Here is a 72089-nt window from a genome sequence, read left to right as displayed (position 1 = left end):
AGGCTAAGACTTTTGGAGGATGGCCTGGTGTCAAGAAGGGCAGCAAAGAAGCCACTTCTCTCCAGGAAAAACATCAGGGAGAGACTGATATTCTGCAATAGGTACAGGGAATGGACTGCTGAGGACTGGGGTAAAGTCATTTTCTCTGATGAATCGCCTTTCCGATTGTTTGGGGCATCCAGAAAAAAAGCTTGTCCGGAGAAGACAAGGTGAGCGCTACCATCAGTCCTTTGTCATGCCAACAGTAAAGCATCCTAAGACCATTCATGTGTGGGGTTGCTTCTCAGCCAAGGGAGTGGGCTCACTCACATTTTTGCCTAAGAACACAGCCATGAATAAAGAATGGTACCAACACATCCTCCGAGAGCAACTTCTCCGAACCATCCAGGAACAGTTTGGTGACGAACAATGCCTTTTCCAGCATGATGGAGCACCTTGCCATAAGGCAAAAGTGATAACTAAGTGGCTCGGGGAACAAAACATCGATATTTTGGGTCCATGGCAAGGAAACTCCCCAGACCTTAATCCCATTGAGAACTTGTGGTCAAACCTCAAGAGGCGGGTGGACAAACAAAAACCCACAAATTCTGACAAACTCCAAGTATTGATTATGCAAGAATGGGCTGCCATCAGTTAGGATGTGGCCAGGAAGTTAATTGACAGCATGCCAGGGCGGATTGCAGAGGTCTTGAAAAAGAAGGGTCAACACTGCAAATACTGACTCTTTGCATCAACTTCATGTAATTGTCAATAAAAGCCTTTGACTCTTATGAAATGCTTGTAGTTATACTTCAGTATTCCATAGTAACATCTGACAAAAAATATCTAAAGACACTGAAGCAGCAAACTTTGTGGAAATTAATATTTGTGTCGTTCTCAAAACATTTGGCTTCGACTGTACATACTGACCCCACAATACACCACGCCACGGTGTTATCCTAACCGTCTTGCCTTGAAACATTTCAACCGCCTGATTCAAGACACCTATCAGAACCTGGAATCTCCTCCCCGGAAGAAACTATTGGTCAATAACATTCCCCAAGGACCAACCTATCAGCTCTCTACAACCTCTAGTAGGTCAGTTTGCTTACTGAGTCATCAAATGAGAGTGAAATTCATTAATTCATTGGCAGACACATTAAAAATGATCTTTGTTCAAGTGGATAATGTTGTTGGCTTTTTCTGTTGCTCCTCGAGGTACAGGATGTGAATATGAATAGGATTACACCATCATTAATGTAGAGGGAAGGAATATCAGGTGGAATTACAGAGAAGACTTAGATTTGCCTTCTCCCCAGAAAATCTATAGAATCTATAATTGAAAAGTGAATCGGACATGGTATCATGAGCATCGCAATGGACCCACAGTTGTTGATTAATGTTTGCTTATTAGCAATGATTAACAACAGTTTAGCTAATTATCTAAACAGTTTAATAGAAAAACTATTATATTTTCCACCGGTTTAAGCCAGAATCCTAATTTAAAATCCATGTGTAATGTTTGTCGTGTGAAATTTAGGCTTTTTGGAATTCAGGTCAAGATTACAGAAAATGTAATCAAGTACAAAATGTATATATAGGCCTGTAGGCCTAATGACATGAATGTATGATTTAATGAGACCACCCATATGTAAAATGTATCTATGTATTACTGTAAGTGGCTTTTGATAAAATGTTATTATGTTATGTGTTTTCCTCCTACCAGTTAAATAAAAGTCCCTTTTTCAGGACCTTGTCTTTCAAAGATAATTCATAAAAATCCAAATAACTTCACAGATCTTCATTGTAAAGGGTTTGAACACTGTTTACCATGCTTGTTCAATGAACCATAAACCGGTCATTAAGACACTAACAGCTTACAGACGGTAGGCAATTAAGGTCACAGTTATGAAAACTTAGGACACTAAAGTGGCCTTTCTACTGACTCTGAAAAACACCAAAAGAAAGATCCCCAGGGTCCCTGCTCATCTGCGTTAATGTGCTTTAGGCATGGTGCAAGGAGGCATGAGGACTGTAGATGTGGCTAGGGCAATAAATTGCAATGTCCATAATGTGAGAAGCCTAAGACAGCACTACAGGGAGGCAGGACGGACAACTGATCGTCTTCGCAGTGGCAGACCACGTGTAACAACACCTGCACAGGATTGGTACATCCGAACATCACACCTGCGGTACAGGTACAGGATGGCAACAACAACTGCCCAAGTTACACCAGGAATGCACAATCAGTGCTCAGACTGTCCGCAATAGGCTGAGAGAGGCTGGACTGAGGGCTTGTAGGCCTGTTGTAAGGCAGGTCCTCACCAGACATCACCGGCAACAACGTCACCTATGGGCACAAACCCACCGTCGCTGGACCAGACAGGACTGGCAAAAAGTTATCTTCGCTGACGAGTCGTCGTTTTGTCTCACCAGGGTGATGGTCGGATTCACGTCAAAGAAATGAGCGTTACACCGAGGCCTGTACTCTGGAGCGGGATCGATTTGGAGGTGGAGGGTCCATCATGGTCTGAGGCGGTGTGTCACCGCATCATCAGACTGAGCTTGTTGTCATTGCAGGCAATCTCAACACTGTGCGTTACAGGGAAGACATCCTCCTCCCTCATGTGGTTGCCTTCCTGCAGGCTCATCTTGACATGACCCTCCAGCATGACAATGCCACCAGCCATACTGCTCGTTCTGTGCGTAATTTCCTGCAAAACAGGAATGGCAGAGTTCTGCCATGGCCAGCGAAGAGCCCGGATCTCAATCCCATTGAGCACGTCTGGGACCTGTTGGATCGGAGGGTGAGGGCTAGGGCCATTCCCCCAGAAATGTTTGGGAACTTGCAGGTGTCTTGGTGGAAGAGTGGGGTAACATCTCACAGCAAGAACTGGCATATCAGGTGCAGTACATGAGGAGGAGATTTACTGCAGTACTTAATGCAGCTGGTGGCCACACCAGATACTGACTGTTACTTTTGATTTTGGCCCCTCCTTTCTTCAGCGACACATTATTCCATTTCTGTTAGTCACATGTTTGTGGAACTTGTTCAGTTTATGTCTCAGTTGTTGAATCTTGTTATGTTCATACAAATATTTACACATGTTAAGTTAGCTGAAAATTAACACAGTTGACAGTGAAAGGACGTTTCTTTTTTTGATGGGGTTTACTTTATTGAGGGAAAATGGACTTGCTAACATTGTGATGCGTTGTTGTCTCACCTAACTATCTTAAGATGAATGCACTAATTGTAAGTCGCTCTGGGTATATTATATATATATATATTTTTTAATATTATTATATTATTATTATTATCATTCATATATATTATGATTAGTATCAGGTCTCTGTCTGACAGTGTAACATGAATTCTGTTTATCCCATCTTTGTAAGACCTCCTCTTCCTTGGCAAGATAGCACAGATTCATGTTTACAGCTGTTTGAACGGTAGCCTCTCACAGGACCGTTTGGTATGGTCTTCATTTTTATTTATATTCAGCCAGGCAGGTTTGGAAGTTTCGCAGTCAGAGCTGCATCGCTTCCGCTTGAATTATTAATTAAATACATAAAATATATACATTAGGATTCCATTCAATCTTGACTTGACTTGAAGCCCAAATTCCAACGTGATTCCAAGGGAACTGCCAGAGATATGAAAACAGCATGGCATAGAGCTCCATGTGAAATGATGCTACCAATGCATCATAAATACACAGAGACATACAGATAACTGATAAATCAAGGAAACACCAACATAAAGTGTCTTAAAAGGGCATTGTGCCACCAAGAGCCAAAACATCTTCAATGCCCACTGGCGTAGATTCTACAAGTGTCTGGAACTCTATTGGAGGAATGCGACACCATTCTTCCATGAGAAATTCCATCATTTGGTGTTTTGTTGATGATGGTGAAAATTGCTGTCTCAGGCGCCGCTCCAGAATCTCCCATAAGTGTTCAATAAGGTTGAGATCTGGTGACTGAGATGGCCATGGCATATCTTTTACATGCTTATCAAACTATTCAGTGACCACTCATGCCCCGTGGATGGGGGCATTGTCATCCTATGGGGCCATCGCCATGGTAGACAAACTAATGGTCAAAACAATGAATGGCCTGACCAGTATTTTATACATGACCCTAAGCATGATGGGATGTTAATTGCTTAAATAACTCAGGAAACACACCAGTGTGGAAGCACCAGCGTTACATATATTCTTTGTATCCCTCGTTTATTAAATTATTTCCATTAGTTTGTCAGCTACCTGTTTGTTCCCTCAACATCTGAAAAAGTAATGACACAGCCTTCTCTGGATCAGCCTGAGGATACATTTCAATTATAGTCGTGAATAGTGTACACATTTTATACAATTCATTATCATTAAGTCTAATAGACTTTAGCCTTGAGCATGTAAATACACATTTGGACCAATGGTGAAAACACAACCATTACTACGGAATATCTGGTCCACAGCGCCCTCTTGTATCCTATGTGTGAACTGCATGTATGGGCAAAGAGGCTCCCCAGAGCTGGGTCAGGACATATGTTTAACTTGGCAGTACTGTTGGGTGGAGCAGGAGAGTGCCAAAGACTGACTAACACATCCTCTGTCACGCTGTCTGTCTGTCTGTCTGTCACGCTGCCTGTCTGTCTGTCTGTCTGTCATGCTGTCTGTCTGTCTGTCTGTCTGTCTGTCTGTCTGTCTGTCTGTCTGTCTGTCTGTCTGTCTGTCTGTCTGTCTGTCTGTCTGTCTGTCTGTCTGTCACACATTTAATAGGTTAATCATACTGTAACTCTCCATAATCCGTACTGTAAAAACAGGCCCCGGTGCATTCCCGTCTCCTTTGTTGGCACACACACAAACGCACTGCATGAATGAGGGTGGGTGTTTATGCAAGTCACTGCAAAACTTTTTAACAAAGCCCCACTCTCCATTCAGACTTGTAGAAACAGGAATTCCATCTGCCTTACTGTACACCCCAACAACAATGTTTTTTCATATAAGACATTCCATTTTTTTTTTTCACATTTATTTAACCAGGTCGGCCAGTTGAGAAGAAGTTCTCATCTACAACTGCGACCTGGCCAAGATAAAGCAAAGCAGTGCGACAAAAACAACAACACAGAAAAATCTATGTACAGTGTGTGAAAATGTAGTAAGATTAGGGAGGTAAGGCAATAAATAGGCCATAGAGGAGAACTAATTGTGCAGATGATGATGTGCAAGTAGAGATACTAGGGTGCAAAATAGATTTTTTTTTTTAAATAACAATGTGGGGATGAGGTAGTTGGGGATGCTATTTCCAGATGGGCTGTGTACAGGTACAGTGATCGGTAAGGTGCTCTGATAGCTGATGCTTAAAGTTAGAGAGGCAGAAATAAGTCTCCATGTAACGGCTTTCATATTCTTCCTCCTCCTCGGACGAGGAGAGGCGAGACGGATCGGACCAATACGCAGAGTGGTTAGTGTTCATGATGATTTATTATAACGAAACTTGAACACTGAATTACAAAAACAAATAAACGAAGTGCAGAAACCTATACAGTACCGTGTGGTGAAAACACAAACACGGAAACAAACACCCACAAAACACACGTGAAACCCAGGCTGCCTAAGTATGATTCTCAATCAGGGACAACGATTGACAGCTGCCTCTGATTGAGAATCATACCAGGCCGAACACAAAAATCCCAACATAGAAAATCACACATAGACAAACCCACCCAACTCACGCCCTGACCAACTAAATAAACCTCCAGGCTGTGTAAGGGCTATTTGACTAATTTGGGATTAGTTGGACCCCAGAGTGAAGGAAAAGCAGCCAACAAGTGCTCAGCATATGTGGGAACTCCTTCAAGACTGTTGGAAAAGCATTCCAGGTGAAGTTGGTTGAGAGAATGCCAAAAGTGTGCAAAGCTGTCATCAAGGCAAAGGGTGGCTACTTTGAAGAAATATAAAATATATTTTGATTTATTTAACACTTTTTAGTTACTACATGATTCCATATGTGTTATTTCATAGTTTTGATGTCTTCATTATTTTTCTTTAATGTAGAAAATAGTAAAAATAAATAAAAACCTTTGAATGAGGTGTGTCTAAAACATTTGACTGGTACTGTATATGTTGTCCTAAGAGTTGTGCACAGTTGGTTGAATTGTATTAAACATGATTTACAGCTGTAATTGCTGTCAAGAAGTGCTTCCACCAAGTATTACCTCTGGAGTGTGAAGACACACAAAATCAAGACATCTTCATTTGTTTTTAATTCATTTAGAAAATATTCTATCATTTGTATTTTACAGTAGGTCCCTCAGGTCCTCTGGCACTGGCCTTTTAACTATCCCAAAGCCTAGTACCAAGAGGCATGGAGAGGCAGCCTTTAGTAATTATGCCCCCAGCCTCTGGAATAGCCTACCACAGAACCTGAGGGGGGCCGAAACTGTGGACATATTTAAAAGAGATCTTAAAACACAAATGTTTTGCTTTTCTTTTCCTTAGTCATTCAGTTGGGTTCATTCTTTTGATTTTATCTTATGTTTGTTATGTAAATATTTCAGCTTTTATTTTGGCTTTTTATTCGTTTTTTGTTTCCCTGTAAAAGCACCGTGTGTTGCATTCCATGTCTGAAATGTGCTGGATAAATAACGATTTTTTAACTAGGCATCTTTATTTGATTTGATTTGAAAATGTGGAGAAGGTCCCTTTTTAGATTTCATTTTACGGCAGCCAAAGGTGAAGATTGTGCAAGGGTGTGTAGACTTTCACCAGTGACTGTAGATCAACACACTTTTAATATAATCCAGAATGTCATTATGAATACGAATTTGTTCTTAACTGGCTTGCCTGGTTAAATAGAGGTTAAATCAAAACTTGCCTGGTTAAATAGAGGTTAAATCAAGACTTGCCTTGTTAAATAGAGGTTAAATCAAGACTTGCCTGGTTAAATAGAGGTTAAATCAAGACTTGCCTGGTTAAATAGAGGTTAAATCAAGACTTGCCTGGTTAAATAGAGGTTAAATTAAGACTTGCCTGGTTAAATAGAGGTTAAATCAAGACTTGCCTGGTTAAATAGAGGTTAAATCAAGACTTGCCTGGTTAAATAGAGGTTAAATCAAGACTTGCCTGGTTAAATAGAGGTTAAATTAAGACTTGCCTGGTTAAATAGAGGTTAAACCAAGACTTGCCTGGTTAAATAGAGGTTAAATCAAGACTTGCCTGGTTAAATAGAGGTTAAATCAAATCACTCCATACAGGGAGAGGAGCAACATAATATGTGGTTATTTACCCAGCAGGCCCTGTCAGTGACATCACATTCCAGACTGACTTAAATAACTCATCATTCTTTAACTTTTCTATTCTCAAACAGTGTCGTATTATTTTATATTGTGGCATCAATCATTGTGAGAGTTGTAGGTCATGGTGTTACGCAATCTTAGAAATAGGAGTAGAAGCAGGTGGGAGATACAGATTGAGGGAAAGTTGTACAACTCAATGCATTCAACTGAAATGTGTCTTCCGCATTGAATCAGAGAGTTGCGGGGGGCTGCCTTAATCGACATCCACGTCTTCGGCGCCCAGGGAACAGTGGGTTGCTCAGAGGCAGAACGACAGATTTTTACCTTGTCAGCTCGGTTATTTGATCCAGCAACCTTTCAGTTACTGGCACAACGCTCTAACCACTAGGCTCTACCCACTAGGCTCTACCCACTAGGCTCTAACCACTAGGCTCTACCCACTAGGCTCTACCCACTAGGCTCTAACCACTAGGCTCTAACCACTAGGCTCTAACCACTAGGCTCTACCCACTAGGCTCTAACCACTAGGCTCTACCCACTAGGCTCTACCCACTAGGCTCTAACCACTAGGCTCTACCCACTAGGCTCTACCCACTAGGCTCTAACCACTAGGCTCTACCCACTAGGCTCTAACCACTAGGCTCTACCCACTAGGCTCTACCCACTAGGCTCTAACCACTAGGCTCTACCCACTAGGCTCTACCCACTAGGCTCTAACCACTAGGCTCTACCCAATAGGCTACCTGCCGCCCCAATAACTCCTTTAAGGGTTGGATAAAGTGTCTGCTAAAATGCATATATTATTATATATAATATTATATACATTTGGATTCTATCCAATCGTATGTACTCTTCTTGACCTGATATCCAGAACAAACGTGTGACCAAAATGTTATTTTGGGATACAGTATGAAGACCATGTGATCAGTGTAACCAGCCTGTCACTAGATCAAATCATATGTACACAATAGGATACAGTTGAAGTCTGAAGTTTACATACACTTAGGTTGGAGTCATGAAAACCCGTTTTTCAACCACTCCACAAATTTCTTGTTAACAAACTATAGTTTTGGCAAGTCGGTTAGGGCATCTACTTTGTGCATGACACAAGTAATTTTTACAACAATTGTTTACAGACAGATTATTTCACTTATAATTCACTGTATCACAATTCCAGTGGGTCAGAAGTTTACATACAGTAAGTTGACTGTGCCTTTAAACAGCTTGGAAAATTCCAGAAAATTATGTCATGGCTTTAAAAGCTTCTGATAGGCAAAAAAATTGTAGACCTCCACAAGTCTGGTTCATCCTTGGGAGCAATTTCAAACACCTGAAGTTACCACTCATCTGTACAAACAATAGTACGCAAGTATAAACACCATGAGACCACGCAGATGTCATACCGCTCAGGAAGGAGACGTGTTCTGTCTCCTGGAGATGAACGTACTTTGGTGCGAAAAGTGCAAATCAATCCCAGAACAACAGCAAAGGACGTTGTTAAGATGCTGGAGGAAACAGGTACAAAGTATCTGTATCCACAGTAAAACAAGTCCTATATCGACATAACCTGAAAGGCCGCTCAGCATTCAAGAAGCCACTGCTCCAAAACCGCCATAAAAAAAGCCAGACTACAGATTGCAACTGCACATGGGGACAAAGATTGTACTTTTTGGAGAAATTTCCTCTGGTCTGATGAAACAAAAATATAACTATTTGGCCGTAATGACCATCATTATGTTTGGAGGAAAAAGGGGACGCTTGCAAGCCGAAGAACACCATCCCAACCGTAAAGCACGTGGGTGGCAGCATCATGTCCCGGGGGTGCTTTGCTGCAGGAGGGACTGGTGCACTTCACAAAATAGATGGTGTCATGAGGCAGGAAAATTATGTGGATATGTTGAAGCAACATCTCAAGACATGAGTCAGGAAGTTGAAGCTTGGTTGCAAATTCATAAACCCTTCATAAACACTACATAAATGTGTTAAAAATCATATTTAACTGTGTCATTCTTTATAAAGGGTTCAGAAATGTGAAATAACTCAATGAAATGTCTTTATCAAGCCCTTTTTACATCAGCCGATGTCACAAAGTTCTATACAGAAACCCAGCCTAAAACCCCAAACAGCAAGCAATGCAGATGTAGAAGCACGTGACATAACACTCAATGTCAAATGTGACATAACCCATCATGTCAAATTTGACATAAACCTTTGCTTTATAAATGGTGGCACTGCTAATTTAATTAAAGGCCTTATAGATCTTATTAGATTGAGGCTTCACAAAGCATTTATTACCTTGTCATGCATCTCGGTAGAGCATTGCAACCACAGGATATTGGGTTTGATTCCCGGCACCACCCATATGTAAAAATGTATTCACGCTAACTTTAAGTCACTTTGGATAAAAGCATCTGCAAAATTATATATATTATGTATCTCTAAAACATTTTTAGGAAAGGCCAACCTCGGTCCCTCTTGGGTTCAGAGTCTATATTAGACCCCATTGTTTTTCCAGGATTCAGATTTAAGAAATGTTTTCTGGTTTAGCCCATTTTTTCCCATGCTTTTTTAATAGAAAAACAACAAAATTGGATTTTCCGTGTTCACAACAATGCTTATTGCCAAAAAATATGGGGTAAAATACATGTCAAAAATCTAACAAATGTTACCTGATCTTTCTTATATCTATCAGATATAGGAAGACACTTCAGAATTAACTTCCGTATGATATTTTTGGGGGACTATCTGTTGTGCCATGTAGTGAATCTGTTATTCAATGCGTTTGTATGGCCTAATAGCAGATAGACCCCACCACCCCAACCTACCCCAAATCAGGGGATGACTTTTGAGGTCTGAGAAAAATCTAATAATCTTAGATTTTTGAGTGTATTTGCCCTTGAGTGAGCACTGTTGTTTGGTTACCAGGTTTTCTGTAGTGCAGTAAGCGCACGTGATGTGATTTGGCCGCTAATGGAAAGGGTGGAGTTAAAGGCCAGCAACACTCCGTATTATTCCGAGCCCCTTGAAGTGACACCACATATGCAGTGCATTCAGAAACTATTCAGAATTGTTTTTTTCCCCCTCATCAATTTTCACACAATACTCCATAATGACAAAGATTTTTTTTTAATTTGTGCAAATTTATACAAAATAAAAAAACTGAAATAACACATTTCCATAACAATTCAGACCCTTTACTCAGTACTTTGTTGAAGCAGCTTTGGCAGCGATTAGAGCCTCAAGTCTCTGTTGTATGATGCTACACGCTTGGCACACCTCTATTTGGGGAGTTTCTCCCATTCTACTCTGCAGATCATCTCAAGCTCTGTCAGGTTGGATGGGAAGTGTCGCTGCTCAGCTATTTTCAGGTCTCTCCAGAGATTTGAGATCGGGTCCAAGTCTGGGCTCTGGCTGGGCCACTCAAGAACATTCAGAGACTTGTTCCGAAGCCACTCCTGCGTTGTCTTGGCTGTGTGCTTAGGGTCGTTGTCCTGTTGGAAGGTTAACCTTCACCCTAGTCTGAGGTCCTGAGCGCTCTGGAACAGGTTTTCATCAAGGATCTCTCTGTACTTTGATCCGTTCATCTTTCCCTCGATCCAGACTAGTCTTCCAGTCCCTGCTGCTGAAACACATCCCCACAGCAAAAGATGCTGCCACCACCATGCTTCGCCATAGGGATGGTGCCAGGTTTCCTCCAGACGTGACGCTTGGCATTCAGGCCAAAGAGTTCAATATTGGATTCATAAGACCAGAGAATCCTGTTTCTCATGGTCTGAGTCCTTTTGGTGCCTTTTGGCAAACTCCAAGTGGACTGTCATGTGCCTTTTACTGAGGACTGGCGTCCGTCTGGCTACTCTACCATAAAGGCCTAATTGGCCTAATGTTCTCCCATCTCCACAGAGGAACTCTGGAGCTCTGTCAGAGTCATCATCGGGTTCCTGGTCACCTCCCTGACCAAGGCCCTTCTCCCCCGATTGCTCAGTTTGGCTGGGCGGCCACCTTTAGGAAGAGTATTGGTGGTTCAATGAGGCCACTGTGTTCTTGGGGACCTTCAATGCTGCAAACATTTTTTGGTACCCTTCCGCAGATCTGTGCCTTGACACAATCCTGTCTTGGAGCTCTATGGACAATTCCTTCGACCTCATGGCTTAGTTTTTGCTCTGACATGCATTGTCAACTGTGAGACCATATGTAGGCAGGTGTGTGCTTTTCCAAATCATGTTCAATCAATTGAATTTACAGGTGGACATTTCAACATTTCAAGGATGGTCAATGGAAACATGATGCACCTGAGTTCAATTTCGAGTCTCGTAGCAAAGGGTCTGAATCATTGTGTAAATAAGGAATTTAAATAATACATTTGCAAACATTTTTAAAAACCTGTTTTTGTGTGTAGCCAGATGAGGAAAAAAAGTATTTAATTAATTTTAGAATAAGCTGTAATGTAACAAAATGGGGGAAAAGTCAAGGGGTCTGAATACATTAAGAATGCATTGTACATTCTACAGACCCAACTGAGTACTTATTTCAATACCCAGAATAGTTCTTGCTCTTAGCCAATATATATTCCATATACAGTGATTCACATTGGGGGATTTTATTTGACCTTGGAATATGTTTTAAAACCCAAATAAATGTAATGCAGATGTCACTTAAATATGAACAATAAAGAATCATTGTTAATGTTTATGATGAAATGTTTACCTTGAAATGCTTCTACAACTGTTGTCACTTTTCTACTATTACTTGAGCTAATTTATTTAAAACATATCTGAAATTCCATGATCTGGAAGTACTTTTAGTGTTGACGAGACGATGATCATGTGATGAGTTCGCAACTCAAATGCCCACATGTGGTGCCACTGGACAGCGAAAAACATGTAAGTTAACCATTCTGTTTTGCAATTGAAATTTGTTTGTTGTAGTTAAGGGTTAAGTTCCACTACCATTCAACAGTTTGGGGCCACTTAGAAATGTCCTTGTTTTTGAAAGAAAATAAATGTTTTGGTCCATTAAAATAACATTAAATTGATCAGAAATACAATGTAGACATTGTTAATGTTGTAAATGACTATTGTAGCTGGAAACGGCAGATTTTTTATGGAATATCTACATAGGCCCAATATCAGCAACCATCACTCCTGTGTTCCAATGGCACGTTGTGTTAGCTAATTCAAGTTTATAATATTAAAAGGCTAATTTATCATTAGAAAACCCTTTTGCAATTATGTTAGCACAGCTGAAAACTGTTGTCCCGATTAAAGAAGCTGTAACGGCAGATTTCCTCCTCTTCGTCTGAAGAGGAGGTGTAGCAGGGATCGGACCAAAGCGCAGCGTGGTTAGTGTTCATCATGTCCTATCTGGTGCATAGACACAAAGACAGAAGACAACCACCCACAAACCCCAACACAAAACAGGCTACCTAAATATGGTTCCCAATCAGAGACAATGACAAACACCTGCCTCTGATTGAGAACCATATCAGGCCAAACAACAAACCCAACATAGAAACACAAAACATAGAATGCCCACTCAGCTCATGTCCTGACCTACACTAAAACAAAGAAAACACAAAAGAACTATGGTCAGAACGTGACAGAAGCAATAAAACTGGCCTTCTTTAGACTAGTTGAGTATCTGGAGCATCAGCATTTGTAAGAACCGATGCTGGAGTAGAGAAGCAGGTAAGGGGAGTCAACATAAAAGCTAGAATATGCATATTATTAGTATATTTGGATGGAAAACATTCTGAAGTTTCTAAAACTGTTTGAATGATGTCTGTGAGTATAACAGAACTCATAGGGCAGGCAAAACCCTGAGAAAAAATCCAACCAGGAAGTGGGAAATCTGAGGTTGGTCGATTTTCAACTCAGCTCCTATTGAAGATACAGTGGGATATTGGTAATGTTGCACTTCCTAATGCTTCCACTAGATGTCAACAGTCTTTAGAACCTTGTCTGATGCTTCTACTGTGAAGTGGGGCCGGAGGAGAGGGGAATAAGTAAGATCTATCAGGACCTGAACATGCGCTGACCATGCGCGTTCACGTGAGAGTGAGCTCTGTTCCATCGCACTTCTGAAGACAAAGGAATACTCCGGTTGGAACATTATTGAAGAATTATGTTAAAAACATCCTAAAGATTGATTCAATACTTAGTTTGTCATGTTTTTACGGACTGTAATATAACTTTTTTAAATTTTCGTCCGTATTTTCCTCTGGACTTGCCCGTGCGTCGTGAGTTTGGAAAGTATACTGAACGCTAGAACAACAAGGAGGAATTTGTACATAAATGATGGACATTATCGAACAAAACAAACATTTATTGTGGAACTGGGATTCCTGGGAGTGCATTCTGATGAAGATCATCAAAGGTAAGTGAATGTTTATAACGTTATTTCTGACTTCTGTTGACTGCATAATATGGCGGATATATTTGTGTCTTGATTGGGCTCTGAGCGCCGACTCAGATTATTGCTGTAATGCCCGGGGTGTAGTGGAGGAAGGAGTCAGACACAGGAGACAGAGAGTTCAGAGTAGCGTAACTTTTAATCACACAGAGGTGAACATGACGCCACTCCAAGTGAATGCCCCATCACACTAAGGGAACAAAATAATCCGAAAAGACAACGTACACGAACCGTGACACACAAGCATGTACAACCTGTACACAAAACAATCCCGCACACCCAGCAGGCAGGGCTGCTGGGTAATAAAGCCCCACTAATCACCTTAACCACAAACAGGTGTAACCAATAAACAAATTAGGAGGGGGAGGAAAAAGTCAGTGGCAGCTTGTAGGCCGGTGACGACGACCGCCGAGCGCCACCCAAACAGGAAGGGGTTTGCTTTTGGTTTGCTGGTTTGCTTTTTCCGTAAAGCTTTTTTGAAATCTGACACAGCGATTGCATTAAGGAGAAGTGCATCGAACCGGGTTGGGTCTGTGAGAGCCGGAATTCTTACTGGTTGGTAGGTGATCAAATACTTATGTCATGCAATAAATGCAAATTAATTACTTAAAAATCATACAATGGGATTTTCTGGATTTTTGTTTTAGATTCAGTCTCTCACAGTTGAAGTGTACCTATGATTAAAATGACAGACCTCTACATGCTTTGTAAGTAGGAAATTCTGCAAAATCGGCAGTGTGTCAAATACTTGTTCTCCCTACTGTATGTTTGAGGAATTTTAATTATGGGATTTATGTGGTTTTGAATTTGGCGCCCTGCAGATTCACTGGCTGTTGAAGAGGTGGGACGCTACCGTCTCACGTACCCTAGAGAGGTTAACTTCTTGTCAATATGGGGGCGCTGTTTTCACTTTGTAAAAATTCGTTCCCAAATTAAACTGCCTCGTACTCAATTCTTGCTCGTACAATATGCATATTATTATTACTATTGGATAGAAAACACTCTCTAGTTTCTAAAACCGTTTGAATTATATCTGTGAGTAAAACAGAACTCAAGTTGCAGCTAACTTCCTGTCAGGAAGTGAGAAATCTGAAATCGGGCACTCTGTTCCAGGGTCAGTTTATTAATTTGCATGTAATCTATGAGTCGACATGCACTGCATACGATTTCCCCTAGATGTCAGTAAGCAGTGAGAATTGGAATGGTGTTGCTAGGCAGATCTGAGGCCATATAAAGGGTCTTGGAACGTGGGGTGCACTCTTTTCAACGTTCGTCATGGCGCAAGACAGACCTCAGGATGGCATTCTGAAAAGCTCTCGTTATAGGCCTTAGATATATCCGGCTCTGATTTTATTCGATATAGGTGTTAACCTCTAATTCCTCCCAAACCCGGATCCGGGAGCACCCCCATCAGTAAAAAAGCTGACTAGCATAGCCTAGCATAGCGTCACAAGTAAATACTAGCATCTAAATATCATTAAATCACAAGTCCAAGACACCAGATGAAAGATACACATCTTGTGAATCCAGCCATCATTTCTGATTTTTAAAATGTTTTACAGGGAAGACACAATGTAAATCTATTAGCTAACCACGTTAGCAAAAGACACCACTTTTTTTACTCCACCAGTTTTTTACTCCATCAGTAGCTATCACAAATTCGACCAAATAAAGATATAAATAGCCACTAACCAAGAAACAACTTCATCAGATGACAGTCTGATAACATATTTATTGTATAGCATATGTTTTGTTAGAAAAATGTGCATATTTCAGGTATAAATCATAGTTTACCATTGCATCCACCATCACAACTCTCACCAAAGCGACTAGAATAACTACAGAGAGCAACGTGTATTACCTAATTACTCATCATAAAACATTTCTTAAAAATACACAGCGTACAGCAAATGAAAGACACAGATCTTGTGAATCCAGACAATATTTCAGATTTTCTAAGTGTTTTACAGCGAAAACACAATATAGCGTTATATTAGCTTACCACAATAGCAAACATCACAACAGCATTGATTCAAGCCAAAAATAGCGATAATGTATAAACCACCAAAATATATTAATTTTTTCACTAACCTTCTCAGAATTCTTCAGATGACAGTCCTATAACATCATATTACACAATGCATATAGAGTTTGTTCGAAAATGTGCATATTTAGCGGCACAAATCGTGGTTATACAATGTGATTAGTGGCCAAAACTTCAAGCAATCTGTCCGGCGCCATCTTGGAGAGGCACCTATTCTAATCGAAAACTATTCATAAACTTGACTAAAAAATACAAGTTGGACAGCAAATGAAAGACAAATTAGTTCTTAATGCAATCGCTGTGTTAGATTTTTAAAATTAACGTTACTGCGCAATACAGCGTGCGCTAAAGCGAGACCGCACCATAATTCATGGCGGAATTATTATTTGACATTTTTTATTTATATATATTTATTTATATTATTTGACACATTCCACTGAAAAGGCAGAGCGCGAAATTCAAAATATATTTTTTAGAAATATTTAACTTTCACACATTAACAAGTCCAATACAGCAAATGAAAGGTACACATCTTGTGAATCCAGCCAACATGTCCGATTTTTAAAATGTTTTACAGCGAAAACAGCACGTATATTTATGTTAGCTCACCACCAAATACAAAAAAGGACAGACATTTTTCACAGCACAGGTAGCATGCACAAAGCCAACCTAACTAACCAAGAACCAACCAAACTAACCAAGAAACAACTTCATCAGATGACAGTCTTATAACATGTTATACAATAAATCTATGTTTTGTTCGAAAAATGTGCATATTTGAGGTATAAATCAGTTTTACATTGCAGCTACCATCACAGCTACCGTCAAAAATAGCACCGAAGCAGCCAGAGTAATTATAGAGACCAACGTGGAATACCTAAATACTCATCATAAAACATTTCTGAAAAATGCATCGTGTACAGCAAATGAAAGACAAGCATCTTGTGAATCCAGCCAATATTTCAGATTTTTTAAGTGTTTTACAGCGAAAACACAATATAGCATTATATTAGCTTACTACAATAGACTACCACACTACCGCATTCATTCATCAAGGCACGTTAGCGATAGCAATAGGCACGTTAGCGTTAGCGAATAAACCAGCAAAAGATATTAATTTTCACTAACCTTCATAAACCTTCCTCAGATGACAGTCCTATAACATCAGGTTATACATACACTTATGTTTTGTTCGAAAATGTGCATATTTAGAGCTGAAATCAGTGGTTATCCATTATGCTAACGTAGCTTATTTTTCCCAGAATGTGCGGATATTTCTATTAGACTCTCACCTATTCTGACCAAATAGCTATTCATAAACATTACAAAAAAATACATGTTGTATAGGAAATGATAGATCCACTAGTTCTTAATGCAATCGCAGTGTTAGAATTCTAAAAATATCTTCATTACGACATAAGGCTTATGTTATAGCGAGAGAGTGGCCAAAACCTGGGCGCAAAACTACTAGTACACAGTTCGACAGATATATGAAATAGCATCATAAAATGTTTCTTACTTTTGGTGATCTTCCATCAGAATGTTGGACAAGGGGTCCTTTGTCCAGAACAGTCGTTGTTTGGATTTAGAACATCGTTTTTCCCTCTTGAATTAGCAAGCACACTGGCCAAGTGGCGCGAAGCTCTCCATTCTGAACAAAGGGCACACAACGCAACACGCCTAACGTCCCGAATAAATTTCAAAAATCTAATAAAACTATATTGAAAAAACATACTTTACGATGATATTGTCACATGTATCAAATAAAATCAAAGCCGGAGATAGTAGTCGCCTATAACGACAGCTTTTCAAAAGGCAATCCCACTGTCCTCCTCGCGCCTTCCTGAAAACATGAAATCGGTGACACGTCATTCCAAGAGGACGTATTCCATCTCAGACCAAGATAATCACCTCATTTCTTCTCTCACTGCATCTTGATATCCAGGGGAAGGTGTATGACGTGCATGTATACTAATAGGTATCATGCCCATTTATAGGCAGGACTTAGAAGAGAGCCTCGATTTCAGACTTTCCACTTCCTGGTCAGGAAGTTTGTGCCAAATGAGTTCTGTTTCACTCACAGATATAATTCAAACGGTTTTAGAACTAGAGAGTGTTTTCTATCCAATAGTAATAATAATATGCATATTGTACGAGCAAGAATTGAGTACGAGGCCGTTTGAATTGGGCACGTTTTTCCCCCAAAGTGACAACAGCGCCCTCTGTCCTCATCAGGTTAAGAACTAATGTATCTTTCATTTGCTGTCCAACCTGTATTTTTTAGGCAAGTTTATGATTAGTTATTGATTAGATTAGGTGCCTCTCCCAAGATTTCTCCCGACATTTTGTTGGCAGCTTGGCTACTATTCTCATTGTATAACCACGATTTGTGCCGCTAAATATGCACATTTTCGAACAAACAATATATGTATTGTGTAATATGATGTTATAGGACTGTCATCTGATGAAGTTTTGAGAAGGTTAGTGAAAAATTTAATATCTTTTGCTGGTTTATTCGCTATCGCTAACGTGCATGAATCAATGCTGCTGTGTGGTTGGCTATTGTAGTAAGCTAATATAATGCTAAATTGTGTTTTCGCTGTAAAACACTTAAAGAATCTGAAATATTGGCTGGATTCACAAGATCTTTGTCTTTCATTTGCTGTACGCTGTGTATTTTTCATAAATGTTTTATGATGAGTATTTAGGTAATTCACGTTGCTCTCTGTAGTTATTCTAATTGCTTTGGTGAGAGTTGTGATGGTGGCTGCAATGTAAAACTATGATTTATACCTGAAATATGCACATTTTTCGAACAAAACATATGCTATACAATAAATATGTTATCAGACTGTCATCTGATGAAGTTGTTGCTTGGTTAGTGACTATTTATATCTTTATTTGGTCGAATTTGTGATAGCTACCTATGCAGGAAAAAAAATTGTGGGAAAAAAAAGTTGTGTCTTTTGCTATGGTGGTTAGCTAATAGAAATACATATTGTGTCTTCCCTGTAAAACATTTTAAAAATCAGAAATGATGGCTGGATTCACAAGATGTGTATCTTTCATTTGGTGTCTTGGACTTGTGATTTCATGAACATTTTATTATATGATATCCCTGTGGCTTTAGGCTAGGCTATGCTAGTCAGCTTTTTTGATGGGGGGATCCCGGATCCGGGTTTGTGACTCGTTAGAGGTTATTAAGGAACAGACATGGAAGAAACAAGCAACAGCTTCAGCACCGGGTAACATGACAAACAATGCAGCAGCGGGGAACAGAGCTGGTGAACCGACAAATATAGGAGAGGTAATGACAGAGGTGATTGACTCCAGGTGAGTCCAATAATTGCGGGGGAACGGGGGAAGGCAGGTGTGCGTAATGATGGTGGCAGGAATGCATAATGCTGGGGAGCCTGGCGCCTTTGAATACCAGGGAGGGGGAGTGGGAGCAGGCATGACAGTACCTCCCCCTGTAGGGGCGCCACCCGGCGTCCCACCTGGTTGAGCCTGACGGGCTGTCAGAGGCCTGGGCGCTTGACCAGCCGGTTGGGGGGGTAAAAGCCAGATGAAACGGCAGAGGAGTGGGAGCCTGGCGAACCGGCTGAGGTGTGGGAGCCTGACAACCCGGTTGAGGCGTGACATCCTGGAGGAACAAGGGAGCCTGATGAGCCGGCTGAAGAGCAGATGCCTAAGACGTAAAACCCTGGCGATCCGGCTGAGGCCTGACGTGGGATGGGCGCCTGCCGAGCCAACCCGGACTATAAAACCTCTCGAGTCAGCTAGGGCCAGCTAAGACAGGATTCCTATTTGACTCAGCCATGCCTCCTTGCCTGTCCAACATTTCCTCATCTCCCACTCCTTCTAAAACAACTATCCCCGATGCTTATCCCTCTTTTTCCCCTGACCCGCTACAAAGTTTCTCCCTGCAGGCAGTCACTGTCCGAGGTGCTAAAGGAGCTCCTTAACCTTGTTCTGAACACCTCCAAAACAAAGGTCATGTGGTTTACCAGATGCCCCTAAGAATGCCCCACTTCCCGCAGGTGTTATTACTACCTCTGAGGGTTTAGAGTGTGAGGTAGTCACCTCATACAAGTACTTGGGAGTATGGCTAGATGGTGCACTGTCGTTCTCTCAGGAAATATGAAAGCTGCAGGCTAAAGTTAAATCTAAAATAGGTTTCCTCTATCGTAATCGCTCCTCTTTCACCCCAGCTGCCAAACTAACCCTGATTCAGATGACCATCCTACCCATGCTAGATTACGGATACATAATTTATAGATTGGCAGGTAAGGGTCCTCTCGAGTGGCTAGATGTCCTTTACCATTCGGCCATCAGATTTGCCACCAATGCTGCTTATAGGACACATCACTGCACTCTATACTCCTCTGTAAACTGGTCATCTCTGTATATCCGCCGTAAGACCCACTGGTTGATGCTTATTTATAAAAACCTCTTAGGCCTCACTCCCCCCTTTTTTTTAAAAATGAAGAAGTAGTTGTATGTTTGCTAGGGATGGGGCAAAAGTGTGACACCAATTCAGGCCCCCGAGGACAGGAGTTGCCCAGCCTGCCCTAAAAATTGTCATAGACTCCAGCCACCCTCCAAAAAGCTTCTCAATAGCTTATACACCCAAGCCATAAGACTCCTGAACAGCTAATCAAATGGCTACCCAAACTATTTACATTGCCCCCCCCCTTTTTTTACGCTGCTGCTATTCTCTGTTTACTATCTATGCATAGTCACTTTAACTGCCCGATTTGCCAAGGCAGGATACTCTGAGTGCAGCCCAATCCAGAAATCTGGCAGTGGCTTCTGATTAAATCAAATTTTCACAGAACTGTTTGTTGCAATTTCGATGAGGCTCTCTTGTTCAGATATTGGTAAGTGGACTTGAGGCAGGGTGTTATTATTATCCTTTTAAAGGAAAGTACCTGCATAATTGCACATCCAACTCACTCAGGTGCTTCGCTATATCACATTTGACATTGTCCATAAGCTTGAGTTCATTTCCACACAAAAAATCATACAATGATGAAAAGACCTGTGTTGCAGACAGAGAAGAGCTCCAACTTCTTAATCAATCATAGCCTCAATCTTTTTTACTGTAGTGTCCAAAACTTATTTCAAGCTGTCAGGCATTCCCTTGGCAGCAAGAGCCTCTCAGTGGATGCTGCAGTGTACCGAAGTGGTGTCGGGAGCAACTCTTTGCACGATCGTTACCACTCCACTATGTCTCCCTGTCATGGCTTTTGCGGCATCAGTCAAGATACCAACAGGAGCAGCAGCTACATTTGGCTACATATGGACCGTTAGCGGAATTCCTGCTTGAGAGTAACGGTTAATGTGATTGGATGTTAATTATTGAATAGGCTACCTGTATTTGACATTGTGTTGTTAAATTTGCTGAACACAAGATGGTTTAATTTTATTTTTGGCAGTGAAACGAGGCTACTTAGGCTAGAAGAAAAATCTTACCCAAACATATAGCCCCGTTCGAAAATATAAATGGACTGTTTGAAAATGTAAAGAAAAAAAAAAAAAAAAATTATGTGAATCACGTTTTTAATTGGCCTACCCCTGACGGCATTATACATACCCCAGTTTGGCAATACCTGATCTATATCAATGAAAATCTATGAAAATCAATGAAAATCAATGAAAATTTATTAAAATCAATGCATACTATTAGAGAGGGTAAGATGGTGGGGGCACGGGTGAGAAATTGGACCGTGTTAATGACCGCGTTAACAACCGAGTTAATAACACCCACAGCGAGGAGATGTCGCCAGGGAAATATCAGGGCGGGCGGTTGAAAGAAAAGCTTTGATAAAGACAGCAGAGTAAAGAGTGAAAGATAATGAGCTGGCAGTCGCTCAGATCAGAACTAAACTGTACAATATAATGATGAAGTACTACACTGTACAGTATAATAATGATGAATACTACACGGTACAGTATAATGATTAATACTACAATGTACAGTATAATGGTTAATACTACACTGTACAGTATAATGATTAATACTACACTGTACAGTATAATGATGAAAACTACACTGTAAAGTATAATAATGAAGTACTACACTGTACAGTATAATGATGAATATTACACGGTACAGTATAATGATGAATACTAAACTGTATAGTATAATGATGAATACTACACTGTACAGTATAATAATGAATACTAAACTGTATAGTATAATGATGAATACTACACTGTACAGTATAATAATGAAGTACCACACTGTACAGTATAATGATGAATATTACACTGTACAGTATAATGATGAATATTACACTGTACAGTATAATGATGAATACTACACTGTACAGTATAATAATGAAGTACCACACTGTACAGTATAATGATGAATATTACACTGTACAGTATAATGATGAATACTACACTGTGCAGTATAATAATGAATACTACACTGTACAGTATAATGATGAATACCACACTGTACAGTATAATGATGAATATTACACTGTACAGTATAATGATGAATACTACACTGTGCAGTATAATAATGAATACTACACTGTACAGTATAATGATGAATACCACACTGTACAGTATAATGATGAATATTACACTGTACAGTATAATGATGAATATTACACGGTACAGTATAATGATGAATACTAAACTGTACAGTATAATGATGAATACCACACTGTACAGTATAATGATGAATATTACACTGTACAGTATAATGATGAATACTACACTGTGCAGTATAATAATGAATACTACACTGTACAGTATAATGATGAATACCACACTGTACAGTATAATGATGAATATTACACTGTACAGTATAATGATGAATACTACACTGTGCAGTATAATAATGAATACTACACTGTACAGTATAATGATGAATACCACACTGTGCAGTATAATGATGAATACTACACTGTACAGTATAATGGTGAATACTACACTGTACAGTATAATGATGAATACTACACTGTGCAGTATAATGATGAATACCACACTGTGCAGTATAATGATGAATACTACACTGTACAGTATAATGATGAATACTACACTGTACAGTATAATGATGAATACCACACTGTACAGTATAATGATTAATACTACACTGTGCAGTATAATGATGAATACTACACGGTACAATATAATGATGATGAACCACACTGTGCAGTATAATGATGAATACCACACTGTGCAGTATAATGATGAATACTACACTGTACAGTATAATGATGAATACTACACTGTACAGTATAATGATGAATACCACAGTGTGCAGTATAATGATGAATACTACACTGTACAGTATAATGATGAATACCACACTGTACAGTATAATGATGAATACTACACTGTACAGTATAATGATGAAGTACCACACTATACAGTATACTGATGAATATTACAATGTACAGTATAATGATGAATACTACACTGTACAGTATAATGATGAAGTACCACACTGTGCAGTATAATGATGAATACCACACTGTACAGTATAATGATGAATACTACACTGTACAGTATAATGATGAAGTACCACACTGTGCAGTATAATGATGAATACTACACTGTACAGTATAATGATGAAGTACCACACTGTACAGTATAATGGTGAATACTACACTGTACAGTATAATGATGAATACTACACTGTACAGTATAATGATGAACCACACTGTGCAGTATAATGATGAATACTACACTGTGCAGTATAATGATGAATACTACACTGTACAGTATAATGATGAAGTACCACACTGTACAGTATAATGATGAATACTACACTGTACAGTATAATGGTGAATACTACACTGTACAGTATGTTGATGAATACTACACTGTGCAGTATAATGATGAATACCACACTGTACAGTATAATGATGAATACTACACTGTACAGTATAATGATGAATACTACACTGTACAGTATAATGATGAATACTACACTGTACAGTATAATGATGAATACTACACTGTACAGTATAATGATGAATATTACACTGTACAGTATAATGATGAATACTACACTGTACAGTATAATGATGAATACTACACTGTACAGTATAATGGTGAATATTACACTGTACAGTATAATGATGAATACTACACTGTGCAGTATAATGATGAATACCACACTGTACAGTATAATGATGAATACTACACTGTACAGTATAATGATGAATACTACACTGTACAGTATAATGATGAATACTACACTGTACAGTATAATGATGAATACTACACTGTACAGTATAATGATGAATATTACACTGTACAGTATAATGATGAATACTACACTGTACAGTATAATGATGAATACTACACTGTACAGTATAATGGTGAATACTACACTGTACAGTATAATAATGGTGAATACTACACTGTACAGTATAATGATGAATACTACACTGTACAGTATAATGGTGAATACTACACTGTACAGTATAATGATGAATACTACACTGTACAGTATAATGATGAATACTACACTGTACAGTATAATGATGAATACTACACTGTACAGTATAATGATGAAGTACCACACTGTGCAGTATAATGATGAATACCACACTGTACAGTATAATGATGAATACTACACTGTACAGTATAATGATGAATACTACACTGTGCAGTATAATGATGAATACCACACTGTACAGTATAATTATGAATACTACACTGTACAGTATAATGATGAATACTACACTGTGCAGTATAATGATGAATACCACACTGTACAGTATAATGATGAATACTACACTGTACAGTATAATGATGAATACTACACTGTGCAGTATAATGATGAATACTACACTGTACAGTATAATGGTGAATACTACACTGTACAGTATAATGGTGAATACTACACTGTACAGTATAATGGTGATGAACCACACTGTTTCCCAGTTTGGGAATACCTGCTCTAGCATAATAAACATGCTAGGTGGAGGTGGGGGGGATGTAACGTAACACTATGCAACAAAGACTTGATCTGGTAAAAGCATAAGGAGTGGGAAAGGTTAATGCTTATAGTGCCATGGGGGTTGCATGAATTCACTACAGGTCTCAAAGTGGGCCATGAGGAAAGTGAATGATTGGCTTGGTGTGTGTGTGTGTGTGCGTAATCTGTGTGCGTAAGTATGTTTATGGAGTGAGAGAGAGAGAAAGAGAGAGAGAGAGAGAGAGAGAGAGAGAGAGAGAGAGAGAGAGAGAGCGAGAGAGAGAGAGAGAGAGAGAGAGAGAGAGAGAGCGAGAGAGAGCGAGAGAGAGCGAGAGAGAGAGAGAGAGAGAGAGAGAGAGAGAGAGAGACAATAAGGCCAGGATGAGATAATGGCACCCTGCAGAGGTCTGCTCCTGTTTCCTCTCTCTCTGTCCTGGAAATCTCTGGCAGACCACTGTGTCCACTATGCACCCTCTTTAACCAGCCAACAACACAACACACACTACTTCGTTGTGCTACCAGTTACAAAACCAAATCCCAATCTATTTATGTGGGATGAAACAAGGGACAAGCACAAGGTGCTATAGTGGGACCATAGCCCCTCTCTCCTGCCAAAAATGGACACTCTTTCCACTGTCCCAATAAGATTACCTCTATAGGGGCGGCAGGCAGCCTGGTGGTTCAAATCAAACGTTATTTTTCACAAACGCCGAATACAACAGTTTACACCTTACCGTGAAATGCTTACTTACAAGCCCTTAACCAACAATGCAGCTCAAGAAATAGAATTAATAAAATATATACTATATAATCTAAAGTGAGAAAAAAAATGTATCAATCAAAAAGTAAATAACAATAACGAGGCTATATACAGGGGGTACCGGTACCGAGTCAATGTGCGGTGGTAACAGGTTAGTCAAGGTCATTTGTAAAGTTACCATGCATAGATAATAAACAACGTTAAGAGCATTGGACCAGTAACTGAAACTTTGTTGGTTTGAATCTACGAGATGACTAGGTGAAAAGTCTATTGATGTGCCCTTGAGCAAGGCACTAAACCCTAATTGCTCCTGTAAGTTGCTCTGGATGTGGTATACCTTAGATGATCAAGATGGCGCCGACAGAGATGGTCGCCTCGCTTTGGGTTCTTAGGAAACTATGCAGTATTTATTTTTATTTTTTTATTATTTCTTACATTGTTACCCCAGGAAATCTTAAGTCTTATTACGCACAGCCGGGAAGAACTATTGGATATAAGAGCAACATCGACTTACCAACATTACAACCAGGAATACGACTTTCCCGAAGGAGATCCTCTCTTCGGACCACCACCCAGGACAATGGATCTAATCCCTGCAACGGCGACGCAGGATGGGCAGACGGAGCGTTCTTCTGGTCAGGATTCGTAAACGGGCACATCACTCACCACTCACTCACTCACCACTACCTTTGGCACAACTTTCACGACTAAAATGTATTGTGTGCAAATGAAAAGCAACACTGTTCATCAAGCTAAGATCAATTACCAATTGATCACACTCTCTCTTCAAACACTAATTACGTAAATGTTTGCTTTGCAATCGGACCTTTGGTATGGATAAAAAGGCCACAGGTGAGTACTCCTGTGTTTGGAGAACAATGGAAGCAAACTGACAGAGAGAGGTAGAGGTAGGGGTGGAGGTAGAGGTAGAGGTAGAGGTAGAGGTAGAGGTAGAGGTGGAGTAAGACCAAAAACAAGGAGAGTAATCTCTGATGAAATTCGGGTGACTATGCTGGACCATGAGGTCAACTATGGTTTGACCCTCAGAGAGACTGGTCAACTATAGTTTGACCTTTAGAGAGACTGATCAACTATGGTTTGACCTTTAGAGAGACTGATCAACTATAGTTTGACCTTTAGAGAGACTGGTCAACTATGGTTTGACCTTCAGAGAGGCTGGTCAACTATGGTTTGAACTTTCGAGAGACTGGTCAACTATGGTTTGACCATTAGAGAGACTGGTCAACTATGTTTTGACCTTCAGAGAGACTGGTCAACTATGGTTTGACATTTAGAGAGACTGGTCAACTATGGTTTGACCTTTAGAGAGACTGGGCAACTATGGTTTGGCCTTTAGAGAGACTGGGAAACTATAGTTTGACCTTTAGAGAGACTGGTCAACTATGGTTTGACATTTAGAGAGACTGGTCAACTATAGTTTGATCTTTAGAGAGACTGGTCAACTATAGTTTGACCTTTAGAGAGACTGGTCAACTATGGTTTGATCTTTAGAGAGACTGGTCAACTATAGTTTGACCTTTAGAGAGACTGGTCAACTATGTTTTGACCTTTAGAGAGACTGGGCAACTATAGTTTGACCTTTAGAGAGACTTGTCAACTATAGTTTGACCTTTAGAGAGACTGGGCAACTATGGTTTGACCTTCAGAGAGACTGGGACTCTGTTTTGACCTTCAGCGAGACTGGTCAACTATGGTTTGACCTTTAGAGAGACTGGTCAACTATGTTTTGACCTTTAGAGAGACTGGTCAATTATAGTTTGATCTTTCGAGAGACTGGTCAACTATGGTTTGACCTTTAGAGAGACTGGTCAACTATGGTTTGACCTTTAGAGAGACTGGTCAACTATGGTTTGACCATTAGAGAGACTGGTCAACTATGTTTTGACCTTCAGAGAGACTGGTCAACTATGGTTTGACCTTTAGAGAGACTGGTCAACTATGGTTTGACCTTTAGAGAGACTGGGAAACTATGGTTTGGCCTTTAGAGAGACTGGGAAACTATAGTTTGACCTTTAGAGAGACTGGTCAACTATGGTTTGACATTTAGAGAGACTGGTCAACTATAGTTTGATCTTTAGAGAGACTGGTCAACTATAGTTTGACCTTTAGAGAGACTGGTCAACTATGGTTTGACCTTTAGAGAGACTGGTCAACTATAGTTTGACCTTTAGAGAGACTGGTCAACTATGGTTTGATCTTTAGAGAGACTGGTCAACTATAGTTTGATCTTTAGAGAGACTGGTCAATTATAGTTTGATCTTTAGAGAGACTGGGCAACTATAGTTTGACCTTTAGAGAGACTTGTCAACTATAGTTTGACCTTTAGAGAGACTGGGCAACTATGGTTTGACCTTCAGAGAGACTGGGCAACTATGTTTTGACCTTCAGCGAGACTGGTCAACTATGGTTTGACCTTTAGAGAGACTGGGCAACTATGGTTTGACCTTCAGAGAGACTGGGCAACTATGTTTTGACCTTCAGCGAGACTTGTCAACTATAGTTTGACCTTTAGAGAGACTGGGCAACTATGGTTTGACCTTCAGAGAGACTGGGCAACTATGTTTTGACCTTCAGCGAGACTGGTCAACTATGGTTTGACCTTTAGAGAGACTGGTCAACTATGTTTTGACCTTTAGAGAGACTGGTCAATTATAGTTTGATCTTTAGAGAGACTGGGAAACTATAGTTTGACCTTTAGAGAGACTTGTCAACTATAGTTTGACCTTTAGAGAGACTGGGCAACTATGGTTTGACCTTCAGAGAGACTGGGCAACTATGTTTTGACCTTCAGCGAGACTGGTCAACTATGGTTTGACCTTTAGAGAGACTGGCCAACTATAGTTTGACCTTTAGAGAGACTGGTCAACTATGGTTTGACCTTTAGAGAGACTGGTCAACTATGATTTGACCTTTAGAGAGACTGGGCAACTATAGTTTGACCTTTAGAGAGACTGGTCAACTATGGTTTGACCTTTAGAGAGACTGGTCAACTATGGTTTGACCTTTAGAGAGACTGGTCAACTCTGGTTTGACCTTTAGAGAGACTGGTCAAGTATAGTTTAACCTTTGGAGAGACTGGCCAACTATGGATTGACCTTTAGAGAGACTGGTCAACTATGGTTTGACCTTTAGAGAGACTGGGCAACTATGGTTTGACCTTTAGAGAGACTGGGTAACTATAGTTTGACCTTTAGAGAGACTGGTCAATTATAGTTTGATCTTTAGAGAGACTGGGCAACTATGGTTTGACCTTTAGAGAGACTTGTCAACTATAGTTTGACCTTTAGAGAGACTGGGCAACTATGGATTGACCTTTAGAGAGACTGGTCAACTATGGTTTGACCTTTAGAGAGACTGGGCAACTATGGTTTGACCTTTAGAGAGACTGGGTAACTATAGTTTGACCTTTAGAGAGACTGGTCAATTATAGTTTGATCTTTAGAGAGACTGGGCAACTATAGTTTGACCTTCAGAGAGACTGGGCAACTATGTTTTGACCTTCAGCGAGACTGGTCAACTATGGTTTGACCTTTAGAGAGACTGGGCAACTATGGTTTGACCTTCAGAGAGACTGGGCAACTATGTTTTGACCTTCAGCGAGACTTGTCAACTATAGTTTGACCTTTAGAGAGACTGGGCAACTATGTTTTGACCTTCAGCGAGACTGGTCAACTATGTTTTGACCTTCAGCGAGACTGGTCAACTATGGTTTGACCTTCAGAGAGACTGGGCAACTATGTTTTGACCTTCAGCGAGACTTGTCAACTATAGTTTGACCTTCAGAGAGACTGGGCAACTATGTTTTGACCTTCAGCGAGACTGGTCAACTATGGTTTGACCTTTAGAGAGACTGGTCAACTATGTTTTGACCTTTAGAGAGACTGGTCAATTATAGTTTCATCTTTAGAGAGACTGGGAAACTATAGTTTGACCTTTAGAGAGACTTGTCAACTATAGTTTGACCTTTAGAGAGACTGGGCAACTATGGTTTGACCTTCAGAGAGACTGGGCAACTATGTTTTGACCTTCAGCGAGACTGGTCAACTATGGTTTGACCTTTAGAGAGACTGGCCAACTATAGTTTGACCTTTAGAGAGACTGGTCAACTATGGTTTGACCTTTAGAGAGACTGGTCAACTATGGTTTGACCTTTAGAGAGACTGGGCAACTATAGTTTGACCTTTAGAGAGACTGGTCAACTATGGTTTGACCTTTAGAGAGACTGGTCAACTATGGTTTGACCTTTAGAGAGACTGGTCAACTCTGGTTTGACCTTTAGAGAGACTGGTCAAGTATAGTTTAACCTTTGGAGAGACTGGCCAACTATGGATTGACCTTTAGAGAGACTGGTCAACTATGGTTTGACCTTTAGAGAGACTGGGCAACTATGGTTTGACCTTTAGAGAGACTGGGTAACTATAGTTTGACCTTTAGAGAGACTGGTCAACTGTAGTTTGACCTTTAGAGAGACTGGTTAACTGTAGTTGGACCTTTAGAGAGACTGGTCAACTATGGTTTGACCTTTAGAGAGACTGGTCAACTATGGTTTGACCTTTAGAGAGACTGGGCAACTATGGTTTGACCTTTAGAGAGACTGGGCAACTATAGTTTGACCTTTAGAGAGACTGGGCAACTCTGGTTTGACCTTTAGAGAGACTGGGCAACTGTAGTTTGACCTTTAGAGAGACTGGGTAACTATAGTTTGACCTTTAGAGAGACTGGTCAACTGTAGTTTGACCTTTAGAGAGACTGGTCAACTGTAGTTTGACCTTTAGAGAGACTGGTCAACTGTAGTTTGACCTTTAGAGAGACTGGGCAACTGTAGTTTGACCTTTAGAGAGACTGGTCAACTGTAGTTTGACCTTTAGAGAGACTGGGCAGAGAGTGCTGCCCAATCTGAGCAACTTCACCGTAGCATCCATCATCCAGACGTTCCACAATGAGAATAGACCTCTCTGCTACGTTTACTATTTGACAGTAGTACAACATGAGGCACAGCACTGTAAAGACTGGAGATACCAATACATACTGTACTGTACACAACGTAAATGTTTAATGTATTACTGTATGTATGAAACTGGGAGCTATACTACTTTGTAACATGTTTTAACTTGTATACTGTATTACTGTAGTGTTACTGTACTGCACTGCATGCTGTTTTTTTTGTGTAGATCTGAAAGACGAGCACCAAGTGGTGGTAGAAGGCGTCTATTTCCAGACCAACAGGAGGCTGTCATTGTGCAAATGGTAGGTGAAAATAATGCCGTAAGACTGCGGGAAATCCAACAACAGATGATTGAAAACCCTGCCATCTTCCACAACATCTGAGTGAGCTTATCAACCACAGCCCGCATTCTTAGGAAACACCATCTCCGGATGAAGCACATCTACAGAGTCCCATTTGAAAGGAATTCCCAAACAGTGAAGGATAAACAGTATGAATATGTGCAGTAAGCAATGCAGTAGTATTACACTTTTAAAACATTAGAGACTCGTTGATGTTGCCAGTGAGCTTTACTATACATTCACTGTCATTTCAGAAAATCATGGAGTTGGGTGCAAGTCCCATCCCTCAACTCATATACATAGATGAGGTTGGATTCAATTTAGCGAAGATGAGGAGGAGAGGAGGAACATCATTGGTCAACGTGCCATCATTGAGGTACTGTACCTGGCCAGCGCGGGAGAAATATCACCATATCTGTAGCTATGAGCCTCAATGGGGTCCTCCACTGCCATGCCACCCTTGTACCATACAACACTTCCCATCTCTTTCATTTCCTGTACACCTTACATGACTATCTTTTGCTTGTGCTTACAGTATGCTGTTTTACATGTATTGAGTCATGTTGAAGTATAAAACCAAAATGTTTGCTTTTGTTTTCCTTTCTTGTTTGAGTACACACAAACAATATACAGTATAACGACTAAATCGTATTCTTTACACTGAAATAGGTTCTGATAGTAGGGTTGTCAGGGCCGACGCCGGACAGGAGAAGCAGGTACGGGGAGTCAGACACTTATTCGGGAACAGACATAGAACAAGATGTCAGGATGTGTGTGGGTGGTGGATGTGTGTGGGTGGTAGTGGTGTGGGTGGTGGTGGCGTGTTGGTGGTGGTGGCGTGTGTGTGGGTGGTGTGTTGGTGGTGGTGGTGTGTTTGTGGTGGTGGATGTGTGTGTGGGTGGTGGTGTGTCGTTGGTGGATGTGTGTGGGTGGTGGTGGTGGTGTGGTGGTGGTGGTGTGGGTGGTGGTGGCGTGTGTGGGTGGTGGTGTGGGTGGTGGTGTGTGTGGGTGGTGGATGTGTGTGGGAGGTGGTGTGTGTGGGCTGTGGTGTGTGTGGGTGGGTGGTGGTGTGTATGGGTGGTGGATGTGTGTGGGAGGTGGTGTGTGTGTGGGTGGTGGTGTGTGGGTGGGTGGTGGTGTGTGTGGGTGGTGGTGGTGTGTATGGGTGGTGGATGTGTGTGGGAGGTGGTGTGTGTAGGTGGTGGTGTGTGTGTGGGTGGTGGTGTGTGTGGGTGGTGGTGGTGTGTATGGGTGGTGGATGTGTGTGGGGGGTGGTGTGTGTGTGGGTGGTGGTGTGTGTGGGTAGTGGTGTGTGTGGGTGGGTGGTGGTGTGTATGGGTGGTGGTGGTGTGTGTGGGTGGTGGATGTGTGTGGGTGGTGGTGTGTGTGGGTTGTGGTGTGTGTGGGTGGGTGGTGGTGTGTATGGGTGGTGGTGGTGTGTGTGGGGTTGTGGTGTGAGTGGGTGGTGGTGTGTGTGGGAGGTGGTGTGTGTGGGCTGTGGTGTGTGTAGGTTGTGTTGTGGGTGGGTGGTGGTGTGTATGGGTGGTGGTGGTGTGTGTGTGTGGTGGATGTGTGTGGGTGGTGGTGTGTGTGGGTGGTGGTGTGTGTGGGTGGGTGGTGGATGTGTGTGGGTGGTGGTGTGTGTGGGTGGTGGTGTGTGTGGGTGGGTGGTGGTGTATGGGGGTGGTGGGTGTGTGGGGTTGGTGGATGTGTGTGTGTGGTGGTGTGTGTGGGTGGTGGGTGTGTGGGGTTGGTGGATGTGTGTGGGTGGCGGTGTGTGTGGGTTGTGGTGTGTGTGGGTGGGTGGTGGTGTGTATGGGTGGTGGATGTGTGTGGGAGGTGGTGTGTGTGTGGGTGGTGGTGTGTGGGTGGGTGGTGGTGTGTGTGGGTGGTGGTGGTGTGTATGGGTGGTGGATGTGTGTGGGAGGTGGTGTGTGTAGGTGGTGGTGTGTGTGTGGGTGGTGGTGTGTGTGGGTGGTGGTGGTGTGTATGGGTGGTGGATGTGTGTGGGAGGTGGTGTGTGTAGGTGGTGGTGTGTGTGGGTGGTGGATGTGGATGTGTGTGGGTTGTGGTGTGTTGGTGGTGGTGGTGGTGTGTTGGTGGTGGTGGTGTGGGTGGTGGTGTGTGTGGGTGGTGGATGTGTGTGGGTGGTGGTGGTGTGGGTGGTGGTGGGGTGTTGGTGGTGGTGGCGTGTGTGTGGGTGGTGTGTTGGTGGTGGTGGTGTGTTTGTGGTGGTGGTGTGTGTGTGGGTGGTGGTGTGTCGTTGGTGGATGTGTGTGGGTGGTGGTGGTGTGGGTGGTGGTGGTGTGGGTGGTGGTGGCGTGTGTGGGTGGTGGTGTGGGTGGTGGTGTGTGTGGGTGGTGGATGTGTGTGGGAGGTGGTGTGTGTGGGTGGGTGGTGGTGTGTATGGGTGGTGGTGGTGTGGGTGGTGGTGGCGTGTGTGGGTGGTGGTGTGGGTGGTGGTGGTGGTGTGGGTGGTGGTGGTGTGGGTGGTGGTGGCGTGTGTGGGTGGTGGTGTGGGTGGTGGTGTGTGTGGGTGGTGGATGTGTGTGGGAGGTGGTGTGTGTGGGTGGGTGGTGGTGTGTATGGGTGGTGGCGTGTGTGGGTGGCGGTGTGTGTGGGTTGTGGTGTGTGTGGGTGGGTGGTGGTGTGTATGGGTGGTGGATGTGTGTGGGAGGTGGTGTGTGTGTGTGGGTGGTGGTGTGTGGGTGGGTGGTGGTGTGTGTGGGTGGTGGTGGTGTGTATGGGTGGTTGATGTGTGTGGGAGGTGGTGTGTGTAGGTGGTGGTGTGTGTGTGGGTGGTGGTGTGTGTGGGTGGTGGTGGTGTGTATGGGTGGTGGATGTGTGTGGGAGGTGGTGTGTGTGTGGGTGGTGGTGTGTGTGTGGGTGGTGGTGTGTGTGGGTGGTGGTGTGTGTGGGTGGGTGGTGGTGTGTATGGGTGGTGGTGGTGTGTGTGGGTGGTGGATGTGTGTGGGTGGTGGTGTGTGTGGGTTGTGGTGTGTGTGGGTTGTGGTGTGTGTGGGTGGGTGGTGGTGTGTATGGGTGGTGGTGGTGTGTGTGGGGTTGTGGTGTGAGTGGGTGGTGGTGTGTGTGGGAGGTGGTGTGTGTGGGCTGTGGTGTGTGTAGGTTGTGGTGTGGGTGGGTGGTGGTGTGTATGGGTGGTGGTGGTGTGTGTGGGTGGTGGGTGTGTGTGGGTGGTGGTGTGTGGGTGGTGGTGTGTGTGGGTGGGTGGTGGATGTGTGGGTGGTGGTGTGTGTGGGTGGTGGTGTGTGTGGGTGGGTGGTGGTGTATGGGGGTGGTGGGTGTGTGGGGTTGGTGGATGTGTGTGTGTGGTGGTGTGTGTGGGTGGTGGGTGTGTGGGGTTGGTGGATGTGTGTGGGTGGTGGATGTGTGTGGGTGGTGGTGTGTGGGTATCTAATTCTAAGTGTGTGGATGTTAGTGTGAGTGTGTGTGTAAGAGTGTTAGTGTAGGCGTGATAGGTGGATATACAGAGTGGGAATATATAAATACTGGTGGTAATATACCAGTGGTAATATATAAATACTGGTGGTAATATACTAGTGATAATATATACATGTAAACAGGGCTGAAAAGTGACTGGTAGCAGGAATATATAAATACTGATGGTAATATACTAGTGATAATATATACATGTAAACAGGGCTGAAAAGTGACTGGTAGCAGGAATATATAAATACTGATGGTAATATACTAGTGATAATATATACATGTAAACAGGGCTGAAAAGTGACTGGTAGCAGGAATATATTAATACTGGTGATAATATACTAGTGATAATATATAAATACTGGTGGTAATATACTAGTAGTAATATATAAATACTGGTGGTAATATACTAGTGGTAATATATACATGTAAACAGGGCTGACAAGTGACTGGTAGCAGGAATATATAACTACTTATGGTGTCCAATCAAAAACACATATTTTGACGAATTGGTAAAATAATTAATTGTGTATATAATCCTTTAAGAAGACAAATGCTCCTATCCTCATGCCTCTATCATAATCCGTTCCAAATTTATTGGAGTTTTTACAGTTGTAGGATTGTCAAAATGAAGGTGACTAAATCAATGTAGGACTTAGTCTCCCAGAAAAATAAAATAAGTAAAGAATCTGGAAAATAGCATTGGGTCAGCGAGGCTGGATGCTGAATTAAGGCTAACTGACTGTTCAACTCGTCGTCTTTCTTCTCGAATCTGGAGGATGTAAAACAATTTAAAGGCCAGATAGATATTGATTTTGAGACAAGACTTTTAGTATTTTAATGAGGTGCTGCTTATGACTCTGGCCAGACCCTGTTTACCACTCAATCCCATTTCTTAGAGAGCTTCCTCCACCCCCATCTCAATCTCTCTCTCTCCCCCTCTCTTTCTCAATCTCTCTCTCTCTCCCTCTCTTTTCTCAATCTCTCTCTCTTGCTCTCTCAATCTCTCTCTCTCTCCCTCTCTTTCTCAATCTATCTCTCTCCCTCTCTTTCTCAATCTCTCTTTCCCCCCTCTCTCAATCTCTCTCTCTCCCCCCTCTCAATCTCTCTCTCTACCTCTTTTCAATCTATCTCTCTCCCTCTCTTTCTCAATCTCTCTCTCTCCCCCTCTCTCAATCTCTCTCTCTTGCTCTCTCAATCTCTCTCTCTTGCTCTCTCAATCTCTCTCTCTCTCCCTCTTTTCAATCTATCTCTCTCCCTCTCTCTCTCAATCTCTCTCTCTCCCCCCTCTCTCAATCTCTCTCTTGCTCTCTCAAACTCTCTCTCTCTCCCACTCTCTCCCCCCTCCCTCTCTCTTTCCCATTGGTCTGTTTGGGTCTCTTGTATAAACCTACAGAACTAATTGCCCCCTTTTCGTTTCAAGCATCCTCACCCTCTATTCCCCGAAATCAGTACACACACACACGCACACGAACACGCACACTCACACTCACACGCACACACACACACGTACACATACACACACACACACACGTGGCACTCCCTGGCAGTGCTGGGACTTTCCGAGGCGGAGATAGTTAGTAAATAATGTTAAATTGCTCTACATTCACCGTGTCACGCTCTGAGGGCCCTTACCCAGACTACCACATCATCAGGTCCTATTTCACGCCAAAGCAATGGACCAGCTGAAAACATCCTCCCTCTGTTTTTTTCTCTACTTCTCATCCTCCAATCCCTCCATTCTCCCTCACCTTCTCCTCCCATTCCCCCCCTCCCTTCCTCCCACTTTACCTCTTCTCCTAGCCTCCTCTACATCTCTGCCTTTCCCTATTCCATAACATCCCCATGCTCCTCCTCCGCCGCACCCCTCCCTCCCTCCTTCCTCTCTCTTTCCCTTCCCTCCCTGGCGTCTGTACTATTCTGTGCAGTAGTTGGCAGGTTCACTGGAGCACAAGTTCAGCCAGGAGTCTCGGCTCCATTTGAACCCTACAGCCCCGGTTAGACATATGTTATAATCTATCATAGAGAGCGTGTCCAAAGCTGTCGTATTTTAGGAGTCATTTCAGCTATTGTATGTGTATCGTTTTATTTTTTTGTTCATGGAGAGCTGTTCAGGGGCACGCACAAGCACTCGCACATGTACAGAAAGAAGGCTTCTGTTTAAACTCCCTGAACAGTTCTTTCCTTCTTTCAGTGTCTCTCTCTCTCTTTCTCTCTGTCTCTTTCGTTCTCTCTCTTTCTTTTGTTCCCTCTCTACTCTCTCTCTCTCTCCCTCGTGGTTATCTGGCCCTATCAGGACACAGACACACAGACACAAATCACAGAGTAGTAAATTCATCTTTATTTCTCTTTGCGTCACTCCTCTTCTCTGGAGTTTGTTAAACACAGCTCTACACATATGGATAAAGAAAACAAATATTAGTTGATGGACTTTTCCTAGAGAGAGAGAGATTGTGTGCGAATGTTGGTTGGTTTGATGATGTCCAGACATGTTGGTTTGAGTCTACGTCAAGGAGGTGAGGTCTGTCATCCGACCAAAGACTGAGTCAGTAACCCTTTAGTCAGTGGTTTTCATTCTCACACCAGCCCCGTCTCGACCCAAACCAACTGTCTGTATGTCTGTCTTACCATGGACAACTGTCTGTCTGATCAACTAAAAACCTCTTCAGTCACGTCACACCGTAACACTGATACACACCGCTTTTGAAACTCCTTCTTAAGTCATCTAGACACCACCTGTCCTTAGCCTTTCTCACTTCCTGCCACACACCTCAGAACTCAGAGTGTCCCAGAAGCTTTATAGCTAACGTGGCACTTTGTATATCTTGACAACTCAACCACGAGAGCACCAATTGCAAAGTCAATGTTTGATGTTCTACATGTGGCTTGAGTCTGGGTTGTTGAGAGAAATGAAGCACCACGTTAGCCATAAAGCTTTCAGAAAACTCACCTTAGGTTTTTGGAGACATGGCTATCTCCCTCAACCCATTACATCTCTGTACACCCCTGCCTCATCGCTAACACAAACCATCACCAACAAGCAAACAGCCCCTGGGATTACAGCTAGCTAGCTAGCGACGTAGCCTTGGTGCTGACTACAGTACACATACTGCCTCTGTTTCTTCATTCTGTGCTTTGCTCTTGGGTTTACTTTCCTCTCTCTCTCATTGTCTGTTGGGTTAAAACGCCCATACGGAGGAGATGGACACAGAGCTAACGTCTATTTTCTAGGTGTCGGTGTAACATGAACGATGTACTAGGAAGTTTCTGAGTCGAGATGGTTAAAACATTCTATTCTAGATGGTTGAAAACAGTCTACTCTAGATGGTTGAAAACAGTCTACTCTAGATGGTTGAAAACAGTCTACTCTAGATGGTTGAAAACAGTCTACTCTAGATGGTTGAAAACAGTCTACTCTAGATGGTTGAAAACAGTCTACTCTAGATGGTTGAAAACAGTCTACTCTAGATGGTTGAAAACAGTCTACTCTAGATGGTTGAAAACAGTCTACTCTAGATGGTTAAAACAGTCTACTCTAGATGGTTGAAAACAGTCTACTCTAGATGGTTGAAAACAGTCTATTCTAGATGGTTGAAAACAGTCTATTCTAGATGGTTGAAAACAGTCTACTCTAGATGGTTGAAAACAGTCTACTCTAGATGGTTGAAAACAGTCTACTCTAGATGGTTGAAAACAGTCTACTCTAGATGGTTGAAAACAGTCTATTCTAGATGGTTGAAAACAGTCTACTCTAGATGGTTGAAAACAGTCTACTCTAGATGGTTGAAAACAGTCTATTCTAGATGGTTGAAAACAGTCTACTCTAGATGGTTGAAAACAGTCTACTCTAGATGGTTGAAAACAGTCTACTCTAGATGGTTGAAAACAGTCTACTCTAGATGGTTGAAAACAGTCTACTCTAGATGGTTGAAAACAGTCTACTCTAGATGGTTGAAAACAGTCTATTCTAGATGGTTGAAAACAGTCTATTCTAGATGGTTGAAAACAGTCTACTCTAGATGGTTGAAAACAGTCTACTCTAGATGGTTGAAAACAGTCTACTCTAGATGGTTGAAAACAGTCTACTCTAGATGGTTGAAAACAGTCTATTCTAGATGGTTGAAAACAGTCTACTCTAGATGGTTGAAAACAGTCTACTCTAGATGGTTGAAAACAGTCTATTCTAGATGGTTGAAAACAGTCTACTCTAGATGGTTGAAAACAGTCTACTCTAGATGGTTGAAAACAGTCTACTCTAGATGGTTGAAAACAGTCTATTCTAGATGGTTGAAAACAGTCTACTCTAGATGGTTGAAAACAGTCTACTCTAGATGGTTTAAAACAGTCTACTCTAGATGGTTGAAAACAGTCTACTCTAGATGGTTGAAAACAGTCTACTCTAGATGGTTGAAAACAGTCTACTCTAGATGGTTGAAAACAGTCTACTCTAGATGGTTGAAAACAGTCTACTCTAGATGGTTGAAAACAGTCTACTCTAGATGGTTGAAAACAGTCTACTCTAGATGGTTGAAAACAGTCTACTCTAGATGGTTGAAAACAGTCTACTCTAGATGGTTGAAAACAGTCTATTCTAGATGGTTGAAAACAGTCTACTCTAGATGGTTGAAAACAGTCTACTCTAGATGGTTGAAAACAGTCTACTCTAGATGGTTGAAAACAGTCTACTCTAGATGGTTTAAAACAGTCTACTCTAGATGGTTGAAAACAGTCTACTCTAGATGGTTGAAAACAGTCTATTCTAGATGGTTGAAAACAGTCTACTCTAGATGGTTGAAAACAGTCTACTCTAGATGGTTGAAAACAGTCTACTCTAGATGGTTGAAAACAGTCTACTCTAGATGGTTGAAAACAGTCTACTCTAGATGGTTGAAAACAGTCTACTCTAGATGGTTGAAAACAGTCTACTCTAGATGGTTGAAAACAGTCTACTCTAGATGGTTGAAAACAGTCTATTCTAGATGGTTGAAAACAGTCTACTCTAGATGGTTGAAAACAGTCTACTCTAGATGGTTGAAAACAGTCTACTCTAGATGGTTGAAAACAGTCTACTCTAGATGGTTTAAACAGTCTACTCTAGATGGTTTAAACAGTGGTGTAACACCCCTTATATGATGGATTGTTTTCTTAAATAAAAAGCCTTACAAGTGCATCAACACACAAAATATTATCGTGGTGTAAAAACAAACAACATAACATTCAAAACTCCATAGAAATAAATTAATATAATTGTTATAGTTGGGCACTTGTGCTTTCTTCTCTGTGCAGTAATTTGGTTTTCGTTTTGAAAGGAGCCAGGTTAGAAGATAATGTGTACTGTAACTAGACATGTTTTAGATTATTAGCAAATGGGGATGAAGTTATTGATAAAGCGTGTCACGGGTCAACCTATTCAGTTTCTTCTTTCAGTCGACTCACTGTCATAGGTAGCAGAGCATCAGTCCATGTTCTAAAGTCTATCGGTTCTGTTCTATTGTGTTCCAGTGAAAAGTCTTATGGAATGTTGGTCTCCTTCCAGAAAGGAAGTCCCAGAGATGTGGAACTTGGGAATTTTAGAACATGTCACATGTTCTGTTCCAAGCATTGCCTGTCATTCGTGGTCAGAACAGATCAGTTCGGAAAGCACCTCGCCTTCCTTTTATTCTCCTTTTATACGAAAATAAATATTCTCTCTTTCTCTTATCAGCCGTTCAGTTGTCACAGAACTCGTCCTCTCTGTCTGTCTGCCCCCTATCTCTTGCCATATCTCTGTTCCAGATACTGCCTCACATCCTTCAGGTTGTAGAAGAAGGGTCCCTTCCCACCCAGGTAGGCGATCTTCCTTCTCTGCACGATGCACACCCTCTCGTAGGACACGCCGTAGGCTACGTTAGCATTGTTGTCCATGCAGTCAGCCACCAGCTGGCACTGAGGCGGCAGGCTGAAGGCCTCAGTCAGTTTCATGGCCGCCACCACCCTCTCCTCCAGCGACCGGTGCTTCCTGACCTCGAAGGAGCATGGGCCCATGGTGGGCGCCACCCAGCCGTCTGAGGGGTGCGCCTCGTCGATGTAGACCAGCAGGAAGTCGGCCACGTTAGAGAACTCCTCCACCAGCCGCCGGAAGGCGGGCAGGTGGCTGATGAATGGGGGTCAGGTGGCCGAACCGAAGTTCACCACAAGAGGGCGCTCCGATGACTCGAAGTCCAGCAGGCGGCACTCGTCTCCAGGATGACGGGCCGTGGTGGTGGTCACACTGTTCCGCCTCCGGAAGCCATGGTTACCACCGCTACCAGGAACCTTCACCACTTTGGAGTTGGGTGCCTCACTGCCAAGTTTCACCTACATGGGGAGAGAGAGGGTAGGAGAGGCGGGAGAGGAGGGAGGGAGGGGAGGAGGGAGAGGAAGGAGGGGAGCGAAAGCGAGGAGGGAGGAAGGAGGGGAGGGAAAGCGAGAAGGGAGGAAGAGAGAAAGATAGGTTGGTTATCAGCTGTTTATCTTGAGCTGTACCGTCTTTCTGAAAGAAAAGAGGAGCTTGGTGTTGCCAGTCAATCAAGACACAATAATATACACACTACAGGTGGTTGGTGGCACCTTCATTGGATGTCATTTATTATTGATATCTACATAACACATTGATGTGAATCACACTGCTGCTCTCTCATGTAGCCATTTGTGCCTTACGGATTGTGGTTGTGGTGGACGGCTGTTCACAAACGTATATATAATCGTCGCCATGGCCTATTTTGTACCTTACCTCCTTTATCCTACCTCATTTGCACACACTGTATATAGACTTTTTCTACTGTATTATTGACTGTATGTTTGTTTACTCCATGTGTAACTCTGTGTTGTTGTATGTGTCGAACTGCTTTGCTTTATCTTGACCAGGTCGCAGTTGTAAATTAGAACTTGTTCTCAACTAGCCTACCTGGTAAAATAAAAGTGAAATATAAATAAATAAAATAAATATGTGTATTTTATACCAATAATGGTTGAATTGAATAATTGTAAGCTGCCTATCAATTGTTGTTTTTGTTGACCAGTGGATAGCCAGCGCTCTGGCAACAGCCGCATCGTGTGGATCCCAGTCTGTGGAACAGAAGTTTGACGAGTTTCCCCCTTCTATACTCCTCTGTGGTATTATGCTCCATACTGTCAACAACGAGTTTCCCCCTTCTATACTCCTCTGTGGTATTATGCTCCATACTGTCAACAACGAGTTTCCCCCTTCTATACTCCTCTGTGGTATTATGCTCCATACTGTCAACAACGAGTTTCCCCCTTCTATACTCCTCTGTGGTATTATGCTCCATACTGTCAACAACGAGTTTCCCCCTTCTATACTCCTCTGTGGTATTCTGCTCCATACTGTCAACAACGATTTTCCCCCTTCTATACTCCTCTGTGGTATTCTGCTCCATACTGTCAACAACGAGTTTCCCCCTTCTATACTCCTCTGTGGTATTATGCTCCATACTGTCAACAACGAGTTTCCCCCTTCTATACTCCTCTGTGGTATTATGCTCCATACTGTCAACAACGAGTTTCCCCCTTCTATACTCCTCTGTGGTATTATGCTCCATACTGTCAACAACGAGTTTCCCCCTTCTATACTCCTCTGTGGTATTATGCTCCATACTGTCAACAACAAGTTTCCCCCTTCTATACTCCTCTGGGGTATTATGCTCCATACTGTCAACAACGAGTTTCCCCCTTCTATACTCCTCTGTGGTATTCTGCTCCATACTGTCAACAACGAGTTTCCCCCTTCTATACTCCTCTGTGGTATTATGCTCCATACTGTCAACAACGAGTTTCCCCCTTCTATACTCCTCTGTGGTATTCTGCTCCATACTGTCAACAACGAGTTTCCCCCTTCTATACTCCTCTGTGGTATTATGCTCCATACTGTCAACAACGAGTTTCCCCCTTCTATACTCCTCTGTGGTATTATGCTCCATACTGTCAACAACGAGTTTCCCCCTTCTATACTCCTCTGTGGTATTCTGCTCCATACTGTCAACAACGAGTTTCCCCCTTCTATACTCCTCTGTGGTATTATGCTCCATACTGTCAACAACGAGTTCCCCCCTTCTATACTCCTCTGTGGTATTATGCTCCATACTGTCAACAACGAGTTTCCCCCTTCTATACTCCTCTGGGGTATTATGCTCCATACTGTCAACAACGAGTTTCCCCCTTCTATACTCCTCTGTGGTATTATGCTCCATACTGTCAACAACGAGTTTCCCCCTTCTATACTCCTCTGTGGTATTATGCTCCATACTGTCAACAACGAGTTTCCCCCTTCTATACTCCTCTGTGGTATTATGCTCCATACTGTCAACAACGAGTTTCCCCCTTCTATACTCCTCTGTGGTATTCTGCTCCATACTGTCAACAACGAGTTTCCCCCTTCTATACTCCTCTGTGGTATTATGCTCCATACTGTCAACAACGAGTTCCCCCCTTCTATACTCCTCTGTGGTATTATGCTCCATACTGTCAACAACGAGTTTCCCCCTTCTATACTCCTCTGGGGTATTATGCTCCATACTGTCAACAACGAGTTTCCCCCTTCTATACTCCTCTGTGGTATTATGCTCCATACTGTCAACAACGAGTTTCCCCCTTCTATACTCCTCTGTGGTATTATGCTCCATACTGTCAACAACGAGTTTCCCCCTTCTATACTCCTCTGTGGTATTATGCTCCATACTGTCAACAACGAGTTTCCCCCTTCTATACTCCTCTGTGGTATTCTGCTCCATACTGTCAACAACGAGTTTCCCCCTTCTATACTCCTCTGTGGTATTATGCTCCATACTGTCAACAACGAGTTCCCCCCTTCTATACTCCTCTGTGGTATTATGCTCCATACTGTCAACAACGAGTTTCATTTAAGAAGACCACGAGTTGGGGCTTTCATTGCTCAATCTAATTCATGCTGATTACATTTTCTTTCTCCATAGGCCTAATGGACATATGCTCAAACCTGCGCTCTTTGGTAGACTTAAACAGCTCAAAGATATCAAAGTGTCACCAACAAAAACGTAAACAATAAGCCTGTAGCAAGCAATGGTAGCAATGATCCCAATCAGTCCTCCATGACAACAAGATCATATAAAACTGAGTTGGATAATAAGTCGTTCATTTTTTTGTTTATGCTCATGTAAAACAATTTGGCTAATCTATATTTCCATATTTCCAAGTCCTATTCTTGAAGATCAATGGGGTTTTATATGTATTGGAATGACTGGAAATCTGACAGACTTTGGTTTTTAATGTTACGGGTTAGAAGACGCTACCTAACCCCATAAAGTAAAATGCAACATCCATCTATGACAACTCTAACATTGATTTACCCTGCAGTAGATGTCATCCAATTGGTCAAATGCATTTTTTGTCTTCTAATGCCTGAAAGTTGTTTTTTGACCTTTATTTAACCAGGCAAGTCAGTTAAGAACAAAATCTTATTTTCAACAATGGCCTAGGAACGGTGGGTTAACTGCCTTGTTCAGGGGCAGAACAACAGATTTTTACTTTGTCAGCTCGGGGATTCAATCTTGCAACCTTTCGGTTACTAGTCCAACGCTCTAACCACTAGGCTACGCTGCCGCCCCAAAGAAATTATTATGACTGAGTTTGGGAAATCAAAACAATTACTTTACCGACTACAATTTTGGACAGGTAATGTAGTAACTGTAACAGATTACATTTAGAAAGTAACCTACCTAGCCCTGTGTGTGTGTGTGTGTGTGTGTGTTTGTTTGTGGGATGGAGTGTGGTGTGTGTGTGTGTTTGGGATGGAATGTGTGTGTGTGTGTGTGTGTTTGTGTGTGTGTGTGTGTGATGGAGTGAGTGTGTGTGTGTGTGTGTGAGTGTGTGTGTGTGTGTGTGTGTGTGTGTGTGTGTGTGTGTGTGTGTGTGTGTGTGTGTGTGTGTGTGTGTGTGTGTGCTTGGGATGGAGTGTGTGTGTGTGTGTGTGTGTGTGTGTGTGTGTGTGTGGGATGGAGTGTGTGTGTGTGTGTGTGTGTGTGTGTGTGTGTGTGTGTGTGTGTGTGTGTGTGTGTGTGTGTGTGTGTGTGTGTGTGTGTGTGTGTGTGTGTGTGGGGGATGGTGTGTGTGTGGGATGGAGTGTGTGTGTGTGTGTGTGTGTGTGTGTGTGTGTGTGTGTGTGTGTGTGTGTGTGTGTGTGTGTGTGTGTGTGTGTGTGTGTGTGTGTGTGTGTGTGTGTGTGTGTGATGGAGTGTGTGTGTGTGTGTGGGGGGGGGGGGATGGAGTGTGCAAAGCTGTCATCAAGGCAAAGTGTGGCTATAATGAAGTATCTATAAAATATATTTAGGTTACTACATGATTCCAAATATGTAATTTCATAGCTTTGATGTCTTCACTACTATTCTACATTCTAGAAAATAGTGAAAATAAAGAAAAACCCTGGAATGAGTAAGTGTGCCCAAACTTTTGACTAGTACTGTCCATCACAGAAGACTGAAATATGCCAAAACCGTTTGACATAGAAACACTGAACGACTGAACAACAGAAGCAGGGACTGAACGGCGGAGGCAAGGACTGAACGGCGGAGGCAGGGACTGAACGGCGGAGGCAGGGACTGAACGGCGGAGGCAGGGACTGAACGGCGGAGGCAGGGACTGAACGGCGGAGGCAGAGACTGAACGGCGGAGGCAGGGACTGAACGGCAGAGGCAGGGACTGAACGGCAGAGGCAGGGACTGAACGGCAGAGGCAGGGACTGAACGACAGAGACAGGGACTGAACGACAGAGGCAGGGACTGAACGACAGAGACAGGGACTGAACGGCAGAGGCAGGGACTGAACAACGGAGGCAGGGACTGAACGGCAGAGGCAGGGACTGAACGACGGAGACAGGGAATGAACGGCGGAGGCAGGGACTGAACGGCAGAGGCAGGGACTGAACAACGGAGGCAGGGACTGAACGGCGGAGGCAGGGACTGAACGGCGGAGGCAGGGACTGAACGGCGGAGGCAGGGACTGAACAACGGAGGCAGGGACTGAACGGCAGAGGCAGGGACTGAACGGCAGAGACAGGGACTGAACGGCAGAGGCAGGAACTGAACGGCAGAGGCAGGGACTGAACGGCAGAGGCAGGGACTGAACGGCAGAGGCAGGGACTGAACGACAGAGACAGGGACTGAACGACAGGGGCAGGGACTGAACGACAGGGGCAGGATGACGGGCAGGGACTGAACGGCGGAGGCAGGGACTGAACGGCGGAGGCAGGGACTGAACGGCGGAGGCAGGGACTGAACAGCGGAGGCAGGGACTGAACGACAGAGGCAGAGAGGAGGAAAGTGACAAGGACGCAACAGAGGATCAGACTCTCAACAAGGGGACAGAGAGGGGAGAGGCAGGGGATTCCTCTACCAAATTACCCCAAACTAGACCAACAAGGGGACAGAGAGGGGAGAGGCAGGGGATTCCTCTACCAAATTACCCCAAACTAGACAAACAAGGGGACAGAGAGGGGAGAGGCAGGGGATTCCTCTACCAAATTACCCCAAACTAGACCAACAAGGGGCCAGAGAGGGGAGAGGCAGGGGATTCCTCTACCAAATTACCCCAAACTACACCAACAAGGGGACAGAGAGGGGAGAGGCAGGGAATCCTCTACCAAATTACAACCAAACTACACCAACCACATTCTTTAGTGACGAGCATCGTGCACGTGTTTCATTCACCTGCTATAAGCCATTCACATCCATTCTGTACATTTTCTTATCTATCAAAATGCCTATAGGTGTCAGATGATCTGTGTAAAAGCCCACATGTGTACCTGTCTACCTGGTGTGATGCCTGGTGTCTGGCTGGCACTGACACACTGGTCTCTGTTTGGTTTGGGAGTTAAAATGTAACATTTAGGAGAAGCCAGACCTCTGAACTTCTGAGTAACAGAGGGTGAATGGCCCGCATGGTTTTGACTGTCTGGGGACCAAAGTTCATCACGTTTTAGATAACCTACATTTTGAATTTGATATTAAAGTTCAACATTTAAAGGAGAGGACATGGGCTCAGATGGCCAGATAAGAAGAATTCAGTGATGCAGATGTATAACTGTCCTTTCAAAATGAAGGACTGACCTTCTAAAAACGATACAGTGCTTTTGAAATGTTAAGATTAACAGAGAAGTATTTATATAACAGTTGAGATGCCAACTTTTCCAGGTGATGCCACTCTGACACTTTTAGAGGACACTATTTCGCTAATCTTGCATACACACAAGAGTAAAATTATCCGTGAATATGTCCATGAGAGATTACTATTATAAAGGAACATTGCCCAATACCTGTGGGTCTGTTGAACACAGTTATACCACAATACAAGTTGCTACAACGTACAGTATAAGCACAGACTCTAGCCTCAGTGTAGCCTGCAGTGTTAACATACATGGTTCATTACCTGTTTGTATGCGTCCAGCAGGAAGCTGTTCCATATGGACCGGAGCCCCGCCGAGGTCAGCATGCGCTGCCACTCTCCCCCGCCGCCGCCAGGGCAGCTCAGCAACGACACCACGCGCTTCACCAGGACCACCGAGTCGTAGAGCGCGAGGAACAGGCAGTTGGAGAAGAAACCGGGCAGGATCTGGAGGGTGACCAGCAGGTCCACGCTGGCAGCGCCCATTTGTTTAGGCTTCTGTCCCCGGACTAGACCGATGATGCGTCTCGGTTTTAGCTGCTTTCCAAGGACATGCCGCGAAGACAGGTGCTCCTCTGCTTTTCCCCGCTCACTGTCTGACACTGTCAAACACTAAATATGTCTCTGTCCCCTCTCTCGAAGGTGTAAGGTCTTTATGCTGCTGCTCGCATTTCAACGGAGTGCGCTCTGACTTGACTTGGAGCGCACAAATGAATTGTCACCCGGGATAAAAAGAGGCAAGAGAGGGCTCAAGGAGCGTATTCGAGGGCTGCGCTCTGCGCGTGCCAAAAGTTGTATTTAGCTGGCTTTGTAATTGCTTGTGTGCTCCAACGAGTTAGCCCTCTCGGCTGTAAATCTTTTTATACCGTAAATTATTCGCCTCCGCGATAGAGCTCCAGGCGTATCTTGTTGTAAGATCATGACGTCAGACCGAGTGCTACCCCCTCTCTCGCTGGCTTATAGCGCTTCTCGGTAATATAACGCATGGAAACAGAGAAGGGTGGCCAAGCCTACAAGGAACTTTATATTGTTCCAAAACAATCATACAGAAGATAGTGCACTCCTTTAGAATTGATCATTTTTCACCCCAAAAACGTACGTGAAAATACAAAATACAGTACAAAGTGGTTAACAATTTTTTTTTTATCATAAAAAGTAACAAAAGATTAAAAACAATACATTTCTAGACTAAATTAAATTAAGATAGACCCAAAAAATACCAGTAAAATGCATGTGCAGTTTTGATTTAAAAAAATGACTTATTTTTTCACAACCCCTTCAAAGTCATATTCAATAAAATATGAAACCACTAAAACAACCATTTGCTCTTGATTTATTGACTGTCTTTGTATTTAACATCTAATCTCATTCTCAGCTATCTTGTCAAACAAAAAGAGTGGACTAAATTGTAAGCAAACTTGTACACTGTGTTTTTCTAGGAAAAAGTAAATCAACACCTGTCTCTCTCCCCCGTCAGCTGACCCAAATGAACTCCTCTTGCCAAGCACAGTGAGCCCAACAGGAAAATAAAGAGGCCTGACGTTATGATTAGTAATTGTCATAGTCGCTGGACATCTGCCATGTGGGAAATTCAGACCTTTTATGAACTCATTATATAGCTACCCCTCATGATGACTCACTCACTGCTTTTAGACCATTGAGATGCACCCCAGGGTGCATCGTCTAAAACACCATCCAGCACCCCTACAAGCCATTGCGGGCAGGGGGTAAGATTCACCCACCTCTGGTCTCAAGTGATGTCCCCAAAGTCCTTTCCTTATCTCCATTCCTTCTTCTACACGGATCTGAGAGGACTTTCCTTGTGTTTCTGACTTCAGGTGACTGGAAGGAGATGAGAGTGAGAGGGGGGATAATTGAGGTATGACCCAGCCAGCTTGATGCTTCGTATCCTCAGTCTTCCATACATCCGGCCTAATCTCTCTCCTGCAGAAGCTTTATACCGGGTACTGTATACAGAAAGCCTGTTCCTCTAGGCCATAAAGAAAGTCGATGGGTACATGCCAATGGCTGCACTTACAGAATGTAATGTCATGGTCACAGGAGGTTGGTGGCACCTTAATTGGGGAGAACGGGCTCGTGTTAATGACTGGAGCAGAATCTGTGGAATGTTATCAAATACATCAAACACATGGTTTCCATGGTTTCCATGGTTTCCATGGTGTTTGATGCCATTCCATGTTCTCCATTCCGGCCATTATTATAAGCCATTCTCCCTCCACTGGTCATGGTCGTTATTTAAGCCATAGGCTTTGTTTTTATATGACATTTATCCACGTGAGGGCACAGTCAGCTTACAAAGGCTTAGGAGCTATAGATTGTTTCTTATGTCCAAAGAGGTGACACAATTGCCAAACTGAAATGTTTGGCAACAGTATTACCTTAAATCATAGCAGGGTGGCAGATAGTTAAAATCTATAGAGGTGACATCTTGCTAAACACCCAGGTCAACCTTTATCTGGACTGTCCCATATAGAGGCTCTACAGATGATCATACTGTTAGGGCTACAGTTAGTGTTAGTGGATAGTTAGTTGAAATGTTGTTGACAATTATTGAACACCTACTGAACATCTACAAACCGTCTCCTGACCGTCTCCTGACCGTCTCCTGACCATCTCCTGACCTTCTCCTGACCTTCTCCTGACCGTCTCCTGACAATCTCCTGACCTTCTCCTGACCGTCTCCTGACCGTCTCCTGACCGTATCCTGACCGTCTCCTGACAATCTCCTGACCTTCTCCTGACCGTCTCCTGACCGTCTCCTGACCGTCTCCTGATCGTCTCCTGACAATCTCCTGACCGTCTCCTGATCGTCTCCTGACAGTCTCCTGACCGTCTTCTGACCGTCTCCTGACCATCTCCTGACCTTCTCCTGACCGTCTCCTGATCGTCTCCTGACCGTCTCCTGACCGTCTCCTGACCGTCTCCTGACAATCTCCTGACAATCTCCTGACCTTCTCCTGACCATCTCCTGACCTTCTCCCGACCATCTCCTTGGTACTATCCAAATATAGTGTTACTAACATTTCAGTTTCACAACAAAGTTTCCTAACGGTATAGCATAACGTTATAGGGGTTATAGGGCAGTTACATATATAATCATCTTATAGGAAAAACAAGTGCAGTGTCGTTAATTCTAGAGTGGTCTCCATTGCCAAACATTCAGTTTGAATCTGACTACGTAGTGATATAAAATGGTGACAATGCATTGGTTTCTGTGTCACATAAGATGTTTACCCAAGTAAGCCAATCGGTGTTTTACGTTATTTAACCTTTACTTATGCAGGAAGTCACGTTGAATTCAGATGACCTATTTCATGAGGGAGACCTGATTAGATAGAGAACACTCTGATGATTCTGTTTCGGTGGCTGTCAATAGCTGATAAAATGGAGTTAGCATACGTTTCGGTGGATGTCAATAGCTGATAAAATGGAGTTAGCATACGTTTCGGTGGATGTCAATAGCTGATAAAATGGAGTTAGCATACGTTTCGGTGGATGTCAATAGCTGATAAAATGGAGTTGGCATACGTTTCGGTGGATGTCAATAGCTGATAAAATGGAGTTAGCATTAAGGTCATTGATTGATTGAAATTATTTGAAAATGAAAAGTAGTAGGCTGCTCTAGTCGGAGACAACAGGTTGGAGTTGAGCTGAGGTTAGATTAGGTGTTAGGGTTAGAGGTTGGAGTTGGAGCTAAGGTTAGATTAGGTGTTAGGGTTAGAGGCTGGGGTTGGAGCTGAGGTTAGATTAGGTGTTGGGGTTAGAGGCTGGGGTTGGAGCTGAGGTTAGATTAGGTGTTAGGGTTAGAGGCTGGGGTTGGAGCTAAGGATAGATTAGGTGTTAGGGTTAGAGGCTGGGGTTGGAGCTGAGATTAGATTAGGTGTTAGGGTTAGAGGTTGGGGTTGGAGCTGAGGTTAGATTAGGTGTTAGGGTTAGAGGCTGGGGTTGGAGCTGAGATTAGATTAGGTGTTAGGGTTAGAGGCTGGGGTTGGAGCTGAGATTAGATTAGGTGTTAGGGTTAGAGGTTAGAGCTGAGATAAGATTAGGTGTTAGGGTTAAAGGTTAGAGACTGGAGGCTGGAGCTGAGGTTAGGTGTTAGAGGTTAGAGGCTGGAGCTGAGGTTAGGTGTTAGGGTTAGAGGTTAGAGGCTGGAGATGAGGTTAGGTGTTAGGGTTAGAGGTTAGAGGCTGGAGCTGAGGTTATGTGTTAGGGTTAGAGGTTAGAGTCTGGAGCTGAGGTTAGGTGTTAGGGTTAGCGGTTAGAGGCTGGAGCTGAGGTTATGTGTTAGGGTTAGAGGTTAGAAGCTGGAGCTGAGGTTAGGTGTTAGGGTTAGCGGTTAGAGGCTGGAGCTGAGGTTAGGTGTTAGGGTTAGCGGTTAGAAGCTGGAGCTGAGGTTATGTGTTAGGGTTAGAGGTTAGAAGCTGGAGCTGAGGTTAGGTTTGATTAGGTGTTATGGTTAGAGGTTAGAGTCTGGGGTTGGAACTGATATTTGATTAGGTGTTTGGGTTAGAGGCTAGAGTCTGGAGCTGAGGTTAGGTGTTAGGGTTAGAGGTTGGGGTTGGAGCTGAGATTAGCTGTTAGGGTTAGAGGTTAGAGGTTGGAGCTGAATTTAGGTTAGGTGTTAGGGTTAGAGGTTAGAGGTTGGAGCTGAGGTTAGGTTAGGTGTTAGGGTTAGAGGTTAGAGGTTGGAGCTGAGGTTAGATTAGGTGTTGGGGTTAGAGGCTGGGGTTGGAGCTGAGGTTAGATTAGGTGTTAGGGTTAGAGGCTGGGGTTGGAGCTAAGGTTAGATTAGGTGTTAGGGTTAGAGGCTGGGGTTGGAGCTGAGATTAGATTAGGTGTTAGGGTTAGAGGCTGGGGTTGGAGCTGAGGTAAGATTAGGTGTTAGGGTTAGAGGCTGGGGTTGGAGCTGAGATTAGATTAGGTGTTAGGGTTAGAGGCTGGGGTTGGAGCTGAGATTAGATTAGGTGTTAGGGTTAGAGGTAGAGCTGAGATAAGATTAGGTGTTAGGGTTAAAGGTTAGAGGCTGGAGGCTGGAGCTGAGGTTAGGTGTTAGAGGTTAGAGGCTGGAGCTGAGGTTAGGTGTTAGGGTTAGAGGTTAGAGGCTGGAGATGAGGTTAGGTGTTAGGGTTAGAGGTTAGAGGCTGGAGCTGAGGTTAGGTGTTAGGGTTAGAGGTTAGAGGCTGGAGATGAGGTTAGGTGTTAGGGTTAGAGGTTAGAGGCTGGAGCTGAGGTTATGTGTTAGGGTTAGAGGTTAGAGTCTGGAGCTGAGGTTAGGTGTTAGGGTTAGCGGTTAGAGGCTGGAGCTGAGGTTATGTGTTAGGGTTAGAGGTTAGAAGCTGGAGCTGAGGTTAGGTTTGATTAGGTGTTATGGTTAGAGGTTAGAGTCTGGGGTTGGAACTGATATTAGATTAGGTGTTTGGGTTAGAGGCTAGAGTCTGGAGCTGAGATTAGCTGTTAGGGTTAGAGGTTAGAGGTTAGAGGTTGGAGATGAATTTAGGTTAGGTGTTAGGGTTAGAGATTAGAGGTTGGAGCTGAGGTTAGGTTAGGTGTTAGGGTTAGAGGCTAGAGTCTGGAGCTGAGGTTAGGTGTTAGGGTTAGAGGTTGGGGTTGGAGCTGAGATTAGCTGTTAGGGTTAGAGGTTAGAGGTTAGAGGTTGGAGCTGAATTTAGGTTATGTGTTAGGGTTAAAGGTTAGAGGCTGGGGGCTGAGGTTAGGTGTTAGGGTTAGAGGTTAGAGGTTGGGGATGGAGCTGAGGTTAGGTTAGGTGTTAGGGTTAGAGGTTAGAGGTTGGAGCTGAGTTTAGGTTATGTGTTAGGGTTAAAGGTTAGAGGCTGGGGGCTGAGGTTAGGTGTTAGGGTTAGAGGTTAGAGGTTGGGGATGGAGCTGAGGTTAGGTGTTAAGGTTAGAGGTTAGAGGTTGGGGATGGAGCTGAGGTTAGGTGTTAGGGTTAGAGGTTGGGGATGGAGCTGAGGTTAGGTGTTAGGATTAGAGGTTAGAGATTGGGGATGGGGTTAGGTGTTAGGATTAGAGGTTAGAGATTGGGGATGGGGTTAAGGACTCTGTGTTCCTACATGTAGCTCTATTATTGTCGTCTCTTTAGATGTGTGGATATTGTAGCCCTACTCCTACACCACTAACCCAGAAAACTCTAGCTGGGCCAGCAGAACAATGCTTTTCCTGTCCCCTGTTCTCTCTCTGTTTCTCACTCTCTTTCTCTCACTCTCTCACACAGAGACAGACAGGCAGGCAGACAGTTTTGATAATGCTCACTTTGTGCTCAGTCATCTATCATTACAAGGCACCAGGACTGGTGGTGTTATCACTCGTTACAACATACCCTAACACAGAAAAAGGAAGCTATATTTGCATGTGAGGATTTTGGCAGTGTGATGAGCATGTGAAGGAGGGAGCGGGGAAAACAGGAGGAACAGGAAGGAACAAGGGAAACAGGGGAGTCACACTTCAAAACAGAGCTCCAAAACAACAGCAGGATTGATGGGCAGGGTAACAAATCGAGTGGACAGTAAACTTTGTCTCGCCTGTTTACCTCTCTCTCCTCCTCTCCTTCTCTCATAGTCTCTCATCCTGTCTCTGTCTGTCTACCCACACTCTCCCTCTCTCTCCTCTCTCACCCTCTCTCTATCCCCTCTCTCTCTCACCCTCTCTCTTTGTCTCTCCAACCTCCTCTCTTTCTTTCTTTCTCTCTCTCTCTCTCTCTCTCTCTCTCTCTCTCTCTCTCTCTCTCTCTCTCGCTGTCTCCTCCCCCTCTCTCTGTCTCCAAGCCAGCTGTTGTATCGGTCCGGTCTCCTCAGACTCTTTTTACATTCGGCTCACATTCAACGTTTGGGTCATGGAGTTCTTCCCAACCCAACCCAACCCTTCCTTTGTCAAAGCTCTCTGCCTCTCTTCTTCCCTTCTTTCTCTCATTCCCCCTTTCTCCCTCTCCTTCCCTCTGCTCTGGGTCAAACCAACTCGACAGCATCAACAAGTCTTGAAGAAGTCCAATTGAGCTCCACTCCTGTCACAGCCGTCCGACAGGCAGCCAGCTCTTGCCAAGTCAGCTATGTTCACTGTGGGGGTTAGTGAACACTGGAGATAATGTCAAGTCATGCAGTTCCCAAAAAGCATTCCGAATGACCCCCTGCCCACCCCCTCCCCCACACACACACTCTCTCAATCACTTGATCCAAATGTAGGTGACACAGATTTTCTATATCAGTCATAATTATAATTACGGATCCGCCCCTTTTTTTAAATTGTCGCCTAAAATGACATACCCAAATCTAACTGCCTGTAGCTCAGGACAAGAAGCAAGGATATGCATATTCTTGATACAATTTGAAAGGAAACACTTTGAAGTTTGTGTAAATGTGAACGTAATGTTTGTACTATCATCTTTGGAATGCATGAGAAAGGCCATAATGCATTATTACAGCCCAGGTGCAATTTAGATTTTGGCCACTAGATGTGTGCAAAGTTTTAGACTGATCCAGTGAACTATTGCGTTTCTGTTAAAAATTTGGTGTCAAGACTGCCCAAATATGCCTAATTGGTTTATTAACAACTTTTCAAGTTCATAACTGTGCACTCTCCTCAAACAATAGCATGGTATTATTTCACTGTAATAGCTATTGTACATTGGACAGTGCAGTTAGATTAACAAGAATTTAAGCTTTCTGCCAATATCAGATATGTCTATATCCTGGGAAATGTTCTTGTTACTTACAAGCTCATGCTAATCGCATTAGCGCATATTAGCTCTAACCGTCCCGCGGATGGGACACCGATCTGTAGAGATCCATTTAAAGACTGTATAACACAATACAGTAAATATTTTTGCATTTTTACACTTCATAAAAATTATACTGAACAAAAATATAAACGCAACATGCAACAATTTCAAAGATTTTACTGAGTTACAGTTCATATAAGGAAATCAGGCAATTGAAATAAATTAATTAGACCCTAATCTATGGATTTCACATGACTGGGCCTGGCTCCCACTGGGGAACCAGGTCCAGCCAATCTGAATAAGTTTTGCCCGACAAAAGTAGTTCTCAGCAACCCACCCCCCTCCCTCAGACAATCCCGCAGGTAAAGAAGCCGGATGTGGAGGTCCTGGGATGGCGTGGTCTGCAGTTCTGAGACCGGTTGGACGTACTGACAAATTCTCTAAAATGGCGTTGAAGGCAGCTTAATGAACATTAATTTCTCTGGCAACAGCTCTGGTGACCATTCCTGCAGTCAGCATGCCAATTGCACACTCCCTCAAATCTTGAGACATCTGTGGCATTGTGTTGTGTGACAAAACTGCACATTTTAAAGTGGCATTTTATTGTCCCCAGTACAAGGTGCACCTGTGTAATGATCAGGTTGTTTAATCAGCTTATTGATATGCCACACCTGTCAGGTGGATGGATTATCTTGGCTAAAGATAAATGCTCACTAACAGGGATGTTAACAAATTTGTGCACAACATTTGAGAGAAATAATATTTTTGTGCATTTAGAACATTTCTGGGATCTTTTATTTCAGCTCATGAAACATGGGATCAACACTTTACATGTTGCGTTTATATTTTTGTTCCTAATACTTTAAAGAGTATTATAATAATAATAATATATTTTATTTGTGCATTTTAAGATATTCAAACGTACTTTATGCGGTTTTCAGGCTTACCTTATGCGGTACTCAGACTTACCTTATGCGGTATTCAGATTTATCTTATGCGGTATTCAGGCTTACCTTATGCGGTATTCAGACTTACCTTATGCGGTATTCAGACTTACCTTATGCGGTATTCAGACTTACCTTATGCGGTATTCAGACTTACCTTATGCGGTATTCAGACTTACCTTATGCGGGTGCTAAATAGGCTTTGCAGGCATGATTCCTTTGCAGCCACTGAATACATTTAATTCAGCACCAATTGGTAGATTTATGATCTTGTACGTTATATAGGGTTAGGAAAGTATTTATGAATAATAAAAAAACAGGTTTGGAGAGCCTTTATGCACGGACATGACAGAGGAGAGAAAAGCAAACTGACGATTTAGGCTAATGGAATATAACATTTTCACCTAAAATTACATACCCAAATCTAACTGCCTATATCTCAGGCCCTGAAGCAAGGATATGCATATTCTTGGTACCATGTGAAAGGAACTTTGCGGAAATGTGAAAGGAATGTAGGCGAATATAACAGAATAGATCTGGTAAAAGAAAATACAAAGAAAAAAAACAACCGTTCTTTTGTATTTTTTTGTACCATCATCTTTGAAATGCAAGAGAAAGGCCATCATGTATTATTCCAGCCCATTTGCTATTTAGATTTTGTCCACTAGATGGCAGCAGTGCATGTGCAAAGTTTCAGACTGATCCAATGAACTATTGCATTTCTGTTGAAAATGTTGTGTCAAGACTGCCCAAATGTGCCTAATATGTTAATTAATAACTTTTCAAGTTCATAACTGTGCCCTCTCCTCAAACAATAGCATGGTATTATTTCACTGTAATAGCTACTGTAAATTGGACAGTGTAGTTAGATTAACAAGAATGTAAGCTTTCTGACAATATCAGATATGTCTATGTCCTGGGAAATGTTCTTGTTACTTACTTACTTGTTACTTACTTAAAACAACTCAGTAGGCTTGGTGCAATATACTGTCATTTGTGCATGGCTACAGAAGCCTATAGCTTAGTTAAAAGTTACAAGGCCAACATTTCATAAACTTTACTGTGGAAAAGATGATAAGTTGATATGCTTCAGTTTGCTGCCATATGACTTGTCACCAGAAATTATAAGAGTAAAATGAATCTAAAACTACTTCCATTTACAATCCCCTTACTCATTTACATTACATTTAAGTCATTTAGCAGACGCTCTTATCCAGAGCGACTTACAAGTACATACATTCATACTTATTTTTATTTTATTTTTTTTTGTACTCATTTACCTAGCTCATATCAATGTGTAACTTACAGAGCATGGTGTTATTTATATTGTAACCTTTATTTAACTAGGCAAGGCAGTTTATAATGACAGTCTATCTTGTTCAGGAGTAGAACAACAGATTTTTACCTTGTCATCTCAGGGATTTGATCCAGCAACCTTTTGGTAACTGGCCAAATGCTCTAACCCAATGCTCTAACCACTAGGCTAGCTGCCACCCCAAATGGTTTTATTTATAGAATGGTGTTATTTCTAGAATGTTGTTATTTCTATTTGGGCTCCTGAGTGGCACAGTGGTCTAAGGCACTGCATCTCTGTGCAAGAGGCATCATCTCTATCCCTGGTTTGAATCCAGGCTGAATCACATCCAGCTGTGATTGGGAGTCCCATAGGGCGGCGCACAATTGGTCAAGCATCGTCCGGGTTTGGACGGTGTAGGCCGTCATTGTAAATAAGAACTTGTTCTTAACTGACTTGCCTAGTTAAATAAAGGTTAAATGTGACATATGCTCTTATCAATGTGTAACTTACAGTGCATGGAGAACAGTGTTATTGTAGTGTTATTGTGCTGTTCAGACGGGCAGACTCAGGCGGCGCTGTTCAGACGGGCAGTGAGTGAGGCTGCCACCGGAGGTCTGGTACGTGGAGGAGGCACCGGATAGACCGGACCGTGGAGGCTCACTGGAGGTCTCGAGCACCGAGCCTGCCCAACCCTACCTGGCTGAATGCTCCCCGTAGCCAGGCCAGTGCGGGCTATTCCACCTCGCCGCACTGGCTGTGCTGGCGAACCGGGGACACCATGCGTAGGGCTGGTGCCATGTACCCCGGCCCGAGGAGACGCACTGGAGACCAGATGCGCTGAGCCGGCTTCATGGCACCTGGCTCGATGCCCACTCTATCCCGGCCGATACGAGACGCTGCTATGTACTGCACCGGGCTCTGCCTGCGCACCGGGGACACCGTGCGCCTCACGGCATAACACGGTGCCTGCCGGTCCCTCTCTCTCCACGGTAAGCACGGGGAGTTGGCTCAGGTCTCCTACCTGACTTAACCACACTCCCCGTGTGCCACCCCCCAATACATTTTTGGGGCTGCCTCTCGGGCTTCCAACCGCGCTTTCGTGCTGCCTCCTCATACCACCGCCTCTCAGCTTTCGCTGCCTCCAGCTCTGCTTTGGGGCGGCGATATTCACCAACCTGAGCCCAGGGTCCTTCTCCGTTTAAAATCTCCTCCCATGTCCAGGAGTCCTGAGATTTCGGCCTCTGCTGCTGCTGCTGCCCGTTACCACGCTGCTTGGTGCGGTTGTGGTGGGTGATTCTGTAACGATCTTCGTCGGGTGAAAGAGAGGAGGACCAAGATGCAGCGTGGTGAGTATTCATTTTAATTAGAATACTTGAACAAGAACCATAACAATAAACCAACAAACAGACGACGACGAAACAGTCCCGTAACGTGAACACAAACACAGGAACAATCACCCACAACCCACAATACAAAACAGCCTACCTAAATATGGTTCCCAATCAGAGACAACGAATGACACCTGCCTCTGATTGAGAACCATATCAGGCCAAACACATAGAAATAGACAAACTAGACATACAACATAGAATGCCCACTCAGATCACACCCTGACCAAACAAAACATAGAAACATACAAAGCAAACTATGGTCAGGGCGTGACAGTTATTTATTATTGTAGAAATATTAAGTAGATGTGGTTCCAGTCGGAACGGAGAGGCTCCTCAACCTTATTCATCGTTTCATCGCACGTAAAGGTGATGTAATTATGAGGGAATTATGTCAAGGTCAGAATACAGTGTATCTGTAGACCCACCTCCGTTTCTTTGATCTTCAACCCAAACAATGAATAGCCTGATATTCTCATGCTTGAGTTCAAGGTCAGAATACACTTAGAGAGATGAGTGTATAAAAAAGGGATATATGTTACATTTACGAGTCCTTAACTAAAGTAAGATTCTACAAGAGACCCTCTCTGGGCCCAAGATGGCTGTGTCATTGGTAACAATAATGGTGGGTGAGGATCAGAGAATACTATGCAATGGTTTAAAATGATATTATATTCCATCAGCTTTCATTACTCTTACTCATGTACTGTACAGTAATCTCCTGGCACACGATATACAGCTCCGATGCCCGTGAACGTTTAAAGGCTTGTACCGCTGGTCCAGGAGGCCTATAAAGTATTACTATTGGAGAGGGTTCTGATGGTTGCTCTTATTAAAGGCCCAGTGCAGTCAAAAGCTTGATTGTCCTGTGTTTTATATATATTTCCACACTATGAGTTTGGAATAATACTGTGACATTGTGAAAATGATGCTAATGCCGTTTTAGTGTAAGAGCTGTTTGAAATGAACGCCTGAAATGTCAACCTGTTTTGGTGGGATGGAGTTTTGGCCTTCCATGGTGACATCACCATGCAGTAAATTAGTTAATAGACCAATAACAAAGAGAGTTCAAAACCTCTCTGCCAATAACAGCTAGTTTTCAGTTTTCCCCTCCCCGCTCAGACCACTCCCAGACAGTCCTTGCCCAATTCTTGCTTGAAAAATTGCTCTTGCTAAGAAGCACATTTTTTGTTCTGATTTGACCATTTTGATTGAAAGCAATCACAGTAAGGTATACTATTAGTGGATTTGAATTAGTGGATTCGGCTATTTCAGTCACACCCGTTTCAGTCACACAGGTGTATTAACTAGAGCACACAGCCATATCCATAGACAAACATTGTCAGTAGAATACTGAAGAGCTCATTGGATGCCACCTTTCCAACAAGTCAGTTCGTCAAATTTCTGCCCTGCTAAAGCTGCCCTGGTCAACTGTAAGTGCTGTTATTGTGAAGTGGAAACGTCTAGGAGCAACAACCGCTCAGCCGTGAAGTGGTAGGCCACAAAAGCTAAGCCTAAGATCACCAAGCGCAATGCCAAGCATCGGCTGGAGTGGTGTAAAGCTCGCCGCCATTGGACTCTGGAGCAGTGGAAATGCGTTCTCTGTAGTGATGAATCACGCTTCATCATCTGCCAGTCCGACAAACGAATCTGGATTTGGTAGATGTCAGGAAAACGCTACCTGCCCGAATGCATAGTGCAAAATGTAAAGTTTGGTGGAGGAGGAACAATGGTCTGGGGCTGTTTTTCATGGTTTCGGCTGTGAGCATACAGCATACAGCATACAATTATATTCTAGATGATTCTGTACTTCCAACTTTGTGGCAACAGTTTGGGGATGACCCTTTCCCTTTTCAGCCTGACAATGCCCCCATGCAAAAAGTGAGGTCTATACAGAAATGGCTTGTCTAGATCGGTGTGGAATAACTTGACTGGCCTGCACAAAGCCCTGACCTCAACCCATCGAACACCTTTGGGATGAATTGGACAGCCGACGCCGAGCCAGGCCTAATCGCCCAACATCGGTGCCCGATCTCACTAATGCTCTTGCTCCCCGCAGCAATGTTTCAGAAGAGTGCAAGTTGTTATAGCAGCAAAGGGGGGACCGACTCCATATTAAAGCCCATGATTTTGGAATGAGATGTTCAACGAACAGGTGTCCACATACTTTAGTCACGTAGTGTACTTGTTACTCAGACATGATATTGAGATAAAAACAGCTGCATTGGGTGCAGTTCCCACTCCTCTCGTACATTGGACTGTGAGTAGAGGGCACAGGAAAGACAGGAGAATATGTGTCAAAATAAAATATGCAGTGTGATGGATTCGTACCCACGCCGACACGGGACATATGTGCAGTGGGGAGAGAGTTTGAGTCAATGTGACCTCACTGCATGATGTTAAACAATCATGTGGGCCAACTTTGATACATGTACAAATGTTTGGCCAATACTCACTGATGGATACAAAGGCAACATGCATATAAAGTCAATATTTACTCTAATTACAAAGTTGTATGAGTGCCAGGCTAAATCCTATAAAAAATGAGCTCCAGAAATGCAAACATGGAGTTTGGATACGAGTTTGGTTATATGATCCATGACCTGATTTGGTAGGAGACATTGTTAGAAACAGCAGATGAGAGTGATATTTCAGCACAGGGGGTCTTGACTACAGGAGCTGGTCAGAGCTACTGAATGTCCTTGGTCTAACCTGGGCACCACTGACCAACATGGATATCAAGACAACACTGAACACGTATTGTTACACTAGTCTTTCTATTGCATAATGAATGGTTCTTGGTTGACAGTAGACAGAAGCAGATGCTATGATGAGGGACTTACAAGCTATGCAAACACTAGGCATGTAAACATTACACATGTATAAGAGACTTATAGAATAACAATGTAGAACTGCAGTCTTATAAGGAATAGCTGTCTGCATGAAGAAAAGGTAAACAATGAAACATACCCCTAGATCCCACGCCTAACACACACACACACACACACACACACACACACACACACACACACACACACACACACACACACACACACACACACACACACACACACACACACACACACACACACACACACACACACACACACAGACACACACACACACACACACACACAGACGCAAGCAGATACACACACACACACACACACACACACACACACACACACACACACACACACACACACACACACACACACACACACACACACACACAGACACACACACACACACAGACGCAAGCAGATACACACACACACACACACACACACACACACACACACACACAGACACACACACACACACACAGACACACACACACACACACACACACACACACACACACACACACACACACACACACACACACACACACACACACACACACACACACACACACACACACACACACACACACACACACACACACACACACACACACACACACACACACACACACACACACACACACACACACACAAGCATCAGAATGCTTTCCTCAAATATTTACTTTAATTACAAAGTTGTGTATGCGCCGGGCTAAATCCTACAAACAATAAGCTCCAGAAATGCAAACACAGCAGTTGGATATGACCATGTTTATCTAACCTGATTTGGATGTAGACAGTGTTTGAAACAGTAGATGAGAGTGATATTTCAGCACAGGGGGTCTTGACTACAGGAGCTGGTCAGAGCTTCTGAATGTCCTTGGTCTAACCTGGGCACCACTGATCAACATGGATATCGTGCCATAAATCAGCACAATCTACTCTTTTGGTTTTTCAAATTGCGTTGTGTTTTGAAGCTAAAATTAGGATCATGTATACTGTGCTAATTACCACACAAACAATAGTAACAGAGAGCAACGTACAACACGGCGAACTTAGCAGAACTAGTAATTTGTGGTAAATGCAGTATAGAACAACAGTGTTTAACAACATTGTTAAATCACGGCTTTATTGACAACGTTCCCATCTGAAACAAATCTTCTATACTAGTATTCTTTATTAGCCCGGCACCTATGTTTTTAACGATGTGCGTAGGACCACAAACTTTTATTAAATTCATGGGGACCACCATCTTTATGCTCTCCCATCCAAATACATTACGAAAGTGGATATATCATTTGTTGACATCAATACAAATAACAACCACTAATTGTACTGTTTGTATCTGTTTGTCTCGTTACTAAGAAGACTGCTGGCCAACAACACATCCCTTTGCATACCTATAAGGTGAATATGGAGGATTACTACGTGATGGCAGAGCTGCAGCCAGACATGTCTCTGTCTGATGACGCTCAGATGTTCTCCATCCATACCAGATCTGGGTTCAAATACTACACTGAACAAAAATATAAACACATGTAAAGTGTTGGTTGCATATTTTCATGAGCTGAAATGAAAGATCCCAGAAATTGTCCATACACAAAAAAAGCTTATTTCGCTCTCAAATTTTGGCCACACATTTATTTATATCACTGTTAGTGAGCATTTCTCCTTTGCCAAGGTAATCCACCGACAGGTGTGGCATATCAATAAGCTGATTAAACAGCGTGATCATTACGTAGTTGCGCCTTGTGCTGGGGACAATAAAAGGCCAATCTAAAATGTTCCGTTTTGTCACACAACACAACGCCACAGATGTCTTGCATTTTGAGTGAGCATTTTGAGTGAGCGTTTTGAGTGAGCATTTTGAGTGAGCGTTTTGAGTGAGCATTTTGAGTGAGCATTTTGAGTGAGCGTTTTGAGTGAGCGTTTTGAGTGAGCGTTTTGAGTGAGCGTTTTGAGTGAGCGTTTTGAGTGAGCGTTTTGAGTGAGCGTTTTGAGTGAGCATTTTGAGTGAGCATTTTGAGTGAGCATTTTGAGTGAGCATTTTGAGTGAGCGTGCAATTGGCATGCTAACTGCTGGAATGTTCACCAGAGCTGTTGCCAGAGAATTCCTCTAACGTCGTTTTAGAGAATTTGGCAGTACGTCCAACTGGCTTCAGAATCACGTGTAACCACATCCGGCTACTTCATCTTTTATTTATTTGTATTTTTTTATTAAACCTTTATTTATTGAGGCAAGTCAGTTAAGAACAAATTCTTATTTACAATGACGGCCTACCAAAAGGCAAAAGGCCTCCTGCGGGGACAGGGACTTGGATTAAAAATATATATATTTTTTAAAGAATATAGAACAAAACACACATCACGACGAGACAACACAACACTACATAAAGAGAGACCTAAGACAACAACATAGCAAGGCAGCAACACATGACAACACAGCATGGTAGCAACACAACATGACAACAACATGGTAGCAACACAACATGGTAGCAGCACAAAACATTGTACAAACATTATTGGGCACAGACAACAGCACAAAGGGAGACTAGCCACCCATACAGCTGATGAAACTTTGGATTTGCACAACGGAAGAAGTTCTGCAAAAACTGTCAAAAACCGTCTCAGGGAAGCTCATCTGACTGCTCGTCATCCTCACCAGGGTCTTAACCTGACTGCAATTCGACGTCATAACCGACTTCAGTGGGCAAATGCTCACCTTCGTTGGCATGCTGAGTTCTCTTCACAGATGAATCCCGGTATCAACTGTACTGGGCAGATGGCAGTGTGTATGACATCGTGTGGGCGAGCGGTTTGCTGATGTCAGTGTTGTGAACAGAGTGCCCCATGGTGGCGGTGAGGTTATAGTATGGGCAGGCATAAGCTACGGACAATGAACACAATTGCATTTTATTGATGTCAATTTGAATGAGCACAGAGATACTGTGAAGAGATCCTGAGGTCAATGGTTGTGTCATTCATCTGTCTCCATCACTTCGTGTTTCAGTATGATAATGCACGGCCCCTTGTTACAAGGATCTGTACACAATTCCTTGAAAGCTGAAAATGTTCCAGTTCTTCTATGGTCTGCATACTCACCAGACATGTCACCCATTGAGCATGTTTGGGACGCTCTGGACCGACGTGTATGACAGCGTGTTCAAGTTCCCACCGTTATCCAGCAACTTCGCACAGCCATTGAAGAGGATTGGGACAACATTCCACAGGCCACAATCAACAGCCTGATCAACTCTATGTGAAGGAGATGTGTCACGCTGCATGAGGCAAAAGCCACTTTATGTTTATATACCCTACATTACTCATCTCATATGTATATACTGTACACTATACCATCTACTGCATCTTGCCTATGCCGTTCTGTACCATCACTCATTCATATATCTTTATGTACATATTCTTTATCCCTTTACACTTGTGTGTATAAGGTAGTAGTTGTGGAATTGTTAGGTTAGATTACTTGTTGGTTATTACTGCATTGACGGAACTAGAAGCACAAGCATTTCACTACACTCGCATTAACATCTGCTAACCATGTGTATGTGACAAATAAAATTTGATTTGATTTGAAATGGTGGTCACACCAGATACTGACTGGTTTTCTGATCCATGCCTCTACATTCTTTTTAAGGTATCTGTGACCAACAGATGCATATCAGTTGCGTTTTTTTTGTGTGTATTTGAAATCACTTCAAATTCTTAATCTGTGCTTGATTAAGCTTGCCTGGCTTAAGGGACCCGTAGTATAGTCCCAAAACCGCAAACCCCACCCATCTGGCACTCCAGGCAGGCTAGAGCAAACGCTGAAAGTATTTGAAGGATTTCAAACAGTATTTCCACCAGGTCTGATCCATGCTGCTGTCCCTGTCAGTCCCGTGCATGGACGCTGCTCTGTGGGCCCTATGATTATTTATTCTGAGCCATCTGTCTCAGGCCTAGAAATTGGATTATTCAGTTTCAATGCTGAACTTTGGTTCACCCTGATAATGTTCTAATATCCACATATCTTGCTGTATTACCACTCTCTCACAGACCATGGAAACAAGGAGAGCAGTGCTCCCTAGCAGTCACTGGGCTCTCTGGTTACTACCAGTGCTCTCTAGCAGTCACTGGGCTCTCCGGTTACTACCAGTGTTCTCTAGCAGTCACTGGGCCCTCTGGTTACTACCAGTGCTCCCTAGCAGTCACTGGGCTCTCTGGTTACTACCAGTGCTCTCTAGCAGTCACTGGACTCTCTGGTTACTACCAGTGCTCCCTAGCAGTCACTGGGCTCTCTGGTTACTACCAGTGCTCTCTAGCAGTCACTGGGCTCTCTGGTTACTACAAGTGCTCTCTAGCAGTCACTGGGCTCTCTGGTTACTACCAGTGCTCCCTAGCAGTCACTGGGCCCCCTGGTTATTACCAGTGCTCTCTAGCAGTCACTGGGATCTCTGGTTACTACCAGTGCTCTCTAGCAGTCACTGGGCTCTCTGGTTACTACCAGTGCTCCCTAGCAGTCACTGGGCCCCCTGGTTATTACCAGTGCTCTCTAGCAGTCACTGGGATCTCTGGTTACTACCAGTGCTCTCTAGCAGTCACTGGGCTCTCTGGTTACTACCAGTGCTCTCTAGCAGTCACTGGACTCTCTGGTTACTACCAGTGCTCCCTAGCAGTCACTGGACTCTCTGGTTACTACCAGTTCTAGCAGTCACTGGGCTCTCTGGTTACTACCAGTGCTCCCTAGCAGTCACTGGGCTCTCTGGTTACTACCAGTGCTCTCTAGCAGTCACTGGGATCTCTGGTTACTACCAGTGCTCTCTAGCAGTCACTGGACTCTCTGGTTACTACCAGTGCTCCCTAGCAGTCACTGGGCTCTCTGGTTACTACCAGTGCTCCCTAGCAGTCACTGGACTCTCTGGTTACTACCAGTGCTAGCAGTCACTGGACTCTCTGGTTACTATCAGTGCTCTCTAGCAGTCACAGGGCTCTCTGGTTACTACCAGTGTTCTCTAGCAGTGACTGGGCTCTCTGGTTACTACCAGTGTTCTCTAGCAGTGACTGGGCTCTCTGGTTACTACCAGTGTTCTCTAGCAGTGACTGGGCTCTCTGGTTACTACCAATGCCACAGGGTGTTACAGAGTGCTACAGCGTGCTACAGGGTGCTACAGGGTGCTACAGCGTGTTACAGTGTGCTACAGGGTGTTACAGCGTGTTACAGCGTGTTACAGGGTGTTACAGGGTGTTACAGCGTGTTACAGCGTGTTACAGCGTGCTACAGCGTGTTACAGCGTGTTACAGCGTGCTACAGCGTGTTACAGCGTGCTACAGGGTGTTACAGAGTGCTACAGCGTGCTACAGGGTGCTACAGGGTGTTACAGCATGCTACAGCGTGTTACAGCGTGCTACAGTGTGTTACAGCGTGTTACAGCGTGTTACAGCGTGCTACAGTGTGTTACAGCGTGTTACAGCGTGCTACAGGGTGTTACAGCGTGCTACAGCGTGATACAGCGTGCTACAGCGTGTTTCAGCGTGCTACAGCGTGCTACAGCGTGCCACAGCGTGCTACAGCGTGTTAAAGCATGCTACAGCGTGTTACAGCGTGTTACAGCATGCTACAGCGTGCTACAGCGTGTTACAGCGTGCTACAGCATGCTACAGCGTGTTACAGCATGATACAGCGTGCTACAGCGTGTTACATCGTGTTACAGCGTGCTACAGCGTGTTACAGCGTGCTACAGCGTGCTACAGCGTGTTACAGCGTGTTACAGCGTGTTACAGCGTGTTACAGCGTGTTACAGCGTGCTACAGCGTGCTACAGCATGCTACAGCGTGTTACAGCGTGCTACAGCGTGCTACAGCGTGTTACAGCGTGTTACAGCGTGTTACAGCGTGTTACAGGGTGTTACAGCGTGCTACAGCGTGTTACAGCGTGCTACAGCGTGTTACAGCGTGTTACAGCGTGTTACAGCGTGCTACAGCGTGTTACAGCGTGCTACAGCGTGTTACAGCGTGCTACAGCGTGCTACAGCGTGCTACAGCGTGCTACAGCGTGCTACAGCGTGTTACAGCGTGTTACAGCGTGTTACAGGGTGTTACAGCGTGCTACAGCGTGCTACAGAGTGTTACAGCGTGCTACAGTGTGTTACAGCGTGCTACAGCGTGTTACAGCGTGCTACAGCGTGTTACAGCGTGTTACAGCGTGTTACAGCGTGCTACAGCGTGTTACAGCGTGCTACAGCGTGCTACAGCGTGCTACAGCGTGTTACAGCGTGTTACAGCGTGCTACAGCGTGCTACAGCGTGCTACAGCGTGTTACAGCGTGTTACAGCGTGCTACAGCGTGTTACAGCGTGCTACAGCGTGCTACAGCGTGTTACAGCGTGTTACAGCGTGTTACAGCGTGTTACAGCGTGCTACAGCGTGCTACAGCGTGTTACAGCGTGCTACAGCGTGTTACAGCGTGTTACAGCGTGCTACAGCGTGCTACAGCGTGTTACAGCGTGTTACAGCGTGTTACAGCGTGTTACAGGGTGTTACAGCGTGCTACAGCGTGCTACAGCGTGCTACAGCGTGTTACAGCATGTTACAGGGTGTTACAGCGTGTTACAGCGTGCTACAGTGTGCTACAGCGTGTTACAGTGTGCTACATCGTGTTACAGCGTGCTACAGTGTGTTACAGTGTGCCACAGGGTGTTACAGCGTGCTACAGTGTGTTACAGCGTGTTACAGTGTGCTACAGCGTGTTACAGAGTGTTACAGCGTGCTACAGCGTGTTACAGTGTGCTACAGCGTGCTACAGCGTGGTACAGTGTGCTACAGGGTGTTACAGCGTGCTACAGCGTGCTACAGCGTGCTACAGAGTGTTAAAGCATGCTACAGCGTGTTACAGCGTGTTACAGCATGCTACAGCGTGCTACAGTGTGTTACAGCGTGTTACAGCGTGCTACAGCGTGCTACAGCGTGCTACAGTGTGTTACAGCGTGCTACAGCATGCTACAGCGTGCTACAGCGTGTTACAGCATGCTACAGCGTGTTACAGCATGCTACAGCGTGCCACAGCGTGCTACAGCGTGCTACAGCGTGCTACAGTGTGTTACAGCGTGCTACAGCATGCTACAGCGTGTTACAGCGTGTTACAGCGTGTTACAGCGTGTTACAGCGTGCTACAGCGTGTTACATCGTGTTACAGCGTGTTACAGGGTGTTACAGCGTGCTACAGCGTGCTACAGCGTGTTACAGCGTGTTACAGCGTGTTACAGGGTGTTACAGCGTGTTACAGCGTGTTACAGCGTGTTACAGCGTGCTACAGCGTGTTACAGCGTGCTACAGCGTGTTACAGCGTGTTACAGCGTGCTACAGCGTGTTACAGCGTGCTACAGTGTGTTACAGGGTGTTACAGCGTGCTACAGCGTGTTACAGGGTGTTACAGCGTGCTACAGCGTGTTACAGGGTGTTACAGCGTGCTACAGCGTGTTACAGCGTGCTACAGCGTGTTACAGCGTGTTACAGCGTGTTACAGCGTGCTACAGTGTGTTACAGTGTGCTACAGCGTGTTACAGGGTGTTACAGCGTGCTACAGCGTGTTACAGGGTGCTACAGAGTGTTACAGCGTGCTACAGCGTGTTACAGGGTGCTACAGCGTGTTACAGCATGCTACAGTGTGTTACAGCGTGTTACAGCGTGTTACAGTGTGCTACAGCGTGTTACAGGGTGTTACAGCGTGCTACAGTGTGTTACAGTGTGCTACAGCGTGTTACAGTGTGTTACAGCGTGCTACAGCGTGTTACAGGGTGCTACAGAGTGTTACAGCGTGCTACAGCGTGTTACAGCGTGTTACAGGGTGTTACAGGGTGCTACAGAGTGTTACAGGGTGCTACAGCGTGTTACAGGGTGCTACAGAGTGTTACAGCATGCTACAGCGTGCTACAGTGTGTTACAGCGTGCTACAGCGTGCTACAGCGTGCTACAGTGTGTTACAGCGTGCTACAGCATGCTACAGCGTGCTACAGCGTGTTACAGCGTGCTACAGCGTGTTACAGCGTGTTACATCGTGTTACAGCGTGCTACAGCGTGCTACAGCATGCTACAGCATGCTACAGCGTGCTACAGCGTGTTACAGCGTGCTACAGCGTGTTACAGCGTGTTACAGCGTGCTACAGTGTGCTACAGCGTGTTACAGCGTGCTACAGCGTGCTACAGGGTGTTACAGCGTGCTACAGCGTGTTACAGCGTGCTACAGCGTGTTACAGCGTGCTACAGCGTGCTACAGGGTGTTACGGCGTGCTACAGCGTGTTACAGCGTGCTACAGCGTGTTACAGCGTGTTAGTGTGTTACAGTGTGCTACAGAGTGTTACAGCATGCTACAGGGTGTTACAGCATGCTACAGCGTGTTACAGTGTGTTACAGCATGCTACAGCGTGTTACAGCGTGCTACAGCGTGTTACAGCGTGTTACAGCGTGCTACAGCGTGTTACATCGTGTTACAGCGTGTTACAGCGTGTTACAGCGTGTTACAGCGTGTTACAGCGTGTTACAGCGTGCTACAGCGTGTTACATCGTGTTACAGCGTGTTACAGCGTGTTACAGCGTGTTACAGCGTGCTACAGCGTGTTACAGCGTGCTACAGCGTGCTACAGCGTGTTACAGCGTGTTACAGCGTGTTACATCGTGTTACAGCGTGTTACAGCGTGTTACAGCGTGTTACAGCGTGCTACAGCGTGTTACATCGTGTTACAGCGTGTTACAGCGTGCTACAGCGTGCTACAGCGTGCTACAGGGTGTTACAGCGTGCTACAGCGTGTTACATCGTGTTACAGCGTGCTACATCGTGTTACAGCGTGTTACAGCGTGTTACAGCGTGTTACAGCGTGTTACAGGGTGTTACAGCGTGTTACAGCGTGTTACAGGGTGTTACAGCGTGCTACAGCGTGTTACATCGTGTTACAGCGTGTTACAGGGTGTTACAGCGTGCTACAGCGTGCTACAGCGTGTTACAGCGTGCTACAGCGTGTTACATCGTGCTACAGAGTGTTACAGCGTGCTACAGCGTGTTACAGAGTGCTACAGAGTGTTACAGCGTGCTACAGCGTGCTACAGCGTGTTACAGCGTGCTACAGCGTGTTACAGCGTGCTACAGTGTGTTACAGCGTGCTACAGCGTGCTACAGCGTGTTACAGCGTGCTACAGTGTGTTACAGCGTGTTACAGCGTGCTACAGCGTGTTACAGCGTGTTACAGCGTGCTACAGTGTGTTACAGCGTGTTACAGCGTGCTACAGCGTGTTACAGCGTGTTACAGCGTGTTACAGCGTGCTACAGCGTGTTACAGCGTGCTACAGCGTGTTACAGCGTGTTACAGCGTGTTACAGCGTGTTACAGCGTGCTACAGCGTGCTACAGCGTGTTACAGCGTGTTACAGCGTGTTACAGCGTGCTACAGCGTGCTACAGCGTGCTACAGCGTGTTACAGCGTGCTACAGCGTGTTACAGCGTGCTACAGTGTGCTACAGCGTGTTACAGCGTGTTACAGCGTGCTACAGCGTGCTACAGCGTGCTACAGCGTGTTACATCGTGTTACAGCGTGTTACAGCGTGCTACAGCGTGCTACAGCGTGTTACAGCGTGTTACAGCGTGTTACAGCGTGCTACAGCGTGCTACAGCGTGCTACAGCGTGCTACAGCGTGTTACAGTGTGGTACAGCGTGTTACAGCGTGTTACAGCGTGTTACAGGGTGCTACAGCGTGTTACAGGGTGCTACAGCGTGTTACAGCGTGCTACAGGGTGTTACAGCGTGCTACAGCGTGTTACAGCGTGTTACAGCGTGTTACAGCGTGTTACAGTGTGCTACAGCGTGTTACAGCGTGCTACAGCGTGTTACAGCGTGCTACAGCGTGTTACAGCATGCTACAGGGCGCTACAGCGTCCTACAGCGTGTTACAGCGTGTTACAGCGTGAGAGAGGGGTGGGAGTTTATTGGGATAGTCTTTAAAGCAATTCATTAAATTTAATCTCTGCATCCCAACCCGTCATGTGAAAACACATGACCATTATAGAAAAAAGCTAATAAACACATCCATGCATGTGGGCATGCTATATGGTATCTAATGATATTACTTTATCTAGGCTGAGATTTAATCCGATCGCGCTTTGTTGACAATGTTCCATTTTAAGGTTGCTTCCGATTGAGCCGACATACAGTGTGCAGCGTTTACCTGAATGAGGTCTCCGTTAAAACACATACTCCGGTACTTTGGTGACTACTCAGTATTTGGGCTGGATGTGTCAATGTGTAGTTCATATATGCATAATCTATGAGAATAACAGTTATTTTACCTCAATTAGCCACGAAATCCCTAGTTTGAAAGCAACTTTTTTTCTGGAAGCTGCACGGCTCCATTTTCCCTACATTTACCCCCATGTTGGCTAGATCCCTAGCAATTCGAGTTTCAGCCAATGAGTTTTCTGCCCCTCGCCATTTGAGTGACAGCTAGCAAGGTGCACCCACAGCAGAGCGAGAAAGAGAGCAATGACGTAAGGCACATATCTGCGCATATGTGACGTAGTTCCCAGTTTTCGGGGACCATTTTTGGCTTGTGAATTACTTTCAGAACTACTAGCTAAAAAGTACACGAAAGTACCGGCGAATATCTTTAAAGGTTGCAATTTCGACAAATGAATGAATCCCAGCCCAAATCTTAAATTGCATTCATGTTGAAGTTGGGAGATCATAGATCCATATACTGTAAAATCACACAGCTTATCTTCTCTTCGGTCAATGCATCAATCAGCAGTTGGTCAACTATAAATAACTTTTATTTCTAAAAAAGTATTTTCAAAATAAAATACTTTTTGTCATCCTACTTATAATATATAAATGCGTACATATTCGATATCCTCTCGTATTCTATCCCCACTTGACATTCAATCCAATTAAGAAAAAATAAGAGTCACCCGGGGGGAAGAATCTGGGGATTTGGATTTTGTATACGTCTAGTATACTGTAGACACAAGCTCACAGACGAGTGGCGAGTGGAGGGACTGTACAGTTCAGTCAAGAGTTTGAATTTCTTTTAATGATTTTCCATTATTTATCCGTCCATTGCTGCTTCACCCATCCTGACCCTGAACCTGAACCTGACCTCCTCATTCAGGATGTTGCTCTACTTCCTCTAGATTGTTAGCCAACTGGACTGAGTTTTTTACTCTAATCACCTGCGGGCTGCATTGAATCAGCGCAGGCTGCATGTTTTGCCTGACCTGCTGTATCCCCTATCATGCTGTATTAGCAGTGTAACGGCAGCCTTCCCTCTCTTCACTAGAAGAGGGGGTGAAACAGGGATCAGACCAACACGCAGCGTAGCCAGTGCTCAACATGTTTAATACGATAAACAGTGAAATAAACAGTGAACACGATACAAAACAAAATAACAAATGAGGCAAACCGATACAGTCCTTTCTGGTGCAGACAAAACACAAAGACAGGAAACAACCACCCACAATTCCCA

General features: G+C 43.7%; 1 pseudogene; it reads right to left on the bottom strand.

Moving 5' to 3' along the window:
* Positions 1-36507: 36507 nt before the first annotated feature.
* Positions 36508-47294, bottom strand: LOC120023831 (annotated as a pseudogene).
* Between the last annotated feature and the right edge of the window lie 24795 nt (positions 47295-72089).

This window comes from Salvelinus namaycush, chromosome 28 (genome assembly GCF_016432855.1).
Source record: "Salvelinus namaycush isolate Seneca chromosome 28, SaNama_1.0, whole genome shotgun sequence".
NCBI classification, from domain to species: Eukaryota; Metazoa; Chordata; class Actinopteri; order Salmoniformes; family Salmonidae; genus Salvelinus; species Salvelinus namaycush.
Note: the sequence above shows the minus strand (reverse complement) of the source record. Positions and strands in the feature narration are given on the sequence as shown.